Source organism: Euleptes europaea, chromosome 6 (assembly GCF_029931775.1).
Source record: "Euleptes europaea isolate rEulEur1 chromosome 6, rEulEur1.hap1, whole genome shotgun sequence".
In the NCBI taxonomy this organism is placed as follows: domain Eukaryota; kingdom Metazoa; phylum Chordata; class Lepidosauria; order Squamata; family Sphaerodactylidae; genus Euleptes; species Euleptes europaea.
Genome location: NC_079317.1, coordinates 6,919,325 through 6,989,637, shown reverse-complemented (window position 1 = coordinate 6,989,637; position 70,313 = coordinate 6,919,325). Strand labels below are relative to the sequence as shown.

Here is a 70,313-nt window from a genome sequence, read left to right as displayed (position 1 = left end):
AAGTTGGAAGCTAAGTAGGGTCGGTATTTGGAAGGGAGACCACCAAGGAAGGCTCTGCAGAAAAAGGCAATGATAAACCACCTCTGCTTCTCAATAGCCTTGAAAGCCTCTTGCTGGGGTCATCCTAAGTCAGCTGCGACTTGACTGCACTTTACACACCCACATGTTTATCTTGCCCTCACTGCATTATATTTCTACTGACGTAATCCCATTTCTTGCATTGTTTAAGATGTCACGTTTAATACTTACACCTTGCTTTCAGCTTTCCGCAATCCTAGTCCTATTACATGGTTTATTAGGTGCTTCCTCATCCCACTGATTGTACTGGTTCGCATTATCTCAGTGAGAAAGGCAGACGATAACATAAATAAATTAGCAAGCCTCAGGCTTTGCTCATGGGCGATGGAAGTCACAAGGAAAGAGCTCCGCTTTATGGAGCCTCCAAAACCCATGCAGGGTAGGGTTGCCAACCTCCAGGTAGCTGGAGATCTGCTATTTCAACTGATCTCCAGCTGATAGAGATCATGTTTACCTGGAGAAAATGGCCCCTTTGGCAATTGGACTCTATGGCATTGAAGTCCCTCCCCAAACCCTGCCCTCCTCAGGCGCCATCCCAAAACCCTCCTGCCAGTGGCAAAGTGGGACCTGGCAACCCTAGTGCAGGGTGTGGGCCTTCCTCTCGTACTCTGAAAGCCTCCTCCACGGCACGGGCAGCCACAGAAAAAGCAAGGGCAGCTCCGACCGGCCTAAGGAGGAGAACAACTTGCAATCCCTGGCCTGCGTGCCAAAGGTACACAGTAGCACCGGGCTGGTACTAGATTTTGTTTACAAGCCAGGTGCCAGCATCAGTAAAAGAAAAACCCAGTAGTTTGTTCCAGATTGATCACGTGTCTGAAAAAGGGAGGTGTGACTCAGGAAAGCTCGTAGAGAAATGCACATAGTGCAATCTTTTGTCTGAGAACCAGCGTGGTGTAGTGGTTAAGAGCAGTGGTTCGATTATTCCAAAATCCGAACCATAATGAGGGACAAAAATAGGCCTTTGTCAATGGAAGCAGCCTTTGTCAATGGAAGCACGGGCTCTCAGGGATTCTGACATGGGGTGAAGGCCCTGGGAAGACTGTAATTCAGCCGTTTATCTAATGAGAAGTCTTGGCTGTATAAATGATGACATATGGATATGTATATATGTATAAAGTTGAGGAGCAGCAGAATTGCAAGTATAATGAACCCAACAACAGTAAACACGCGTCCGTATGGTGATGAAGATGAGACAGACAATTAAGAGGCTTCCTTTGAGATCAGGTTGCCAACCTGGAGTTCTCCTGGAATGACAACTGATCTCCAGTCTGCAGAGATCAGCTCCTCTGGAGGAAATGTCGGCTTTCAAGGGTAGGCTCTGTTGCATTACATTCTTGCTGAACTCCGTACCTTCCCCAAATTCTGCCACCCCCTGTTACCACCCTCAAATATCCAGAAGTTTCCCAAACCAGAGTTGGCAACCCTACAAAGATTGGGGTGGATGGGGAAGGGAGTTTTCTTGGAAGATACTGGTCATGTTGAGCCCCCAAAAGAAAATAATTGGATAATAAAGAATGATAATTGGATAGGCAGGAAGCATTATCTCTTCTAAGAATTAGAAGATCTTCCTCTGGTCAGTGGAAAAGCATATGGAAAACTAGATCAGGACACACCCTACTCAGACTTTCTTCTCTACAATTTTATTCCACCTCCACCCAAGTCCTGCGTTTTCTCCCATCTTGTTTCCTCTTCCCTGCTGCTTATATTGCCTTATTGTTTGGTGTTTTCCTTCTGTCTTTTGTTCCTTGTTGAATTGCTTGACTGCTTTTCTTCTTCCTGATTTTCTTATCTTTTACAGTGTAGTTACATTTTCCCATGGTTTATGCATTTTTGTATCATATATTTTCTTGGCTTAAAGGGTTTATTGCTTATTTTATTGGCTGGGTTACACATTCTGTTTAATAAATCATTTTCATTTTTTTGTGAATCCAACTACTGAATATGTGTGTGTATGTGTTTCTGGATGGTTAATAGATCACAATGGGTAGGCGTGTTAGTCTGTCACTAGCAGTAGAAAAGAGCAAAAGTCCAGTAGCACCTTAAAGACGAACAAAATTTCTGACAGGGTATGAGCTTTCGTGAGCCACCGCTCACTTCTTGAGATGCAGCTAGAATATAATTCCATCTATCCTTAAGTAGATGGAATCACAATCTAAATGGAATCAAATTCTAGCTCAAGAAGTGAGCGGTGGCTCATGAAAGCTCATACCCTGCCAGAAATTTTGTTTGTCTTGAAGGTGCTACTGGACTCTTGCTCTTTTCTATTACTGGTTAATGTTAGCCCATAGGGGAAAATTAAGACCCATATTTTAAGATCGCACTAAATTTCCTTACAGATACCAATCATAGTACCAGGCTGGTGCTAGATATTTTTACAAGCCAGGTGTCCACATATACTGCCAGGTTGCTGTCTGGCTAGTAACTAGATTTTTGTTAAAAGCCAGATTCCAATCTTTGCACCAGGTTGTTTCCAGATTTTTTTAAAGACAGGTACCACTGTTTGTATCAGACTGGTACACGCTTTTTAAAAATCTTGGTGGCAAGTTTAATGCCAGGCTGGTCCCAGTATTTGTAAAACAAGATGCCAGCCTCCCTCCCAGTGCCAACACTATCGATCCGCTGTTGAGAAACTGGTCTTCACATTGTAAAACTTTGCTTCCAACTGGTAGTCCTGTCTCTGCTTTACAGTCTGCCTGGGCACTTATAAAAGGAGAGATCAGGGGTGGGGAGACAAACCTGATTGTGTCAGACTAATCAGAGGATTAGCCAAACCTCTGCAGTTCTTGTGTGGCCAGTATATTATTTTACGACTGCCTTTGGCAAGACTTGTAACTCAACCCAGTTTGTCTACGCTCACCAGAAGTCAGAAGAACTTCAGCATTTACCTCCCCTGATTAGCAAACCCACATTATTGTTCGTAATGTTAGCCATTTGGCTAAGAGGTCCTTTTGGGGAGTATAAACATTTGAAAACAGATAATAATTTTAACTGTGTGGCTATATCCATCTGTTGCAACCCCTCCCAAAAGAGTCATATTGCACCTTAAAAGTAGATAAATTAATTATGCCCAATGCCCCCAAACAGGTGGGTAAATCAGTCCAAAGATCCATTAATCCAGAATTCTGCTTCCAGTAGCGGCCAGTTGGATGTTTGTGGGAAACCAAGACACCTGATATTTCACAGCTATATTGCCTCTGAACATGGAGGCTCCATTTAGCTGTCACACCGCTTATCCAGATAGAGGTTAACTCACACCTGTCTAAACCAGTTGCAACAACCAACTTTTGGTCCAAGATGACTCCAACTGCTAGGAGTTCTGCTCATTAATAAGGAATTATCTGGGGATTTAGACCGAGATGGTATCCACATGGAGTATAATCCACATATACAATATTTTCAAGGATATACTTATTGTTAAAAGAAATTTTATTTAATTTATATGTTAAAAGGTGTATGGCAATAATAAACTTTTGAGTGGTTTAATGTTTTCAGCGTTATAAAGTTTAACCAGATATCTATGTATCCTTAGTCCTATTGCGTTGCTGATCAGATCTCTCACGCTATCTGATTAAATTGTTTCACACCATGTAATCCACCTTTAGATTCATACTAAAGGTCTTATTGTGGAAGGTACACATATAGTAGTTATGTATACAAGGAACAGACACGTCAGCGTGGGGAGATCTTACAAAGAGAGGCCAGTTTGAGACAATAATGAATCAATCTGTTCAGAGTGAGTGAGCCACTCCAAACATTAGAAGATGGGCAGAGTAAGATAAACATAAAATTTAATCAAGGAAGGTGTAGTGATAAGCAGAAGTAATGAACATCTGTCAAGGATGGGTCGTGCTGAGCTGACATCTATATTGAATGAGGAAGACCAAGTCTTTACGGAAGCCTGCAGGAGGGATAGTACTGAGTCTCTGAAATAATCAGTTCCATGATGTCTTTTGTGTTGTTAAAGCGGTCAAAAGAATTGAGTCTTGATATTTTTCCCTGCGCTGGCCAGCGTGTGTGTGTGGGGAGGCGTGCTATGCAGATTTTTGCAAAGAGCCTCAACCCAATGCATTTGCAAATGAGTCAACTCGTCCCTATTCGCTATTACTATGTATGGGTGTGAAAGCTGGACAGTGAAGAAAGCGGATAGGAAGAAAGTAGATTCCTTTGAAATGGGGTGTTGGAGGAGAGCGTGACGGATACCGTGGACTGCCAAAAAAAACAAATCAGTGGGTTATAGATCAAATCAATCCTGAACTGTCCCTAGAAGCTAAAATGACCAAACTGAAGCTGTCGTACTTTGGTCACATTATGAGAAGACAGGAGTTGCTGGAAAAGACAATCATGCTAGGAAAAGTTGAGGGCAGCAGGAAAAGAGGAAGATCCAACAAGAGATAGATTGACTCAATAAACGAAGCCACAGCCTTCAGTTTGCAAGATCTGAACAAGGCTGTCCAAGATAGGACATTTTGGAGGACTTTCATTCATAGAGTCGCCATGGGGAATTTTTCACGGAAGCGACTTGACGGCACTTAACACACACACACACCTCGTCCAGCTCTGAAGGGGTTAAGCGTTTCCTCTCTTCCCCTTTTCCCCTCTCGGCGGCAGGGGGCGCTCCGTAACGCCTCTTCCCCCCCAGCCAATCAGGTCTCCACAGACTCGGCCCGTAAGAACAGACCCCTCCCTCTCCGGCGCTTCAGCTCTAAACCCCTCCCCTCCCCCTCGATAGCCAATAAAACAGCAAAGGAGGACGCGTTCGTCTTCGACGATCCAATCCGCTCGGACTACCGAAAGACAATGAGAGGCGCCGCTATCGGCGCTCGAGGACAGCGGGCTAGCCAATGAACGGCCGTCGTTGGCTGCCCCGCGGCCAATCAGCGACGGCGGCTAAAATTTGAATGTCTGTTTGGGGGAAGGAGAGCATTTGTCGGTCGCTTGGGCGGAGGTTGGAGCTCGCGAGGGAATTTGGGTGAGTTGGGGGGGCGAGTTGGAGGGGTGAAGGGGGGGCGAGTTGGGGGGGTGAAGGGGGGGCGAGTTGGGGGGGTGAAGGGGGGCGAGTTGGGGGGGTGAAGGGGGCGCCCCCCAAGGGGAAACCCCCCAAAAGGGGTCATAGAGGAGAGGGGGAGGGTTGGTCTTTGAAATAGTTAAATATACTTTAATTTATACCCCACTTCTCTCCCCAATGGAGACCCAAAGCAGCTTACATAATTCTCCTCTCCTCCATTTTATCCTCACAACAACCCTGTGAGGTAGGTTAGGCTGAGAGCGGTTGCCTTGCCCAAGGGCACCCATGGCAGAGTGGGGGGGGGATTCGGACCCCGGGTCTCCCAGATCCTAGTCCAGCACTTTAACCACTGTGAAGAAGAAGAGCTGGTTTTCATATATGCCGGCTTTCTCTACCACGTAAGGGAGAATCAAACCGGCTTACAATCGCCTTCCCCTCCCCACAACAGACACCCTGTGAGGTAGGTGGGGCTGAGAGAGCTCCAAACCACTGCTCTTAACCACTAAAAAAAAGTATCCAGTTGGAAAGGGGCTCCAAGGGAGGGCTTTTGTTTTGTGTTGTTGTGATTTAGAACAGAGACAAACACTGTATAATATAGCAACCAATAAATCTGTTTTTATTATATATTGTGCACAATTGTATTTAAAAATACAGGGCCTAATATACAGGCTTCCTAAAAATATTACCAACACATAACAGTGGATGTTAGTACATAAAATGACCAAACTCTGGCCAGGCGCCTTTCGGCCTTTTACAGGTCTTCCTGTACACAATATATAATAAAAATAGATTTATTGGTTGCTATATTAGTGTTTAGCTCAACCCCTTTGGTTTCCCCTAATTTTTAGGCTGAGTTTCTTTGTTCCCCTTTTTCTTCAGTAGTTCTTTAGAACAGGGACAGCCAAAATGTGAGAGAGGGAATAAGGGATTGGGCTAGAATCTGGCAGGTCCAGGTTTGAATCCCCGCTCTGCCTTGGAAGCTTGCTGTGTGGCCTTGGGGCAGTTACCTACTCTTGCATCCTATTGTACTTCACGGGGTTTATTTATTTATTTGCATTACGCATAGTCAGCCTCCTGAGACTCAAGGCAGATTGCATGGTGTAAATCAATACAGTCAGCAGGATGGGACATCCAGTACACAGCGCGATAGGATCTGGATTGCAGAAATCTGAACAGAGCCGAAATAAAGCATAAGCGTTAACATGGCATGTGAAACCAAGGCTCTCCACCGTGGAGCCCATAGGTGACATGGTGCCCATTAGAACCTTTCCTGGCGCCTGCCAAGTGTTTTTAGAGAATGAGATTGGTTATGTCAGCATCCCTGCGTTAAGGGATGCTGACATAACCAATGAGAGGCAGCAATAGCCAGTACATACTGTGCACGGTTGTGGTGCTGGAGGAGAGCTTTATAGATACCACGGACCACCGAAAAAACAAATCCGTGTGTTCTAGATCAAATCAAGCCTGAGCTCTCCTTAAAAGCTAAAACGACTAAACTGTCGTACTTTGGTCACATGATGAGAAGACAGGAGTCACTGGAAAAGACTACAATGCTAAAAAAAGTGGAAGGCAGCAGGAAAAGAGGAAGACCCAGCCTGAGATGGACTGACTCTGTAAAGGAAGCCATGGCCCTCAGTTTGCAAGATCTGAGCACAGCTGTTAAAGACAGGACATTTTAGAGGACATTGATTCATAGGGTCGTCTTGACTTGACGACACTTAACACATACACACACACACACACACACACCTGTCCACAGTCAAATAATCTATGCTTGTGAGAATAAGAAGAGAATGATGTGAAAGCTGCTTTGGTTCCCCACTGGGCAGAAAGGCAGGGTGTATATTAAGTAAATGAAACTAATAAACACCTCTTGTGGCACCCTGAAGACTAGTGAATTAAAGAGACTTTTACAGCGGCTGCTCTAATTTGCTAGTCTTTAGGGCACTGCAAGATTCTTTGTTAATTACGTTCTAGAGAATCCGAGTCTTCTGACGCCTTAAAAGCTTAACATGCATTTTTTTTAAATCCCAGTGTAAGCTTTAGTAAATGGTTACATTTCGGAGGAGCACAGGATTGGCTACAGGAGGCTGGGTGATGTTTGGACCTTTCGTTTCTGAACTCTTTCCCCCCCCCCCCCACACACACACACTTTTTTTCCAAATGTGATGATCCTCCATTATTTGTTTTTCTTAAAAAAATTAAATTAAAAACCAACTTTTCTTCTAAGAAGCAAGGGGGCAGCAGGGGGGCACTAGAGGTGGGCCCCTTCAGCTGTGTTGTTGGATAGGGTAGGGGGCACTGGGGCTGAGCTTGTGGAACCAAGGGGGCGGGCCCCCAAAAATTTTGGAAACCACTGTGCTAGATAAAGGGGTCTATAGAACTCAAAAGCTTGTGTTATGTTTTTTTGTCATTTGGCTTGGCTTCAATAAAAGGTATCACATTATTTTGTGTGATCCAGTACAGCTGTTTATGCGCCCTGCTGCTGCCGCCGCAGGCTAATACTCTGGCTTCCCCTGTGGAATATAATTATATATTGACCAAAAGTCCTGCAGCACTGTAAAAGCTAGCAAAATTTATTGTGGCATCTTTATGGTGCCCCTCCAGAGACTGCTGAGGCGCTCCAACTTGCCATAAGCGTCCTTACATGCCCCGCAAGACTCTTTGTTTTATTTACAGCAGGCTAACTCAGCTGCCCTTCTGGAATTTAGCGCTGATAGAAATGGCACGTTCTAGCCTGCGTTGCAATAAAGAGTCTGGTGGTGAGGCGAAAGCACGTAACCGAGTTTTTGTGAACCCGAACATCTGGTGAAGTAGCCCCTGGTCCGTGAATTCTTGCACCGTAATAACTGTTAGATGCAGGAAGGGGGAATTAGACAGTATTTCAATCCCTGGCGTCTCCACCTTAACCAAAAAGGACCGGGTGGTAGGTAATTTGACGAATCTTTGCCTGAGATATTGGTTAGTCAGAGTAGACAGTACTGCCAACCTTGAAAGGCCAAAGGTCTGACTCAGTAGAAGGCAGTTTAACGTGTGTTTATAGATGAAGATGCTTTCATTGTCTTGCTTAAATTTTATAAAATTGTATTGTATTGTCAAAGTAAGAAAGTAAGAGCCCTGCTGGATCAGCGAAGGTACATCTAGTCCATCATCCTGCCTCACACAGTGGCCAACCAGTCCCTCTGGAGGGCCAACAACAGGATAGAGAGGCTGAGGCCTTCCTGAGAACGTCAGGATCCGACTGGTGGTCCATCTAGTCCAGAATCCTGTCTCAGACAGCGGCCAGCCAGTTCCTCTGGAGGTCCAACAAGAAGGGAAAAAAGAGTTGGTTTTTATATGCCGACTCTATTTTTTTTAAAAGGAGAATTAAACCTTCCCCTCCCCACAACAGACACCTTGTTAGGTAGGTGGGACTGAGAGCTCTGAGAGAACTGTGACTAGCCCAAGGTCACCCAGCTGGCTTCATGTGTAGGGGTGGGGAAACCAACCCGGTTCACCAGATTAGAGTCCACCGCTCTTAGCCACCACACCACGCTGGTGTTCCCTGATGTTACCTCCTGGCTCTGGCATTCAGAGGTTGACTGCCTGTGGATGTGGAGGTTCCCTTTGGTCCCCATGGCTAGTAGCCACTGAGAGACCTCCCCTCTGTGAATCTGTCCAATCCCCTTCTAAAGATATCTATGCCTTTGGCCATCCCTACAGCAAATTTCACATTTTAATCTCCCACTGTGTAAAGAAGCCTTTCCTTTTGTCTGTGCTGAATCTACTTCCCATCAGCTTCAGCGTGGCGGTTAGAGCCAGCGTGGTGTAGTGGTTAAAGAGCAATGGTTTGGAGCGGTGGACTCTGATCTGGAGAACGGGGTTTGATTCCCCACTCCTCCACATGAGCAGTGGAGGTTAATCTGGTGAACCGGGTTGGTTTCCCCACTCCTCCACATGAAGCCAGCTGGGTGACCTTGGGCTAGTCACAGCTCTCTCAGTCCTCCCCCCCTACCTCACAGGGTGTCTGTTGTGGGGAAGGGAAGGTGGTTGTAAGCTGGTTTGAGTCTCCCTTAAGTGGTAGAGAAAGTTGGCATATAAAAACCAACTCTTCTTCATTGGATGCGCTCAAGTTTAATATTGGTTAGGTATTTGGGTAGTTTATAATTTGACCTTTGAAAAGGCAAGGATAATGAGATGGATGTGAACAAGCAGTGACATGAACTAATCTGAGATCCTGTGAAGTTTAATTGGAGCAAGGCCCCATTTCCTAGCTGGTACAGTGGAGCTAACAATCTTTTAGACTGTAGCTGTAGAGAAATGAAGTATGTGGGCTAGGTATAAGTGCGAAACTATGCTGTGTACTTTCTGCTTTAGCAATATCTGTATCTGTTTTGCTTCTTTTACAGTCTCCCTTTTAAAGAATAAGAATAGGAGTCGCGTTTGGCTCTTGTCCCTTTACATTTTCAGGTAAGTATGCTTCTTTTATTTGCTTAATCCCTGCAGAATATTAACGTTGATGTTATGCAAATAGCCCTGCAAACAACTACCCAGGATTTATTAACCTGCAAATGCTGCTATATGTTTACTGCTTAAACAAAAATCCCAACCACCTGTCTAAAATCATGACGCTGGCACCTGGCAAATGGTCTCCACATTTTTATTTCTCCTGCTTATGCCAAATGAGCACTGCCAAACTCATATTTAAGTATTTAGTCCTCACTGTTGCTTCCAAATTGAATTCTGGTTTTTGTTCTGAGTTCGGTCCCGACGGAAGTCAGTTTCAGGCAGCCGGCTCAAGGTTGACTCAGCCTTCCATCCTTCCGAGGCTGGTAAAAGGAGTACCCAGCTTGCTGGGGGTAAAGTGTAGATGATTGGGGAAGGCACTGGCAAACCACCCCATAAACATAGTCTGCCTAGGAAACATCATGATGTGAAGTCACCCCGTGGGTCAGGAATGCCGCGGTGCTTGCACAGGGGACTACCTTTAGCCAGTGTGTTGTAGTGGTTAAGAGCAGGGGTTTGGAGTGGTGGACTTTAATCTGGAGAACCAGGTTGGTTTCCCCACCCCTACGCATGAAGCCAGCTGGGTGACCTTGGGCTAGTCACACTCTCTCAGCCCCACCTACCACAGGCTGTCTGTTGTGGGGAAGGGAAGGGAAGGTTATTGTAAACCGGTTTGATTCTCCCTTAAGTATTAGAGAAAGTCAGCAAATAAAAACCAACTCTTTTTTCTTTTGTTGTGGAGGTGTTTTAAAAGCCATTGGTTGTTGATTACCTGCACGCACCCCTTAAGCATGATTTACAGTCCTGTGTAATAAAATAACAGGCTGTTAACGATTAGCTTTTAACAAACTCCTAATTTACAAACGCTCCTCTGCTCGTCAATGAGTATATTTCTTTTTACAATGATCTCAGTCTGGGATCTCTAAATGCTGACACTTCTACAATTTGCAGCTTTGCTAGAGGGAAAAGTTGTAGGTGCTCCTCAAGCAGTTTTTGAAAGAAGATTAGACAAATTCAAGGGAGGCAGACCAGCCTCTCCGGACCCCTCCTGGACGTCAGGCGAGCTCCTGTAGGCATCTCAGTTGGAGAGCCAGCGTGGTGTAGAGGTTAAGAGCAGTGGTTTGGAGCGGTGGAGTCTGATCTGGTGAACCGGGTTTGATTCCCCGCTCCTTCACATGAGTGTGTGTGTGTGTGTGTGTGTGTATGTGAAGTGCAGTCAAGTAGCTTCTGACTCATGGCAACCCTGTGAATCAAAGTCTTCCAAAATGTCCTATCTTTGACAGCCTTGCTCAGATCTTGCAAACTGAGGGCGGTGGCTTCCTTTATTGAGTCAGTCCATCTCTTGTTGGGTCTTCCTCTTTTCCTGCTGCCCTCAACTTTTCCTAGCATGACTGTCTTTTCTAGTGACTCTTGCCTTCTCATAATGTGACCAAAATACAACAGCCTCAGTTTAGTCATTGTAGCTTCTAGGGTCAGTTCAGGCTTGATTTAACCTATAACCCACTAATTTGTTTTTTTGGCGGTCCAGGGTATCCGTAACACTTTCCTCCAACACCACATTTCAAAGGAGTCTACTTTCTTCCTGTCAGCTTTCTTCCACATGAGCGGCGGAGGCTAATCTAGAGAACTGGATTTGTTTCCCCGCTCCAACAATTAAAGCCAGCCGGGTGGCCTTGGGCTAATCACAGCTCTCTTGGAACTCTCTCAGCCCCACCCACCTCACAGGGTGTCTGTTGTGGGGAGGGGAAGGGAAGGCGATTGTAAGCCGGGTTGATTCTTCCTTAATTGGTAGAGAATGTTGTCATGTAAAAACCAACTCTTCTTCTTCCCCTCTGGGGTGGTCCCAGGTGCTCTTCCAAGGCTTTAGCCCAGAGGTCCCCAACCTTTTTGAGCCGGTGGGCACTTTGGGAGTTCTGACGCAGGGTGGTGGGCGCAACCACAAAATGGCTGCAGTGGGAGGCGGAGCAAAACACAAAATGGCCACCTTGAGAGGTAGAGACATACACACAGGAAGCCCAAATGCAGGGGACGAGAAGGATAATTTTTTTAAGTGCACCAGAAACAGGAGAGAGAGAATAAAACTAAGCTGGTAGCTTGCACTGAAACAATGTTGTTTTAATCTGCACAGCCAATCAGATCCTCAATACTAATCGGACACCCCGCTGGGCAGGAGCCTTATCTGGCCTCACCCGCTTTATAAAAGCACTTGGTGGGGTGGCGATCTTGCCCTCTCGCTGCCCAGGAAAGGAGAAAGGGGGATTACCTCCGTCATGTCCTTGCGGCAGCTGAGGAAGGGGTGCGGCTGCCCAGCTTGGCTGGCCGCCCTGCCCGGAGCATCTCTTCCAACCCTCCCCAAGACCCCATTGGGCTGTTGGAGAGCATCACTGGCTTGTCTACTTTCTTCCTGGCCTGCATGGTACCAGCTGGCTACGTCCTGGTAAATCTTGAAAATTACAAGAAGAGAGCATGAGAAGGCAGGACCCAGCCCCTGCCTTGAAGCACTGGCGCAGTCTCTCCGCTGCGTGATTTCCTCCAGTTCCAGAAGGAGGGGCTGGTATCTCTCATGCCCTGACTCCATGAAGGCCAGTGTCCTGAAATACATTCCATGCTGCTTCCCGGACCACAGAGGATGTAGTTCAAGATAGCTGCTCTTGGGAGACTTAGCTGACCTACCAAAAAAAGAAAAAAACACTTGGAGGGGTGCCAGGAAGAGTGTCGACAGGTGCTGTGGCGCCCATGGGCACCATGTTGGGAACCTCCTGCTTTAGCCTCTTTTCCTGGCATGGAGGAGTTATGGCTCTGGTCCATGACAGCAACTTGGTGGCAGAAATGTAAGCTGGGGTTCCCAAGGTTGGGTAGAAAGAAAAAATATATATGTATATAAATACTAAAAATATAATTTATTAGAAGCACTAAGTAAAGGTTAACAATATTTAAAAACATTAAAATAGCACAATGGCATTTCCTAGGGTTGATCTCTGTAACCACATACCAAACGCATTTTGGCCTATTGGGCCTTCATCAGTGGTTAATTAAAACACATGTTAAGCCTGCACACATTTACAGAAATAAATACATACATACATATACAAAAGTTCAAACCCAACCAGGTATGTAGGTTGTAAAATCTATTACCAGTTACTCAAACATCTGATAGGATTGGTTCTAGTTGTAATACTGGTTAGTATATGTCTCTCATATACTATGTTTGCAGGTATCAACCTAGTAGAGCAGTGAAATGTAGTCACAAAACAGCAATTGGCGCAAGGGGAAAGTATTTTATAATTAAATTGCCCCTATGCTTTTCGCATACGCTTCTTCAGGGGGATCTTCCTTAACTCAAACGTCCCAAGCAAGCAATGAAACAACAATGAAAACAATAATTGCTTGCTTGGGACGTCTCAGTTAAGGAAGATCCCCCTGAAAGAAGCGTATACGAAACACATAGGGGCAATTTAATTATTAAATACTTTCCCCTTGCACCAATTGCTGTTTTTTGTCTCCGTTTGAGTTGGTGCGGCCCTCTTTTCTTTCATTTATCAGAAATGTAGCGAAAGGAGGGGGGGAATCTCTTAGCATAAAAGTTTCTGGTTTCATTTTTGTATCCAGAATGAGCAAGTCGGCTACCAATTTTGCCAGCCGCTACAAAAAGGACCTGAGCATCGAGGCTCTCAAGGCGAAACTGGTCCACAGGAAGTCCGTCTCGCAAAAGGAGAGCCGGCACAAGCATTTCGATAAGGGCAGGCAGTTCGGACTGGCAGATGTCAACACGCAGCACGCCAGAGACAAGGAGCTTTCTCGTCTGGAGGAGACGGGCGAAGGGCGCTCTCCGGAGAAGAGCAAGGGGAAGCCGAGTAAGTTGTAAGGTCCTGTGGCCCTTGTTTGACAAAGCACCAGTTATCACGCTTCGTCTTCCTCCCCGAGCATGGCGGGGGGGGGAGTCGGGGGGGGGGAAAGCAACGGCCCTATGAGGAGCGGTTAAAACACTTACGGCTGTTTATCTTGAAAAGAAGGCGGTTAAGGGGAGACATAATAGAGGTCTATAAAATTAAGCATGGTGTGGGGAGAGTGGACAGGGAGAAACTTTTCTCCCTCTCTAGTAATACCAGAACGCAGGGTCATCTGCTGAAGCTGGAGGGTGAGAGATTCAAAACAGATAAAAGGAAGTATTTCTTCACACAACACAGAGTTAAATTGTGTATCTCCCTGCCCCAGGATGTGGTGATGGTTGCCAGCTTGGAGGGCTTTAAGAGGGGAGTGGACGTGTTCCTGGAGGAGAGGGCTATCCATGGCTACTAGGAAAAATGGATACGAGTCATGAATCATACCTATTTCCTCCAGGATCAGAGCATTCCCATTATATTAGGTGCTGTGGAACACAGGCAGGATAGTTCTGCTGCAGTCGTCTTGTTTGTGGGCTTCCTAGAAGCACCTGGTTGGCCACTGTGTGAACAGACTGCTGGACTTGACGAGCCTTTCTTATGTTAAAGGCATTTGTGCATGCTCGCACACATGCATGCCTCTTGGTATGGCAGTTTTCTCTCAAAACTACAGCCGTTCTTTCTTTCAAAAGTCAGTGGATTTCTCCGGACTTGAACTAGCCTTTTTGATATCACTGTATCTTGCTTAGGTGGATAGGAGCAGACTGTGTGATACAGGAGGGGCTTTAGTTATCCCTTTTTACCCCACAGAACAAATACCAGATGCCAAGATTTGTGGGAAGGAGCGCAGGGAAATGCTCCAGCGTTACAAGGCTGAGAAAGAACTCCGGAAACTGAAAGAGCAAAGAGAGAAGCCCATCTTTAAGTGTGGGCGATACAAGCCGGAAATGCCTTCCTTTCTGCCGCAACCATCACAGATTCCAGTGCTGAGCAAGCCAAAGGAGAAGGTAACAAAAAACACGCCTTATCTATATCACATAACTCGTACTGATTTAGCAACGGTTGCACTCAATCCCATGCAATTTTTTCCATACACAGCAGTCCGCAGGATTAGGCGGGAGAGTCTTATAATTTTGAAGTTGGGCTAAGCACTTGATTCCCTACAGACATTTGGAAGATTCAGCTAACAGGAGAAGACTTGTGCTCACTGGGCGTAGGGACCACACTTCATTGCGATGGCGTACAATCAACAGCGTGTACACGCCCGTCAATCTTACCCCTAGCTTAAAACCTTTTCCCTCTCCTCTCCTTGGATGGTTCTAGGCGGTGGCACCTCCAGTGCGGGTAACAAGATCGAAGGCGAAGAGCGTCTTGGAAGAAACGGCAAAGCCCCCTCCGAGACTCCAGGCTTCCACGGTTTGTCTTTTGTTTTTCTTCTTTATAATGCGGGAGCGTTAAATGCAAAAATGAACAAGCTGGAGCTGTACCAGCGAGGCCTCTTAAATAGGGCCAGGCAGTCTCTTAGTGGCTGACTGTTTTTGAAAATTGGGGAATTTGTGCGGGGGGGGGGGGCTCCCGAAGTGACAGATGTTTATCTATGGAGTGTGGTCACTTCGTGACACCAGACATGGCAGAATGGAGATTTGTGTGTGTTGAGAACAGGTTTTCTTTTAAGTTTTTCTGATAATGTCTGTGTAGTCTGAAAGCTTTCATAATTTTCACCAATTGAAAGGAGTCCAATAAATTGCCAGACGCAGGCAAGGGAAAGGCACCTCTGAACGTCTCTTGCCTTGAAAACCCTATGAGGGGTCGCCATGAATTGGCTGCGAGTGCTGGCACTTTCTACCACCAGTGGAAAGGTTTGGCTCCAGGTAACTGGCAGTGCAACCCAGAGCAGAGATAGATCCTTCCGAGGCCGATGACCTCAATAGACTTAGCTGTGACTCTGTTTAGGATGGCACTGTACGAATGTTCCAAAAGCAGGCTAGCAAACCCCTTTTGTGGGGCACTGGACATATTTGCAGGGATGTAAAAGAGCAAACAGATGTTAGTTCTATCCCTTTATGAAGAGTCTCAACAGAGTGTGTTGCATATAAAAAGAATGCACGGAACTCCAGGGCAAATGGATGGCGTAGAATTTGTGTATGTGTTAAAAAGTTTGCTCCTTCTCTCTCTGCAGATAGTGCCAAAGTGTACCAGTAAGGGCTCTGGGCTTCAACCCCCTCAATGTAGACAGCAGCACATCTATGTGGACAAACCTGCCAAAAAAGAGAGCAAAGGTATGTACTGCAGACCATGTTAATTTTGAAGAGCTATAAGGTCAGATCTGGTCCCTTATATACCCATCCTAAATGGATAAGGTAAGGGAAAGGGGTTTGCGTCTGCTTCCTATGTTCTTATACCTCACTTTCCCCCTCCCCTTACCCTATGCCAGGGGTGGGGAACCTTTTTTCCACCAAGGGCCATTTGGATATTTATAACATCATTCATGGGCCATACAAAATTATCAACTTAAAAATTAGCTGACCAAGCCCCAAGCAGGCAGCTGCCCCCAATGACCCCCCCACAGCGCGGGCAAGCAGGCAGGCATCCAACCAGGGCGCACTCGCCCACCTTCTGCCCCCAGCCCTCTTGTAGTACAGAGGGAATACATTTCTCTACGGCCCGGGTGGGAAAAGGTTAACACAGTTTATTGGCAGGCCCTAGCAGCTCCATAGCTAATGACTCTCCTGCAAGGGGGGAAAGGGTTCCTTTTCTCAGCAAACCAAACTCACATCTGCCTTGAATAGAGGCTATTTCTGTCCACGGGAGGGGGCAGATCGCCAGATCCTTCTGAGCTAGAGATCTGCCAGGACCCACGAAGGGCCAGACTAAATGATTTTGCCAGCCTTACACGGCCCCCTGGCCTGACGTTCCCCACCCCTGCCCTATGCCAAAGTCTCAGGGTAGATCATAGTATAATCTTTATTTCACACACCTTTTATACCAGCTCTGGGAGATGGGTGAGTTGCTGCCTTGTGACCAGTCCCAGGGCTATTTCCATAGCTTCATGGCCTTAGAAACATACAGCTGGAAGGGACCAGCATGGTGTAGTGCTTAAGAGTGGCGGACTCTGATCTGGAGAACTGGGTTTGATTCCCCACTCCTCCACATGAGCGGCGGAGGCTAATCTGGTGAACCGGGCTGGTTTCCCCTCTCTTCCACATGAAGCCAGCTGGGTGACCTTCGGCTAGTCACAGCTCTCATACAGTTCTCTCAGCCCCACCTGCCTCACAGGGTGTCTGTTGTGGGAAGGGAAGGAGATTGTAAACTGGTTTGATTCTTCCTTAAGTGGTCGAGAAAATCAGCACATAAAAGCCAGCTCTTCAGGTATCATCTAGTCCAACTCCCTGCACAACACAGGAAATTCACAGCTACCCTCCCCCAATGACCCCGTGCTCTATGCTCAGAAGAAGGGAAAAGCCCTCCAGGATCCTTGGCCAATCTGGCTGGGAGGCAGATTTCTTCCTAATCCCAAGTGGCATCTCCAGTTAAAAAGGCCAGGCAGCAAATGATATGAAAGACCTCTGTCTGAGATCCTGGAGAGCCATGGAGAGGGGCCGTGGTTCAGTGGTAGAGCATCTGCTTGCCATGCAGAAGGTTCCAGGTTCAATACCTGGCATCTCCAGTAGGTGATGTGAAAGACCTCTGTCCGAGACCCTGGAGAGCCTTCATCCTACATAAACAATACTGACCTTGATGGACCAAGTGTCTTAACTCAGCATAAGGCAGCTTCATGTGTTCGAGACTCATAGAAGGGGCCCTGGCTCAGTGACAGAGCATCTGCTTGGCATGCAGAAGATCCCAGGTTCAATCCCCAGCATCTGCAGTCCAAAGGGATCAAGGAGTAGATGATGTGAAAGACCTTCACCTGAGACCCTGGGGATGTGCTGCGAGTCCGAGTAGACAATCCTGACCGTGATGGCACAAAGGTCTGATTCAGTAGAAGGCAGCTTCTTGTGTCCATATATTCCGTTGTTGCCTTGTTCCCCTTGATCAAAGACCTTTGTTTTCTTTCCAGCAGCCCTCTGCGTAACGTTTTCTTTAAGCTTAAAAAAGTAGCTCGGGTTCTACAGGCCACCTGCAAAACGCCTGGTTCGAGTTGAAAGTCTCTCTCGACCCAGAGTGTGAAAGGATTCAAGAGCACACCCACATCTGTTTTGTTTTAGGGGCTCAGCCTGCAGTGCCCCCCAACCCCAGTGGAAGGATGACGAGAGCGACGGCTGCCGCCATGTCCAAGCTCCCGCAGGTCTTGAAACCAGCTGTGACTGCAGGTGAGAGAAGTGGTCCCAACTGCCTTTGGGGAGGGGCCATGGCTCAGCAGTAGGGCATCTGCTTGGTATGCGGAAGGTCCCAGGTTCAATCCCCGGCATCTCCACTTAAAGGGACCAGGCAAGTAGGTGATGTGAAAGACCCCCGCCTAAGACCATGGAGAGCCGCTGCTGGTCTGAGTAGAAGATATTGACCTTGATGGACCAAGGGTCTGATTCAGGAAAGGTAGCTCCATATGTGTTTAAGACTGTCGGGAGGGCTCACAAGTAGAGCATCTGCTTGGCATGCAGAAGGTCCCAGGTTCAATCCCTGGCATCAACAGCTAAAGGGACCAGGCAGCTAGGTGATGTGAAAGACCTCTGCCTGAGACCCTGGAGATCCGCTGCCAGTCAGAGTAGATGATACTGACTTTGATGGACCGAGGGTCTGATTCAGTATAAGGCAGCTTCATGTGCCTTGCTTGGGCAGCCTGGTGTCTAGGAAAGTTGGCTTGATTGCAGCTCTGCATCAGTTTGAGATCTGCCTAGCTTTCAAACACTTCCCCTTTCCTGTTCCTTTAAATATCTGGAGGGCACTTCCAAGGAGTGTGCATGTGTGTTCTGTCAAGTTTCCTTCGACTTATGGCATCCCTATGAATTAATGGCCCTGACCTGAATATCACCAGGTTGGCCTGATCTCGTCAGATCTCAGAAGCTAAGCAGGGTTGGCCCTGGTTTGTGTTTGGATGGGAGACCACCAAGGAATTCCAGGGTGGGGACACGGAGGCAGGCAATGGCAAACCACTTGAGAGCCAGCGTGGCATACTGGTTAAGAGCAGTGGTTTGGAAAGGTGGAGTCTGATCTGGAGAACCGGGTTTGATTCCCTGCTCCTCCACATGACCAGCAGGCGCTAATCTGGTGAGCTGGAATTGTTTCCCCGCTCCTCCACATGAAGTCAGCTGGGTGACCTTGGGCAAGTCACGTTCTCTTGGCTCCACCCACCTCACAGGGTATCTGTTGTGGGGAGGGGAAAAGAAGGTGATCATAAGCGGGTTTGATTCTCCCTTAAGTGGTAGAGAAGGTCGGCATATAAAAATCAACTCTTCTTCTTCACTTCCGAAGGTCTCTTGCCTTGAAAACCCTATGGGGTCACTGTAAGTTAGCTGTGACTTGATGGCAAAAAAAATTAATTAATGACCTCCAAAATGGTAACAGCCTTGCTCTGGTCTTACAGACTGAGGGCTGGGGCTTCCTTGATTGAGTCAATTTGACTCAGGTTGTGTCTTCCTCTTTTCCTGCTGCCCTCAACTTTCCCTAGCATTATCATCTTTTTCCAGTTTCCCTTGTCTTCTTGTAATGTGACCAAAGTATGATAGCCTCAGTTAAGTCATTTTAGCTTCTAGGGAGCATTCAGGCTTGGTTTGGTCTAGACCGTGTTTGTCTGTTTGCATCCAAGGAACATTTGAGTAATTTTTCTGATTGGCGTTTTTGGGTTTTATTTCGGTGCGGCGTTCTCTGTGGAGGAATAACTCCTTTAATGCTCTGTCTGGTCTGTTTCAGGAAATCTGGCAGAGAAACGGGTGACACACAAAGGAAAGCGGCAGATGGAGAACAAAAACAAAGAGGTACACTTTTCCACTGTAACCTCAGAATGGTTTGAGCAATTCAAATTCACCATGCACAATCTGTCATCCCTACAACAGCCCTGTGAGGTAGGCCCAGTGTTCTCCTTGCAGACTGGGGCCGCTGAGTGGTTTGTCATGAGCCGATTGCCAAAGCGAGAGCTTCCCAGCTCACATTCTTGGGGACTACTTCCACTCCCAGCATCATGCTTCTGTTTCTAGGCACATAATAACAGTGACCAATGTCAAGGAACTTCCTTTGTTTTCTAAAATAAATAAATAAAGGTCGGCGGGCTTAAGGTCTGTCAATAAAAATTTAGGGGAGGGGGCCTGGCTCAGTGGTAAAGCATCTTCTTGGTATGCAGAAGGTCCCAGGTTCAGTGGTAAAGCATGTCCAGTTAGAAGGACCAGTCAGTAAACAATGTGGAAGACCTCTGCCTGAGACGCTGAAGAGCCGCTGCCGGTCTGAGTAGACAATACTAATTTTGATGGTCTGATGCCGCATAAAGGCAGTTTCACATGTATATATGTACATCTGATGTCACAGCTGGGCAGCACGGAGGACGACGGAGAGGGGACTTTACGCTTAGGGCTGTTTAAGCTTGGAAAGTTGGAGGTTAAGGGGGGACATGACAGAGGACTGTAACATTATGCATGGTGTGGAGAGAGTGGACAGGGAGAAGCTTTTCTCCCCTCCCGTAATTCCAGAATGCAGGGTCATCTGCTGAAGCTGGAGGGTGAGAGATTCAAACCAGATAAAAGGAAGTATTTCTTCACACGACACATAGTTAAATGGTGGAACTCCCTGCCCCAGGATGTGGTGATGGCTGCCAACTTGGAAGGCTTTAAATGGGGAGTGGACATGTCCATGGAGGAGAGGGCAATCCATGGCTACTAGTAAAAATGGATACTAGCCATGATGCATACCTGTTCTCTCCAGGATCAGAGGAGAAGGCCTGTTATATGAGGTGCTGTGGAACACAGGCAGGAGAATGCTGCAGTCATCTTTGTGGGCTTCCTAGAGACACCTGGTTGGCCACTGTGTAAACAGACTACTGAACTCGATGGGCCTCAGTCTGATCCTGCATGGCCTTTCTTATGTTTGGCATGCAGAAAGTCCCAGGTTCAATCCCTGGCATCTTCAGCTAAGGATCAGGTAGCAGGTGACGTGGAAGACCTACCTAAAGCTCTGGAGAGCGGCTGCCTGCCTGAGCAGAGTCCTGACCCTGAGGGTCCAATGGTCTGATTCAGTATGTGTTCACGTGGTTGCTGTATTTCCATTATACTGCAGGCGTTACATGATGTGAAAGAGGACGATCCGACGGAGCCGATAGAAGAGGGGGCTGCCTTTCAACTTGCTGCGACTGAAGACGCCCAGGAGGCCGAAGCCTCCCCAGAAAAGGAAAACGTGCCGGCGCCTGAGGCCCCAGTTCTTCCTCCGAGGAGAATGCACTCGTTCGCCCCTCAGAACTTTGTCTTTAAGCCTCTGGAGGGCCTGGCCTCTTTCAAGGTCTCGCCCATGACCCCGTCCCGGGCCAGTGTGTTCCTGTGTCCCAGTCTCACGTGGAATCCTACCAAGACCACCAGGTAAGAGTGCTGATGGACCTAAGCGCCCCAGCAAATGGGGTGAGCCTTAAAACATAAGTTTTGCTCACCGTTCTCTGATGGCCTTCATTTTGTGAGGAAGAACGTGTTCTGTTCCTACAGGCTGGGCGTCTCCTTTCCGGGTTCACAGAACCAGAGATTCAGGGACCGCCAGGGTCATCTAGTCCAACCCCCTGCACAATGCAGGAAATTCACAACGACCTCCCTCCTACACCCCCAGTGACCCCTACTCCACCCCCAGAAGATGCCCCCCCCCCAAATACCCTCCAGGATCCATGGCCAATTTGGCCTGGAGAAAAATTACTTCCTGGCCCCACAGTGGCAATTGGCAGTACCCTGGGCATGTAAGAAAGGGCCACGAGAGCCAAACACTGACGTAACCCTTCCTGCCCTCCCTCTGATCATTCAGTATGATGTCAGAATCCATTCCAAAAAGCCCCAGACTTTGGTACCCGTGCAACTCTAAGCTTGTCTTTGGCCCCCGCCATGGGCGACTAGGCACATATCTGGGTGGAGAGATACCTCTGAACTTCTGGCTTAGCAGGAGTGACGTCTTGCTGGTTGATCCAGTCGAGATGCAATCAGAAGGGGTAGTGGAGATTCGAGGGGCCCCGTTCTCTCCCTTTGGCAGCATGACAACCGTTCTCTCCCTTTGGCAGCTGACAACCACTTGACTAATATAACTTAAGCCAGGTGTAGTGTAGTGGTTAGGAGCGGTGGACTCTAATCTGGAGAACCAGGTTCGATTCCCCGCTCCTCCACCTGCAGCCTGCTGGGTGACCTTGGGCTAGTCACAGTTCTCTCCAAACTCAGCCCCACCTAACTCACAAAGTGTCTGTTGTGGGGAGAGGAAGGCGATCGTAAGCCGGTTTGAGACTCCTTAAAGCAGCGGTTTCCAAAATTTTTGAATCACGGAGCACTTTTCAGGAGAGAAATTAGTCACGGAGCACTAATTTTCACCTAGCACCTATATACTAAACTGAATGACAGTAGTAATTTTCTTTCCAATCTTCACGGAGTGCTAAGAGATGTTTCGTGGAGCTCTAAGTGCTCTGTGGAGTACAAGTTTGGGAGTCGCTGCCTTAAACATCGAGAAAATTGGGATATAAAAACCAATCTTCTACTTTGGGGAGCCCTAAGGCATCAAAATGATGTAATGTCACACCTGTTGGAACTGAGTTGCCAGTCAGATAATGATTGTCCTTCCTAGTGAAGTCCCTATGGAAGATGCGAAGGAAACCGCACCACAGGACAGTTGTTCAGAAAGCGAACCTTCCCCTGTGCCAGAAGCGACTAAAGAGGACCTCCCAGAATCTCCGCCTGCCCTGGAGCCTCAGGAGGATAAGATGGGTATGTAGCAGGAAGCTGATTTAGCGTAGTGGCTGGCTGAGCTATCCAAACCAGTTACACCCTTCCGAGTCCATGAAAATCTGCAGTTTAATTCTGGAAGGGTTTGATTCTGTTTCTCGCTGTAAAGAGACTAAAATGTGAGCTGCTGTTCTCTTGCATTTCCATCTACTGTCCCAGCCTACTTTGAAGGCTGTTGTCAGCTGCAGTGGAAATACCACACTGCACCAACATATGAAGCGTTCCTTTTAGATCTGTGAACTCCACTTAATTATCAGTGGGATTTATGTTAGTTGGTGGGGCTCAGAATCAAATGAAAGGCTGCAGGGCCAGAGGAAATAATTGGTTGTTGTTTTGTTTTTTTTGAGCAGCAATAGTATTAAAGGTGCCTTTTTCTTTTAACAATTAGTTAGAATCATTGAACTCAGGGATCCCCAGCCCATGGGCACTACGGTGCCCGCCAACACCTTTTCTGGCGGCCACGAAGTGTTTTTAGTAAGTGGGCGGGGCCAGGTGGAGCTTTTGCTCAGCAAGGTCTCTGATTGGCCATTGGAAATTTAATTGACTGTGCCGATTTTTTTTAAAATGATGCTTTGGCAGCAGGTGGATGTCCACTGTGTTACCAAAGGTGCTGTGTTAAGCTGTGGCAGCCATTTTGTGGCTGGCTCCGCCTCCTGAAGCAGCCATTTTGTTGCTGCGTCCATCATGCCGCGTCAGAATTCCAGACGTGCTCAAAAAGGTTCCAAAGGCAGGCTCAAAAAGGTGGGGGACCCCGGTTTAACTTCTGTCCCACAAAGCACCTGTCCTGGGACTTTTGTAATGTACAAATTTGAATCAAGAACCAGAAAGCAGACAACTGGAAATTCTTTTCACGGGTCGGCAGCCTTAAGATGGTGCAGTACTGCAGTCGGGCTTCTTCCTGGGATGTCTGCAGAGTTCTATGGCTTTTTCTTACGGGATTCCCCCTTCTGTAGAACCCGGGTTGAAAGAAAAGACGATGGCTGTTACTAGTGAAACAGAGATCGATCAGCGGCTTACCGACCTTCCCGCACCTGAAACTTCAGAGCTGATGGGAGAACCGCAGCATGATGTGCCTTATTTCAGGTTAGCGCAAAAAGTACAAGCGGAGTTTAAACGAAGGCCCCCTGCAGAGCGGCTAAAAGAGTGCTTGATGATTGAGCGCTCTGTCGAAAGCGGCGCCTCTTCCGCAGAAAAGACCCGCCTCTCCGCTTAAACAACTCTGCAAAGCAAAAAGCTTACCCCATTACAGAGAACCCCATTTCAGCTCCTCGCTCTTTTCCCCTCTGTGCTGTAGCGCTCTGCATTAGCCCTTTATCAGACATTACGCAGCATCCTCTGTCTCCTGCCGACTCCCAGCCATTAGCCCATCTAATGGGACCTTTTTTAAATCTGAGAATTAAAACGGCAGAGTCAGAAAACCCCTCTGCAAACACCTTGTGGCTTCGTTCAAAGTACATTTGTAGAGCAGCAGTATGGACGGTGGCATCAAGTCACAGCCAACTTATTTATTTATTTATTCATTTATATTTCTCTCCCACCCTCAACCCCCAGCAAAGGCCGGGCTCAGGGCGGCTAACACCATGGTTCTTAAAACATAAAATGCAGTAAACATACACTAAAATCACAATATAAAGCTAAAACAATTTAACCGCCCCATAAAAGGATCATATTGAAATAATAAACAGATGGGGAAGTATCTTGGTCCCTCCGCTCTCTCCAGCTGGTACTGACTTTCTCTCAAGCAGAGGATTGCCAAGCTGATGTAGTGGGTGGTCTTGGACAAGGACTAGGGAAAAACCCGGGTTCGAATCCTTCCTGTGCCGCAAAGCTCACCGGGAGATGTTGAGCCAGTCGCCCTCTCTTCACCCACCGGCCTTGTAAGGGCAATGCGGGCGAACGGCCGTCGGCAGTTCTGGTACCACCTTGCGCGGGCGTGGCTCGGCGTATAACAGCCCTGAGTAGCGGGACGTGGGGGGACGAGGCATATTAAATATTGATGATTCACTGAGTTGTATCTGCTTCCTCTTCTCCCCCTCCCCCAAAGAAACATTCTTCACTCCGAAACAGAGAGGCTGACCTCACGTTGTCTTGAATGGGACGGAACCGCCGAGATGGACATCCCAGAGGAAGGTAAGAGAAGAAAGGCGAGAATTAACTCGAGTCTCTGCGACGCAGCAATAGTTTCCTTCGACTGCATCGGCCCAAAGGGGTCATTCGACTTATGATGCTTCTAAGCAAACCTGCCAGGAGTGAAATACCTGGCGTTTAAATCACGCGCGCCTGAGATCTTCCCACTGAATGCTTTTCGCATATAACACGATGTACATTTCTTCAGCGAAAGATCTTGTCCGAACAACTGTCGGGCAAACCAGGCTGCTCATAGCAGAGAGGTTCAGGCAGTTCCAAGGGCTGGTGGACAACTGCGAGTTCAGACGCGGCGAGAAGGAGACGATGTGTTCGGACCTGGATGGATTCTGGGACATGGTCGCCTTCCAGGTGAGGATTCTGAATGTCAGTCTCTGGCATTCCATTCAGGCGGTTTTTCCTTTCTTCCAGCCTGCCGCTTATAGCTGGGGCCGCACAGAATAGATGCAGGCATCACCCTGTTGTGCGGCGAGATAACAGAAGTGTTTCGGCTTGCATATGTGCCTTTGTTAGTCTAGCCTTGGAAACTAAGTCCTCGATATGGGGCTGCCCTCGGTAGCCGACTAGGGAACTCTTGGGTCTAACTGCTTTGTGCAGAGTTGGATCCTGTGGATCTGATCCACTAGCATGGGGTCTCCTTCCTCCCTAGGGGTCTCCTTCCGCCATAGGAAAGCACATCTGCTAGTGAGCTGGATCCACATGGTCCAAATTCATCTTCCAAATTAGAATTGGTCTTTAGTGTTTAAGGATGCAAATCGTAAATGTTCACCTCGCTTCTTCCAGATACCGTTCAACAGAACTTTCTCCTTGGCAGACTATTTCCGCAGGTTAGAAATTAATAAGTTCAGACAAGCTTTCTTATTTGTGAGATGTAATGCCCTAGACTCAGCCGGGACACAAGGGCAATACAATAAAATTATTGCTGAAGAACGAAAATGCCCAGTTTGTCCGGTTCAAGTAGGCTCCCTAGCCCACATTGTTTTAGCATGTCCACAAAATAATACTGCACAAAGTAAATATATCACTCCCTGGTAAAGCAGCCAAAGATGTTTTCTGAGAAGCAGATACTGCATTATCTGCTGCCAAATAGATCGGTCAATTGCGGGAGAGACGCGGCAACTTTTCTCTTTATAGTGTCAAGGAAAAATTAAATTTCATCTCCCCTTTTTAAAGTGTGACGTGGTAGATGGATTGCCAGCAGCTGTTAAATCTAGGGAAAGGAGACTTCTACAGAGAGTCATATTTTCTCTGTAGCTGTGAGAGGAGCAGATCCATCAGCCCCAGTGGAGGATGACTTTCCAAGTCATGACGTGTTCAATAGAGCATTTGGTCAACACGATACGCTACAGCGTATAACCATAAATTGCCACCAGCACGATGATCCTCGTAAAAAAAACAATTCTACCCTTGATTGATAAAATGAAATCTAGCCAAGAATTCTCTGTATGCCAGTTTTTTTTGTTGACTGATACTATTCCTGAAATCACTTTGAAGGTGGCGGAATTTTTGATGGAAGTTGTCAATATAAGGACTAAAGTCTAAACCAGTGGTTCTCAAAGTGGGCAGTACCACCCCCTGGGGGGGGGTAGGATTACCTAGGGGGCACTAAGAGGCAAGGGGGCAGCAGGGGGATGCTAGAGGTGGGCCCCTTCAACTGTGTTGTTGGATAGGGTAGGGGGCGCTGGGGTTGAGTTTGTGGAACCAAGAGGGCGGTGGCCTGAAAAGTTTGGGAACCACTGGTCTAAACCATATTTAAATTGAAAGGGTATGCACAGTGAATTTTGTGTTCTGCTTATGTCATGTTTCTGAGTATTTGCCAATAAAGGTCGATTGATTGATTGAGCATTTGGAACCAGGACTTGCAGTTCTGTGCTGGCATAGTATTATTCAGCCCTGTGTTTACTAAGAAAACCTTTGTTTTTGTTTTTTGAGACTGTTTCATTTTCACCCAGAATACATCCAAGAAAAAAATGTGGAGTTGACTGACTGTAATCTTGTCATGCAACCTTTTTATCTTTCCCCCCTCCCAATAGGTAGAAGATGTGAACAAAAAATTTGAGGACTTGAGAAAGCTTCAGGAGAACGGGTGGCAAATGGTAGACAACGATCAGACCAAGCGAATCACCAAGGTACGCGCGGCTTCTAGAATTCTGCATTCGGGTGGCCGTTTGATCATAGAGCAAAGTTACTCTGGGCTGGGACTGTTGATGGAATTGGGCTTGTAATATTTCTGGGTTCCAAAATAGAGACCGAAAGAATGAGGAGTCGTTCAAACAGCTTTAATCTAAGGAGCAACTCCCAACGGGTTCATGCAAGCACTCTCAATTAATTGAACTGCCTACTTGAACACGTGACCTTAGGGAAGGTCCTCAAATCAACACACCGGACTAATATCAGGCAATATCCCGAAACCACAAGTTCTATCACAACAGGACTTTTACTGGTGGAAGAGGGGCCAGTTCTGGCCAATTCTCCCCACCTAGCAATGTAGATTCCACTTTGCCCCACATACTCTTCCTGAGGGTACCTGGGAGGGGAGGGTTAGGGCAGTGCCCAGCAACCAGCAGGAGGGTTGGAGGTGGGCGCAGCATCCTAGGAGAAACATTTGAAAAGAAAAATAAGCCCTTGCCCACTTACAGGAAGTTCTGGACATAGATAATTCACAGTGGGTAGCCGTGTTAGTCTGTCTGCAGGAGTAGAAAAGGGCAAGAGTCCAGTAGCACCTTAAAGACTAACAAAAATATTTTCTGGTAGGGTATGAGCTTTCGTGAGCTGTGGCTCACGAAAGCTCATACCCTACCAGAAAATATTTTTGTTAGTCTTTAAGGTGCTACTGGACTCTTGCCCTTTTCTACTTCTGGACATAAAGTTCCTGGTGATTCCTAGAGCTGCCCCAAAGTGACAAGGGTAGCTTTAGGAATTGCCCAGAACTCCATGGTCTGAACTTCCCGCAAGCAGGCGAGGCCTGCTTTTTCTTTTTAATTTTTCCCCCCAGGACAATTGTTCCCCCCCTTCAGGTGAGCATTGGCAGGGAAGGGTCCCACTTACCTGGAGGTCTGCCGCCATAAGCAGGCGAATGGGAACCCTAGGAAGTGATCAGGAAAGCATAGGTGGGCAAATCCCAGGTCGCACATAGTATTTGAGAGACTTATACTAACCAGTATTACAACAAGAACCTATTATACCAGATATCTGAGTAATTGGGTATAGAATTTACAACATATACACATGCCTGGTTGGGTTTGAACTATTTGTATTTGTATCCATTAATGTATTTCTGTAAATGTGTGCAGGTTTAACAAAGGGTTTTAATTAACCACTGATGAAGGCCCCATAGGCCGAAACGCGTTTGGTATGTGGTTACAGTTATCAACCTCAGGAAATGCCATTGTGCTATTTTAATGCTTTTAAATAATTTTAACTTTTATATAGCGCTTCTAATAAATTATACTTTCAGTATTTATACAAAGACTTATATATATTTTCTTTTCAACCAACCTTGGGTACCCAGCTTTTGTTTTTAGGTTGGGTTTAATTCCCCTCCTTTTTTTCTTCCTTTATTGCATTTATAGCCTGCAGTGGTGTAGTGGTTAAGAGCAGTGGTTTGGAGCGGTGGACTCTGATCTGGAGACCCTCCACTTGAGTGGGAGATTCTAATCTGGAGAACCGGGTTTGAGTCCCACTCCTCCACATGAAGCCTGCTGTGGGTGACCTTGGGCTAGTCACAGTTCTCTCCAAACTATCTCAGCCCCACCTACCTCGCAAGGTATCTGATGTGGGGAGGGGTGTCTGTTGTGGGGATGGGAAGGGAAGGCGATTGTAAGCCGGTTTGACTCTTCCTTAAGAGGTAGAGAAAGTCGGCATATCAAAACCAACTCTTCTTGTTTCCGCTTGCTGTTTCTCAGGCTCAGAATTCCCCTTTAAGAATACAATTTGTGTGCGTTTCCCGACTGGGAACCCTGTTTGCCACCATGCGAGCCACAAACGTTATGAACAAGCAACCTGGGCTGCTGACATAGGCCCTGATCCCAAGGACTCCCCCTCCTCCCTATGCAAACACTATGCAAACACACACACACACACACACACACTGATGCATGTGAATCTCGGCTGCTTCCACCCTTGCGGAAGTCAAAGTGGGGGGAAGGAAATGAGCGTGGCTGATTTACTTTGAAGTAAAGAGGGATTTCAGAAGACGATGCACTTGCATTTATTTGTATCCTGTTTTTCTCCTCCGTTCAACCTTTTGGAACATCGTCCCCCCACCTCTGTTTCCCCACAATAAGAGCCCTGTGAGGTAGGCCAGGCTGAGAGTTTGTGACGGGCCCAGGGTCACCCAGTGAGCTTCCGTGTTAGAAGAGGGGATTGAAACCCGGGTCGTCCAGAATACTCATCTGCCTCTCAAGAGCCCATGGCCTGGTACAGGGTTGGTTTGGTTAGTGAGCCACTGTTGTGGGCCCAGCAGTGATAGAAAAGCAGCTAATGTATGCCCAGAAGAGGCTTCCTTTCATGAGCAGAACTTGTCTTATTCCCCCAGTTTTCCACCAGGGGACTCTGCAATATGGTGGGGTCCCAAATCCTCCCTTTCTACGGGAAAATCCATTCCTGACTGTGGAGAGCTCTGCTCTGGAAAACAGACGCAGTCTGATTGGGGTGAGCCTCTTGCTCACCTGCTGTATCTGACATGTCAGTGTGGTGTTGGGATTAAGAGTGTTGGGTTAGGATCTGGGAGACCCGGGTTTGAATCCCCCACTCTGCCATGGAAGCTTGCTGGGTGACCTTCGTATACCCATACACTCAGCCTACTGACCTCGCAAGGTGGTTTTGGGGATGAAATGGAGGAAAAGAGACCAGCGTAAGCTGCTTTGGGTCCTCGTTGAGGGGAAAGGCTGGGTGTAAATGAACAAATTTGTCACCTGCCTTGGTGAAAATCACTTTAGCATACGGCGTATTCAAAACACTTCCCGCACTTTATCTTGATGATCCATCCAACAGCCCTGTAAAGTAGGAAACGTCTGTTCCTGTGAGGAAGTGAAATCTGACCAGAAGTCCCTTTGGCTTGTCATTCACAATCACTATATTCCCTGATTTTATTTATTTACTTCACTGATATACATGGGGACCCAAAGTGCTTTATATTATTTTATCCTCACAATAACCCTGCAAGGTAGGGCAGATTTGAAAGTGTGTGACTGGCCTAAGGTTACCCAGGTTAAGCCAGCGTGGTGTAGTGGTTAAGAGTGGTGGTTTGGAGCGGTGGAGTCTGATCTGGAGAACCGGGTTTGATTCCCCCACTCCTCCACATGAGCAGTGGAGGCTAATCTGGTGAACTGGATTTGTTTCCCCACTACTACACATGAAGCCAGCTGAGTGATCTTGGGCTAGTCACAGTACTCTCTGAACTCTCTCAGCCCCACCTACCTCACAGGGTGTCTGTTGTGGGGAGGGGAAGGGGAAGTAATTGTAAGCCGGTTTGATTCTGCCTTAAGTGGTAGAGAAAGTCGGCATATAAAAACCAACTTTTCTTCTTCAGTTCTCCTTTCCTCCATTTTATCTGAACAACCACCTTGCAAGGTAAGTTGGGCTGAGAGTGTGCAACTGGCCCAAGGTCACCCAGCAAGCTTCCACGGCGGAGTGGGGATTTGACCCCGGGACTCCCTGATCCTTGTCTGACACTTTAACCACTGCACCACACTGGCTGTCACCAACATCTGTCCAAGGGGACGTTGGAGCTTTGGGAGAGCGTGAAATAAAAGAAGTAACCTTTTAAAAAATCTAGCCTGCTTCGTGGTCTGTGGATGTTTGATTTGCTCCCTGTACCTTTAAGCTCTTGGGAGGAAATCCTGAGTCCTGCCTTCCCCTTGACTTCCAGAAGAAGACCGCCCCCCAAAGGGCCACCAGAGCAACCGGCCGGTCTGTCGGGAAGACTGCTGCCCGAAAACGCCTTGCGGCCATCAAGGCGATGATGAAGAATAAGACGAAACCAGAGGGAGTGGTGGCGAGGCAAGAAATGCCGAAGGAGGAAGAAGAGAAGATTACCTTTGATGGAGGGTTTTTCCGGGTCGAATCTCCTGCCAGGTCTTTCCCAGGTCAGTGCAAGCTTCCTTTGTAACAGGATCTGTCGGTGGAAGAAGCTTCTCTGTTTCAAAGAGCTGCCCGTGATAGACCAGTTACAACCTCCGGCGCTCCCTTCGGTCATCCTCTAGGCAGGTGGCCAGCGCTCGGTTAGCTGTCCCCAGGGGGAAGGGCCTTCTCAGCTTTGGCTCCCTGCCCTGTGGAATGCACTCTCTCATGACATGTTTCGTTTCCGCAGGGCATGCAAGGCCTAATTATTTAGGTTGGCCTTTGGAGCGTAATGCACATGTTTGGGTTGTTTTGTTAGTGGTATAGTCATGGAGGCAGGCAATGGCAAACCATCTCTGAATATCTCTTGCCTTGAAAACCCTACGGAGTCGCCATAAGTCAGCTGTGGCTTAGCAACAACAACAAAAGTTGCTAACCACATATTTTAACAGTTTAAAATTTTAATGGTAGTATTTTATATTTTTTAGCTGTTTTTAGGTTGTGTTTAACTCATTTACACTGTTGTAAGTCGCCTCGAGACCCTTGGGTGAGCAGTGACTAAAAATCTAATAAATAATAGTTCAGGGACAGGGGAGACCTTTGGGTCCCAAGTTCTGGGAAAACCTGTGGACATGTTGGTATTGTGGCAAACAAAAAACATCACGTTGAGTTTTGTGCTTTCTACCACTTCGTTCTGCATGTTAATTTAATTCATTGATTGAATTCTTTATACTCTGCCTTTTCCCCAAGGGGGAGCACCCAGTGTGGCTACTAGTACTAGTCCAAATGGATACTAGTCATGATGCACCCCTATTCTCTCCAGGATCAGAGGAGTAGGCCTATTGTATTAGGTGCTGTGAAACCCAGACAGGACAATGCTGCTGCAGTCATCTTGTCTGGGCTTCCTAGAAGCACCTGGTTGGCCCCTGCGTGAACAGACTGCTGGACTTGATGGGCCTCGGACTGATCCAGCAGGGCTTTTCTTATGTTCTTATTTTAAGGCTTTAAGAGGGGAGTGGACATGTTCATGGAGGAGAGGGGTATTCATGGCTACTAGTCAAAATGGATACTAGTCATGATGCATACCTGTTCTCTCCAGTACCAGAGGGGCACGTCTATTATATTGGGTGCTGGGGAACGCAGGCAGGATAAATGCTGCTGCAGTCGTCTTGTTTGTGGGCTTCCTAGAGGCACCTGGTTGGCCACTGTGTGAACAGACTGCTGGACTTGATGGACCTTGGTCTGATCCTGCACGGCCTTTCTTATGTTCTTAAGTTCTTATGTCTTTGTTTTGTGAGCCAAAAATCTTTCGAACAACGTTATGGAGGTTTCAGATATCTCTTTGATGCAGCTACCACAAAGATCGAGTCAGAAATGCTTTTATTCTTTCTTTTCTCTCCCCCCACTCATTCAAGGCCAGACCCCCAAATCGGCAAGCCGGTCTTCCCAGCGGGCTTCCAGACAGGCAACTCCGAGATCCATCAGCCGAGCCTTTCTTCAGAGTTGTGCAGACACCTGCGTCGCAAGACTGGGCACTCCAGCAGCAGCCAGAAGTTGCCCCCCTTTGCCTGACCTGGACGCGTCTGCGGGCCCTTCTCAAACTGATCTCCTCGGCCGCATTTCTGACCAAAGGTACTCAGTTTTATCGAACTGGGGCTGGCTCGGCCGCTGTGGAAATTACCCTCAGTGCCCGGTTGGGTCCCAGGAGTCGGTTGAACAGCAGCATAAAAATTGCCTCACTGGGTAAGGCCCAGCACCATCAAATTGCGGAGGATCTGCATGGTGTTTTTGAAGTTAAGCTGTGGCGATCATTTCACAGAATCATAGAGTTGGAAGGTACCACCAGGGTCATCTAGTCCAGCCCCTGCACAATGCAGGGAATTCACAACTGCCTCCCCCACACACACCCAGTGACCCCTACTCCATGCCCGGAAGATGGCCAAGATGCCCTCCCTCTCATGATGCGCCTAAGGTCATAGAATCAGAATTTTGTGCCCGCAGGCTCAAAAGGGTTGGGAGACCCCTGTGTTGAACAACTTTTGAGTTGCTCATCTCTCTCCATCGAGTTCCTCCCACTCCACTCCTGTTCTCTGATCCTTCCAGCAGTAGTTCCGAACGCACATTTCCCTCCATTGGATGCAGCCATGGGCACGTCCCTAAATACCGCACAGAGTCCCCAGGTGTTTTATTGCATCCATGGGAAAAGCGATGCAGGTGGTGGGACAAAGATATTTCTGTCAGCTGATCTGCCTGGGGACACTGCCCTGCTTTTCAGGCCAAACGTGGTGGAAGAAGACGAAAGTTGGTTTTTATAGGCCGACTTTCTCTACCACTTAAGGAAGACTCAAACTGGCTTACAATAGCCCTCCCTTCCCCTCCCCACAACAGATACCCTGTGAGGTAGGTGAGGCTGAGAGAGCTCTAAGAGAACTGTGACTAGCTCAAGGCCCAGCTGGCTTCATGTGGAGGAGTGGGGAATCAAACCCGGCTCCAGATTAGAGTCCACTGCTCCAAACCACCGCTCTTAACCACTACACCACATTGGCTCTTTGCCCACCACGCTGGTACTGCGCCCATCTTGTATATCCCACCCTTCCTCCAGGGATTACAGGGTGGCACGCATGTTCCCTTCTCCGTTTTATCCTCATGGCAGCCCTGTAAGGTAGATTAGTCTGAAACAGACTGGCCAAAGTCTCTAAGCAAACATCATGGCTGAGTCCGGATTTGAACCTGAATCTCCCAGGCCCTGGATCTTCCTGGATCTCCCAAGTCCAGTACTCTAATCACTACCCCACAAGGGTTTCCTGTTAGTTCATCCAGCATCTTGGATGCCGACAGTTTTGGGAGAGGCTTCGAGTGCTCCGACAGGACACCCCAACCACCAGGCCAAGATGTACGCTGCAGGAAACATGAGAGAGAGGCTGTGTTTGCAAAATGGCACATGTGTTGTCTTTGTTTTGTTTTGCAGTGATGTAGAAGCTGCAGTGGGAACTGATGCCGCAGCGGACAGAGTGGTGGAAGAAACCGACGTAAGTGGCGTCATCTTTGTTTAAATACCCAACTGCCCTTACAGTTGGCAAGTCCCATGGGGAAGCGAAACGGCAATAAAACGAGATGGCAGTTTATTTTGATTGTAGCCACTGGACAGGCCTGGTCAATTGTGGACCCCAAACCAAGTTGGGGGGGGGGATGGGGAGGCCAGCAATTGATGATGTAATGGAAAAACTTGGCAAGACTTGCAGCTGCTTAATTAAAATACTTAACCACTCCTCGTGGGTGTGATTTTTACTATTAAAGGGAGACCTTTTAGGCTGCCTTTCCTTGGAATGTGGTCATTTGCCCTGGGTGTAATTCACGTCACTTTTGACGCTGCTTATCTAGACTTTATGGCCGGGAACTTAATCGCCAAACCAGAGGTCGGTGTTCTTATCGCTTCAGGGTTACATCCCCTCTACCCTTCAGGCCTCGGTTCCCATTCACAGATCTTCTCGCTCTCTTATATTCCCAAACAACAGTAAATTCTGGTTACCCTTTAAAACGAACATGATGTTCCCAGCACCATGTTGCATCAGTGAGATCCATCAGTTTAGCCAATTGTCAGGCTTAACCAAGAAGCAAGAGAGAGTAATAATACTTGATCCCTGCTTCTTCATATTAAGGCAAATAGCATTTAAATCCACTTAGAATCATAGACTTGGAAGGGACCACCAGGGTCAACCCCCTGCACAATGCAGGAAATTCACAACTACCTCTCCCCCACACACACCCAGTGACCCCTACTCCATGCCCAGAAGATGGTCAAGTTGCCCACCCTCTCATGATCTGCCCAAGGTCACAGAATCAGCATTGTTGACAGATGGCCATCTAGCCTCTGCTTAAAAAGCTCCAGGGAAGGAGAGCTCACCACCTCCCGAGGAAGCCTGTTCCACTGAGGAACCGCTCTAACTGTTAGACGGAAACTCTTTTGATTTAATTTCAACCCGTTGGTTCTGGTCCGGCCTTCTGGGGCAACAGAAAACAACTGGGCACCCTCCTCTCTATGACAGCCCTTCAAGTACTTGAAGATGGTTATCATATCCCCTCTCAGTCTTCTCCTTTTCAGGCTAAACATACCCAGCTTCTTCAACCTTTCCTCATAGGACCTGGTCTCCAGACCCCTCCCCATCTTTGTTGCCTTCCTCTGGACAAGTTCCAGCTTGTCTACATCCTTCTTAAATTGCAGTGCCCAAAACTGAACACAGTACTCTAGGTGAGGTCTAACCAGAGCAGAGTAAAGCCATACCATCACTTCGTGTGATCTGGACACTATACTTCTGTTGATATACTTCTTTATAACTAATGCACTTCCACATAGGTATTATTTCTATTAACTTCTAAACCTTCTATCTTGTACCACAGTGTTTAATATGATTCTAAGATGGATTTCACGGGAGTGATTAAATCATGACTGGCCCAGGGTCACCCAGCAGGCTTAACATGGAGGAGTGGGGAATCAAACCCGGTTCTCCAGGTTAGAGTCCGCTGCTCTTAACCACTACACCACGCTGGCTTTCTTTACACTACTAGGGGCTGGATAAAAATTTCTTCCAAGGGTGCCGGCTGGCCAACCTTGGTTTGTTCATGTTGTCCGAAACTGTTCTACGTTTTTCTTTTGTCAATCCCCGCCCCGCCAACATTCTTCTTCACCACACAGTGAGAGCCAGTGTGGTGTAGTGGTTAAGAGTGGTGGTTTGGCACGGTGGACTCTGATCTGGAGAACCGGGTTTGATTCCCCGCTCCTCTACATGAGCGCTGGAGGCTAATCTGGAGAACCAGGTTGGTTTCCCCAGTCCTCCACATGAAGCCGGCTGGGTGACCTTGGGCAAGTCACACTCTCAGCCCCACCTACCTCACAGGGTGTCTGTTGTGGGGAGGGGAAGGCGATTGTAAGCTGGTTTGATTCTCCCTTGAGTGGTAGAGAAAGTCGGCATATAAAAACCAATTCTTCTTCTCTTCGCACTTTACATCCCTCAGACACACAATTCTTCTCCCTCTGCAGGAATCACGAACTGCCTCCGCTGTTGGCACCTCTCCTCATTCTAGTGACGTGGAAGATGTGGTTTCCATGGATTCCCAGGAGGCGGAAAGTCCCGGCTGTAAACAAGAAGCCTCTAATTTCATAGAAGAAGTTCCACAGGTGGCGACAGATCTGGGAGACGAGGGTGTGGTGCGCAGTCCTGAGAAGGAGGCCCTCTTTGAAGGGCCTTCCTCTCAAGGTGAAGAACAGCACACCCCAGCATGTCAGACAGGTAGACTTGTCCGTGATGCTTTATGCGGGGGTCCCCAACGTGGGCACTATGCTGTCCGCCACAGTTTTCAGAAAGTGGGTGGGGCTTTTGCCCAGCAAGGCTTCTGTTTGGCCACTGGGGATTTGATTGGCTGGGCTGATATTTAAGAGCACTGCTTGGGCAGCAGCTGCCACCACAGCACAGGGATCTTCACAGCGCTTCTGAACGGATGCCACGGCAGGCATTTTGTGGCAGGCTCCATCTGCCGCGGCCGCCAATTTGATTGCGTCCGTTTTGGGGCTGTGCCCACCGTGCTGTGTCAGAATTCCAAAAGTGCCCACAGGCTGAAAAAGGTTGGGGACCCCCACTTTAGGCTGTTCTCTTGTGGGGGGCATCTTTACCTCTCCATTAAGGGTGAAAACGCATAGTCGCTTTATCCTCCTTTAATCCCTGTTTCAGCCAGGATTCAGCCAGGATCGAACGCATGTGTTTCGCATAATGTGCGTTCGATCCTGGCTAAAACAGGGATTAAAGGAGGATAAAGCAACCATGTGTTTTTGCCTAGTGTCACGTGGCACCATTCGGGACGTGAATCCCAGCAGCTCCGTACTGGCGAAGCAAGGGTTGCATTTATTGTGACACAAACGGCTGTAGACCAGGGCATCGGCCGCCTGGGTCAGGTTGCCTCATTCAGTTGACGGAGTCCCTAGATTGCCCTTCCGGGTATGCATAGTTGGAAGGAAATACTGTTGAGAGCCAGTGTGGTGTAGTGGTTATAAGCGGCAGACTCTAATCTGGAGAACTGAGTTTGATTCCCCACTCCTCCACATGACGCCTGCTGGGTGGCCTTTGGCTAGAAGAAGAGTTGGTTTTTATAAGCCGACTTTCTCTACCACTTAAGGGAGACTCAAACTGGCTTACAATCCCTGCAACAGACACCCTGTGAGGTAGGTGGGGCTGAGAGAGCTCTAAGAGAGCTGTGACTTGCCTAAGGTCATCCAGCTGGCTTCATGTGGAAGAGCAGGGAAACAAATCCAGTTCACCAGATCAGCCTCCACCGCTCATAAGGAGGAGTGGGGAATCAAACCCGGTCCTCCAGATCAGAGTCCACCACTCCAAACCACTGCTCTTAACCACTACACCATGCTGGCTAGTCACAGTTCTCTGAACTCTCTCAGCCCCCCTACCTCACAAGGTGTCTGTTGTAGAGAGGGGAAGGGAAGGCGATTGTAAGCCTCTTTAAAAAAGGTCAAGAAAATCCAAGTATAAAAACCAACTCTTCTTCTTCTTCTAATGTGTGACACAGACCTCAAGATCTTCTCCTCTTTCTGTTGACTAGGAGTACCCGGGAGCACCGTTCTTTTGTTAAATATGTAGTGAGATAAGTAGTGCTAAATAGTTCCCACCCAGGAATTAAGATCACCAGGAGAGGTCCCTCCTGACTTGTCCCATCAGCCAAAGAAGCTCATTTGGTGGATCCCTGAGAGAGGGCCTTTTCGGTGGCAGCCCCACAATTATGGAACAGCCTCCCCAGGGAGGTGAGCCTGGCCCCCTCACTTTCAACCTTTAGCAGGCTGTTGGAGATGGTCTTATTTAGGACTGCCTTTGATTACTATGGCAGTCTTGAGTTGTGGGTTTAAATTCTAGTTTTTGTTGTTACTGTTTTATTTGCACTGTAAGCCACCTTGAGGTAGAAAGGCAGCTAATAAATGCTTTAAATAAATAAATCATTAAGGTCCTCCGAGAAGAGCCAGCGTGATGTAGTGGTTAGGAGCAGTGGACTCTAAATCTGGATAACCAGGTAGGTTTCCCCACCCCTCCACCTGAGCAGCAGACACTAATCTGGTGAACCGGGTTGGTTTCCCCACTCCTCCTCCACACGAAGCCAGCTGGGTGACCTTGGGCCAGTCACAGTTCCCTCAAAACTCTCTCAGCCCCACCTACCTCACAAGGTGTCTGTTGCAGGGAGTGGAAGGAGATTGCAAACTGCTTTGAGACTCCTTAAAAAGGTAGAGAAAGTTGGCATATAGAAGACAACTCTTTTCCTTAATGATTTAGGCCCTTCTTGGGGTGCCCTTGGCGGTAAGATGTCAGATTCCACAGATCCTTTCCACGAACAGCGGCGCTTTTCCCTGGCACGTGACTTCCCTCTGGCATCAGGTCAACCTCTGGCATCAGAGGAAGGCTCTTTGTGTCAGGTACACTAGCCACAGTTTGCAGAACGGATCTGCAGAATCCGACTCAGGGCCTTCTCTGTGGTTGGCACCACAACTGGGGCACATCCACAAAGAAGTTTGGCTGAAATCTCCCTCACATGTAGATGCCAGGCAGCAAAGCATTTCATGTATGAAGCCCGTCCAAAATTATGTCAAAACCCACGGACACATGATCTTGCTTTCTAGGTCGTCTCCTTGGCGACTTCTCCTGCGATGACGGAACCTCAGAGGGCCAGGTGAGTTGGCTTGGAAGAGTCGGGTGTGGAATTTTCTGAATGACAGCAGGACTTCTCCCGTTACGCTGAATAATTTGATGCCCTGCAGTTGCACTTGGAAAAAGGGTTTTTTTTGGTCTGAAACGAAGAGGATAGGACTCGTAACAATGGGTTTAAATTATGGGTGGTGAGATATCAGCAAGATATTAGGGAAAACATCTTAATAAGGGTAGTCCAGTGGTGGACTCGGATGACCCAGGCACATTCTGGGTTCTCCCACCTTGGAGGCGTTTGAGCAGTAGGGTTGCCGACCTCTAGGTGGCGGCTGGAGATCTCCGCTATTATAACTGATCTCCAGGCGACAGAGATCAGTTACCCCGGAGAAAATGGCCGCTTTAGCAATTGGACTCTATGGCGCTGAAGTCCCTCCCTTCTCCAAACCTGCCCTCCTCAGGCTCCGCCCCCAAAATCTCCAGGTATTTCCCAACCTGGAGCTGGCAACCCTGGAGATAGAGTACTCAGGCAGTGGGGAGGGAGGTGAGTGTAGGCCTCGGGCTTGGGTTGCCAGCCTCCAGGTGGTGGCTGGAGATCTCCCGCTATTGTAACTGATCTCCAGTTGATAGAGATCAGTTCACCTGGAGAAAAATGGCTGCTTTGGCAGTTGGGCTCTATGGCATTGAAGTCCCTTCCCTCCCCAAACCCCACCCTCCTCAGGCTCCGCCCCCCAAATCTCCAGGTATTTCCCAACCCGGAGCTGGCTATTAAGCAGAGATTGGACATTTATTTGTCAGGGATGCAGTAGGGTCCCAGGTTGTCCCCGGCATCTCCAGTCCAAGGGACCAGGCAAGTGGGTGATGTGAAAGACCCCCGCCTGAGACCCTGGAGAGCCGCTGCCGGTCTGAGTAGACAATGCTGACTTTGAAGGACCAAAGGTCTTATTCAGTAGAAGGCAGCTTCATGCGTTCATGTGTAGGTCACCCTGCCTGGTGCAAGGGGTTGGGCTGGACGATCTTTAGGCCTCTTCATGCCCTGGACTCTGCAGCAGTTCTCCCGCCTACCTTCTCACTTCTTTATTTCCCCACAGCCGAACCTGGACTGCAGTCTTTTCTTCACTCCTCTCAAGAACGAAGCTCAGACGTTGGCGGCGGCAGCTTCCAACAACGACCTCATCGTGTTTTCTCCCCTTCCTTTCCCAGCTGGGGAGAAATGAAGGACTTTTTTTTCTTTTCTTTAGTATAGTTCGCTTGAGATATGTTCTGCTGGGTGACAGGTATATATACGAATGGGCTATACGGGTCTCCCAGTCTTATGAGTTCCTGCCAATTACTGACCCCGCTGCCACGTTCTGAAGAAGGGGTTTCCACTTGAGCTGTATAATGCAGAGTTTTGCGGGCTTATCGGTGCTGACCAGATAGGAGTGTCTCCGATGACTTCTTCTGCAGTCGGAGAGACCCAACTGATGGGAAATATAAATGCTAAGATCCCCAGGCATTTAAATTTGAATACCTATTTAGGTTTTTTTTGTTTTTTTGGCTGTTTTAACAGGCCGGCGTGCAGGTGGTAACTGTAATATTTCCAGCCCCATAAATCTGCTGATAATTCTTTGAAGTTTTAATTTGCCTTCAAAAGATGTGGGCGCTCAAAAAATACAAAAATGGTTTTACAGAGTTCTTTTCCCCCCCTTTGGCATACTTCAACAGCATTATTAAAGTTACTTTAACCCGCTTGGTCCTTGGTGTGTGTCTCAGCGGTCCTCCAAGTCTCACCTTTTGACGCCGTGTCTCTTTTTTTAGTTCCTTACCCATCCTCTTCCCTTGCCGACAGCAACAGTGTATTTTGTTTTAGTTTGGGTGAGATCCACCCAGCTTTGCTGCTGGCGAAAAATGGAGGGAAGAGATCCTCTATGATTGGGACCTACACGGCTGTTAGAGCGGTTCCTCAGTGGAACAGGCTTCCTTGGGAGGTGGTGAGCTCTCCTTCCCTGGATGTTTTTAAGCAGAGGCTAGATGGCCATCTGTCAGCAATGCTGATTCTATGACCTTAGGCAGATCGTAAAAGGGAGGGCACCTTGGCCATCTTCTGGGCATGGAGTAGGGGTCACGGGGTGTGTGGGGGGACATAGTTGTGAATTTCCTGCATTGTGCAGGGGGTTGGACTAGATTACCCTGGTGGTCCCTTCCAACTCTATGATTCTATGTAATATGGAAAGGAAACAGAGCAAGATAAAAGGTTGGATCCAACCAGTTTTTCCATTTCATCTTGCACTTGGTCTCAAATTGCTTGGGTTTGAACCACAGTTCTTGCTTCACTGTTCCTGGCCTCCATTGTGGCGAGAAGGAGCTTAAAAACTTTCTTTGGAGGTTCTGAAGCAGAAGCTCGATGGCCCTGTCAGCAACGCTGATTCTGTGAACTTAGGCAGATCATGAGAGGGAGGGCAGGATGGGTTGTGTCAGTGTTTGGCTTTTGTGGCCCTTCCTTACATGCCCAGGGTCATGCCGATCGCCACTTTGGGGTCAGGAAGCAATTTTTCTCCAGGCCAGATTGGCCAGGGATCCTGGAGGGTTTGTTTTTTTAACCATCTTCTGGGGTTGTGGAGTAAGGGGTCACTGGGGGTGTGGGGGGGAGGTAGTTGTGAATTTCCTGCATTAGATGACCCTTGAGGTCCATTCCAATTATGATTCTACGAAGACAGACTTTTCTATAACCTTAAGCAGATGATGAGAGGGAACCCATCTTGGTCATCTTCTGGGCATGCAGTGGGGGTCACTGGGTGTGTGGGGGGAGGGTAGTTGTAAATTCCCCACATTGTGCAGGGGGTTGGACTAGATGACCCTGGTGGTCCCTTCCAACTCTAGGATTCTGACTTTGAAGCTGCTGCCTGACCCTTGGCAGCCTTATTCCATACCCCTCCCCCCAACCACAGATTTCAGCAACCGATCCTGCCCTTGCAAAGTGCAAGTGAACCACGTGTCAGTGGTCAGGACTTCCTTTTAAGAGCGAGGCAAGGTCTTCGATTAAAAAAAATTCAGTAAGAATATGGGTGGAAGTTGTTGGTGTGCAGAGAAGGGTTGAAGCGGCCAGGTGGTGCTTAACAGTGTTTGTGGGTGGGGGGGCTCTCCTTGGAAGTTTCACCGGGTGCATAGGAACCACCCCCTTCATGGAAGCGGGCAATTCTAGCTCAAGTGGCTGCATGTTCGCTTCCTGCAAGAGCCCTGCCAGCCGGTTTCTCGTACCCTTTCTACTCCAGGCACAGATTCCATCATCGGAGCCTGCATGCAGTCGAGCGCATCTGGATGTCAGCCAGAGGCAGCCTGCCGGTGAGCAACCCGGCTTCTGTGACTTACATTAAACCCTGCCATTGCAACCCGTTTGCGGTTTTCCAGTTTCCTTCTTGGCAGGCGGGCCAAACACGCTGCATGACAATATAGCCCAGCCTTCTAGAAATTCCCTGTTTGGCGCTAGTCCCTTTTGTCTCCAGCTGCTGAGTTCCTCATAAGCAAGGCCCTGCTGGATCAGACCAAGGCCCATCAAGTCCAGCAGTCTGTTCACACAGTGGCCAACCAGGTGCTTCCAGGAAGCCCCCAAACAAGACGACTGCAGCAGCACCATCCTGCCTGTGTTCCACAGCACCCAATATAACAGGCATGCTCCTCTGGTACTGGAGAGAACAGGCATGCATAATGGCTAGTAGCCATTTGGACTAATAGCCATGAATAGCCCTCTCCTCCATGAACACGTCCGCTCCCCTCTTAAAAGTCTTCCAAGTTGGCAGCCATCACCACATCTTGGGGCAGGGAGTCCCACAATTTAATTAAGTGTAGTGTGAGGAAATACTTCCTTTTATCTGTTTTGAATCGCTCGCCTTCCAGCTTCAGCAGATGCCCCTGCATTCTGGTATGAGAGGGAGAAAAGCTTCTTCCTGTCCACTCTTTCCACACCATGCATAATTTTATAGACCTCTATCAAGTCTCCCCTTAACTACCTTCTTTCCAAGCTACACAGCCCTAAGTGTTTTAACCGCTCCTCATTGGGCAGTTGCTCTGGTCCCCTGATCATTTTGGTTGCTCTTTTCTGCACCTTCTCAAGCTCTGCAATATCTGTTTTTTAGGTGTGGTGACCAGAACTGTGCACAGTATTCCCAGTGTGGTCTCACCCTAGATTTGTACAACCTCGTTTCTTGCGTTCACTTTTTTAAAACTTCACTGCCGATGAGGACTAGAAACCCACTTTCAAAAAAACAGATGCAAGTACTGAAGGTGGCAAGCTCCCAGCTTATAACCATGGAGCCCGACCTTGCTTGGGGAAGGGCGGAATATAAATCTAATAAATAATAATGATAAAAACAGAGCAGCCTGCTGTTGCGTGGCTTGGCCCACGTTTATTTTTGATTTTTGCCTACAAAGTTAACAGGGCTGGAAGCTTTTGTAAAAAGAACTCTGCTTCGACACGTAGACCGAGCGCAAAGCTATGGGGTGGCCCAAAGTTAAATCATGGTCGGGGTGACGCTGGTCAGGCTGATGTCGCCCGCAATGCACAGCTTGGTGATCTGGTTCAGCTCTCTTATGCGGTGCTTGTACTGCAACAAGTGAGCGTCGTTGACAGCGATCTTCAGTTGGTCGGCTTCGCACAAGATCTGGATCTGGGAAAGGAAAAGAGTACCAAGAAGTACGCACAAGGTGGTGCAGTGCAGGTGACTACCATGTTGCTGAGGCAGTGCAGTAGCTATGGGGCTTCCACATGGCAAGTTGCCCAGCCTCACTTCCACAGTAGTGCCCCTCCCCACTCCCCTGGGCCCAGTTTTTTTAAATCAATTTAATAGATCAATATACCATCGTAGTAGGTTCTGCTCATTCCCAGCTTTTAAAAAGTCTCTAGCCTCTTCTGTTGCAGAGACATGCCTTTCCCCTTATATCTCCACAACAAAAGTGGCTAGAGACTTTTTTTTAATGAAAGGAGGGGATTATAATGGTATATCGATAGACGATATGAAATTTTAAAACATGCCCCCCCCCAGTTTGGGGGGTGGAAATGGCCACCATGAAAACAGAATCAGGGCAAACGCCTGCCATCCTGGCTTGACTACAGCTGTTCCCAGAATATCACAGGAAAGTGGGCATGAGAAAGATAGAAGGAAAGCCAGGGGAAACCCTAGGAGATGCTGCAGGGGAAAACATTTGTGTATTGAGCCCGGGGCGGCTAAGATGTATGGAAGATAATGTAGTCAGGGGCACATCCGGCAGGACGCAAAGTTATACTGCTAGGACTGCAGGAGTCTCCAAAGAGGAATAAGCGGCCTGTTCCCAGCTCAGACTCTAAAAGCTGACTTAAAGGTCACATATCTTTGTTTTATTTTCTGATCCAGAATAAAACCAAAGTTGACTTGTCCAATGAACAACCCACAGGTATAGACACTTAACCCACAATGGTTAAAGGTTATAGTTAATAACTTTTGGTTCTCTACGACTCCGTTATGCCGGTCCTGGCATATTCCGCCTAAGAAAAAAAGTGCCCCTAGAATCGACTGGATCCAGATATTCCCCAACCCTGATCTGGATGGCCCAGGCTAGCCCGGTAAGCAGGGTCAGCCCTGGTAAGTATTTGGATGGGAGACCACCAAGGAAGTCCTGGGTTGCTACACAACCCACCTCTATATGTCTTTTGCCTTGACCTGGATGGCCCGGGCTAGCCTGATCTCATCAGATCTCGGAAGCTAAGCAGGGTCAACCCTGGTTAGTACTTGGATGGGAGACCACCAAGGAAGTCTAGTTTAATGCTTTAAAAATGACCACTATATGGGTGACCCATTTACCAGCTCTTTTTTTAGACCGGTCAAATTTCCAAACTTAAAAAAGGAAGGCAGAGGTTTTACGCATTTAAAAAAAAAAGGTGGGTTTGATTTTTCCAAACCAGCACGGCTTATTACTTTACTTTATAACTTACTATCGTCTAACACAAGTGTGCCACAAGAAATGTGTAAGTGCAGCGTAGGTGGCCGAGCGTCAAAGCAAGATTTGGAAGAAATGGGATGAAATCTCCACTCAGCTCACTGGGTGACTTTGGGCCAGTCACGTACACTCAACTTGGCCTACTTCACAGGGCTGTTGTGAGGATAAAATGGGGGAGACCTGTGCATGCCACTTTAAGTTCCCTGAAGGCAGGGCAAGATTTTTTTTGTAAAGAAGGGCTTTTCTTTTTTAATTACCTTGAAAGGTTTCCCAGCCTCGAAAGGGAACCGGGGCGCCGTGCGCTCTTCCTTCCCCCAGTTGTTCTGGAGCATGGTGTTGCACACAATGACTTTCCTGTTGTCCTCGTTGAAGCGGGGGTTAAAGTGTAAGGCGATGTCGTTCCCTTTCTTCAAGTCCACCTGAAATCTGGAACGAAAGGCAAGGGGGCTCTCGTCACCACCCCGATGAACCGGAAGAGCTGGACACCATTTTGACATTTTAAAAAGCCCAAACGCTATGCAATGTAGCCTTTCACTGTGACGCAAGCAAGGCAAAAGCCCTGGGGTTGCCAGGTCCCTCTTCGCCACCGGCGTGAGGTTTTTGGGGCAGAGCCTGAGGAGGGCGGGGTTTGGGGAGAGGCTTCAATGCCATAGAGCCCAATTGGCCAAAGCGGCCATTTCCTCCAGGGGAACTGATCTCTGTCGGCTGGAGAGCAGTTGTAATAGCAGATCACATATGAACATATGAAGCTGCCTTATACTGACTCAGGCCCTGGGTCCATCAAAGTCAGTATTGTCTGCTCAGACTGGCAGTGGCTCTCCAGGGTCTCAAGCGGAGGTCTTTCAAATCACCTACTTGCCTAGCCCCTTTAAATGGAGATGGGATTGAACCTGGACCTTCTGCATGCCAAGTAGATGCTCTACCACTGAGCCACGGCCCCTCTCCATGGCTCTCCAGGGTCTCAGGCGGAGGTCTTTCACATCACCTACTTGCCTCGTCCCTTTAACTGGAGATGCCGGGGATTGAACCTGGGACCTTCTGCATGCCAAGCAGATGCTCTACTACTGAGCCACAACCCCTCCCAAATCTCCAGCTAGTACCTGGAGGTTGGCAACCCTAAAAAGCTCTGCGCTGGAAGCTCTTCCGCCCACTCTAGCAGCTCTGCCTGGAAAGGAGCTAGGGTTGCCAACTGTGGGTTGGGAAATTCCTGGAGATTTGGGGAGGGTGAGGTTTGGGCAGGGGAGGGACCTCAGTGGGGTATAATAATATATATTTATATGACTGTGTGAGCTGCCCTGAGCCCGGCTTTTGCTGGGGAGGGTGGGCTATATGCTTAATAAAATAAGTGCCATAAAGTCCACCCTCCAAAGCAGCCATTTTCTCCAGGGGAACTGATCTCCGTTGCCTGGAGACCAACTGTAATTCTGGGAGAACTCCAGCCACCACCTGGAGGTTGGCAACCCTAGAAGTAGCTAGGTTTCCACATAGGGTTACCAACTGAATCCTTGGAAATTCCTGGTGATTTGGGGTAGGAGAATTTGGGGAGGGATTTCACCTAGAATAGATGGTGTGCCGTAGAGTTTGCCCTCTGAAGCTGTCATTTTCTCCAGGGGAACTGATCTCCGTAGGCTGAGGTCGCCAGGTCCCTCTTTGCCACCAGCGGGAGGTTTCTGGGGCGGAGGAGCCTGAGGAGGGCTGGGTTTGTGGAGGGGAGGGGCTTCAATGCCATAGAGTCCAATTGCCAAAGCAGCCATTTTCTCCTGGTGAACTGATCTCTATCGGCTGGAGATCAAGCTGTAACAGCAGGAGATCTCCAGCTAGTACCTGGAGGTTGGCAACCCTAGCCATGGCTGTACTACAAACTTCTTTGATTAGAAGTCTCCCTCTTTGGACGCTGCTATTTTGTGGGAAATTATCTGTTAAAGCTATTTAGCCCACCACGGAATTACAGTTTTCACCATGTACCTCAGAGTAAAGTTAGGACAGTCAAAAGAACTTGAGTCTGCAATGAAACTTGCTACACTCCTGGCCTACTACGAAGAGTAGGCATGCAATTGTTTTACAGCAGTGGTTCCCAACCTTTTTTTGACCAGGGACCACTAGGACTTTTTTGTTCGGTGCAGGGACCCCAAGGTTCAAAATAAAAATTCCGAGAATTTAAAAATAAACTTTAATCATAACTTAGTTAAACATTAAACTTAGAATAATATTTGAATATATATTTTTATAATAGAGAACTGTTAATTGAAAATATTAATGTATTATGGGTTTATAACTTTGTTTCGCGGATCTTAATTTAGTTCTCGCGGACCCCTAGGGGTCCGCGGACCCCCGGTTGGGAACCAGTGTTTTACAGGGACATGTGTGGTTATTTCATTAACTGCCACCAGGTGGAGGCATGGCTTACATTGTCTATAAGGAACACTCTGGTTAAAGGACCAGCAACCTTGTTATGTACCTTTACAATAGGTACAAAAATTAGGTAGCAGAATGGGACAGAGTTGGATAACTGCCGTGGGTGTTCCTAGTTATTCCAACTCATTCCTCGACTTCCCCAGGGCAATCTCTCAGTGGCAACACCTGCCAGCATCCGTTTGCCACCATCGTCTCGAATGTAAGAAGGGAATGGGGAAGGAGCTATTCTGGGGCGGCAGACAGAAAGCTGAGCAATGATCCAAAATCCCCATCTAGTCCTACTGCAATTGCCTTCTCCTCTTACAGGAACCACCTGATAAGGCTCCTGATAAGAGCCAGCGTGGCGTGGTGGTTAAGAGCGGTGGACTCTAATCTGGAGAACCGGTTTTGATTCACCACTCCTCCACATGAGCAGCGGACTCTAATCTGGAGAACCAGATTTGATCCCCCACTCCTCCACATGAAGCCTGCTGGGTGACCTTGGGCTAGTCACAGTTCTCTCAGAACTCTCTCAGCCCCACCTACCTCACAGGTGTCTGATGTGGGGAGAGGAAGGGAAGGGGATTGTAAGCCGCTTTGAGACTCCTTAAAAGGTAGAGAAAATTGAGGTATAAAAACCAACTCTTCCTCTTCTTTCTTTTTTGTGTCCTTACCTGTTTGGCCTTGAATTCACCGTCCCCGCAATAGTTATTAATAAGCGAGGCACTAGCCCTGCCTGCAGAGGCAAGTCGTAGGGGACTTTCTGCAAAAACAAAGAAGATTTGATTTATTCAACATGCAAAGTAGAGCAGCCTCTACCCATACAGCTGCTATCAGCTCACACGCTGATTGCTGGTTTGCTTATTAAAAATAATTTCTGTTCTAAGAACTTAGTTTAATGTAAGTAACAATTCAAATTACACAATTGCAGACCCATGAGCAACTCGCGGGGGGAGGGAAACCCCCCCCTATGCTGGTCGCTGCTTCCTCCTCCTGCTTTCTCCTCCCATAGTGCCTTTCTCCATCTTGCCTTACTGCCTGCAGCCTTTACACCTGAACACCTGAAGCTGCCTTTTACTGAATCAGACCCTCAGTCCATCAAAGTCAGAATTGTCTACTCTGACCGGCAGCAGCTCTCCAGGGTCTCAGGCAGAGGTCTTTCACATCACCTACTTGCCTGGTCCCTTTAACTGGAGATGCCGGGGATTGAACCTGGGACCTTCTGCATGCCAAGCAGATGCTCTACCACTGAGCCACGGCCCCTCTCCATGGCTCTCCAGGGTCTCAGGCAGAGAGGTCTTTCACATAACCTACTTGCCTAGTCCCTTTTAATGGAGGTGCCGGGGATTGAACCTGGGACCTTCTGCATGCCAAGCAGATGCTCTACTACCGAGCCACGGCCCCTACCCGAAGAAGAGAAATTTTATTCTATTTTTTGTACAGAGGGAATTCAGTCTCTGTAGAGACCTTCAAAAATTGCCAATGCCGACTACATTTCAAGTCATCATGGCGGGGTACTGGGAAAAGTTTTCAATTAGCAATAATCCTGCCTCAGATTAACTTCATTGGCTATGATACCACCAATGCGCAAAGCTACCAAGAGGAAAGCCCGCCCCGCCGGAGGGTTTTCCCGCTTGCAATGAGCCGCTCCCCGTTCGTGGCATGAATAAGGAGCCACAAGGTGGTCCCACGGGCATCAGGTTGGGGAACCTGGCATAGCGTCTCTAACTCATTATTGAGAGACTGAGGGAGGTTTCTCACCAGCGAAGGAGCTGTGCCACCACCCGAGGGTTGCCCAGGAGCAGGATACATTCCTGATGTGTCAGAGGGAAAGGTCCCTGATGAGGTGTCAGCAGAGCGCGGTGCGGGCGGCCCTCCAGAGGATGCAGGAAATGCTGGCCATCCAGACTGTGCGCCAGGTGCTCCGGGGTATGCGCCGGGTGCTCCGGGATATGCGCCGGGTGCTCCAGGGTATGAGCCGGGTGCTCCGGAATATGCACCGGGTGCTCCGGGATATGCTCCAGGTGCTCCAGGGTATGCGCCGGGCGCTCCAGGGTATGCGCCAGGTGCACCGGGGTATGCTCCAGGCGCACCAGGGTATGCGCCAGGCGCACCGGGGTATGCGCTGGGGAATGTCCCAGGGTAGCCTGGGGGAGCCCCAGGCTGACCCCCAGGCTGACCCCCAGGCTGACCCCCAGGCTGATTTCCCCAAGGGGCAGATGGTGCATTCGGGTTCGGGTTGTTGGACCCAGACAGGGCATCGGTCAGCTGCGTAAGAGACAAAAAGAGACAAAAAGCAACGGATGTCCGCTTGTTTCCTGTGAGCTCATGTGCATCAGCTGAATCAGTAGCAAAATGCCTAGGGTGGAACAGCGGTGGTTTTCTGCGCAACTGGAAACAAACTCAGGATTCTCCTAAGGCTCCCTTCGCTGCTTCTAAAACACACTGGCTGTTCATGCTTGGTAATTATCAATATGTTCCAGGCTGAAGTGCCCCGCATATATTTTTTTAGTTCTTCACGCTGAACCATCATTCCAGAAGTCACTGCGAAGCTGGCACATACCTGCTTCGCATTTCTTAAGAGCCCCTTTAACACGGCGTTTTTATTTGCTCTGTCCCCGCCTTGAAGCATCCACTCAAAGACGCATGCAGAATCACAGCTGTAAGTTAGCTATGCAAACGACGATTGCTAATGGCTATGCAAACGAAGGAGCGGGTGAGTGTGGGGGGTGGAATTGGTTTGACTTTCTCCTCTTGCATTGGGACCGTGAACAGGCCTTTTAAAGGTCGGATTTAAAACAGGAGCTTTTGAGCGAGCATCAAAACCGACCCTGCATAAATGGCCACTGATGTGCAGTTCAGGTGACGCCCGGACAGACAATACGGTTCCCTCTCCCCCTCAAAAGAAAAATCTCACCTGTCGTTTATTTATAATGGTTTAAAATTACGTTATTCTATTTTGCTATGGAAAAGATTTTGAAGTGTAAGGATGTGTCACTGGCCACCAAGACTAGATTAATTCATGCCAGCGTATTCCCTATTACTATGTATGGGTGTGAAAGCTGGACAGTGAAGAGAGCTGATAGGAAGAAAATAGATTCCTTTGAAATGTGGTGTTGGAGGAGAGTGTGACGGATACCCTGGACCGCCCAAAAAACCAAATCAGTGGGTTCTAGATCAAATCAAGCCTGAAATGACCCTAGAAGCTAAAATGACTAAACTGCGGCTGTCGTATTTTGGTCACGTCATGAGACGACAAGAGTCACTGGAAAAGACAGTCATGCTAGGAAAAGTTGAGGGCAGCAGGAAAAGAGGCAGACCCAACAAGAGATGGATTGACTCAATAAAGGAAGCCACGGCCTTCAGTTTGCAAGATCTGAGCAAGGCTGTCAAAGATAGGACATTCTGGAGGACTTTCATTCATTGGGTAGCCATGCGACTTGACGGCACTTAACACATACACATATTGCTGTTAGCTGTTCTATGGTATTTAACTGGTTTAAGTCATGTTATTCTACACGGTTAGGCGCCTCGAGCCGCATTTGCTGCCAGAGAGATGGAATAGAAAATTGAAAAACAAATAAGTAAATACATAAATATTTAAAATGTAAAAAAATAAAAATAAAACACATTCAGCATCCCAAGGGCCACTGGGCTTAAGTAACAGATACTTACCGAAAATCCGTCAGACATCTTCCTGAAAACAAACAGAAAACAGGAACAGATCAGTTGCCTTAGATCCCACAGGCCAAACAAAGATCTCGCTAAAAACACAAATCAAGCCGCAAAGGTAGTGCAGGGTGGTGGGAAGAGCCTTGAGTTGGGGACATGGGTTCAAATCTCCATTCAGCTGAGGAACTAAGTGGGAATTCATCCACTTCCCCAGTTTGTTGTAAGCTTCCCAGGAGAACTCCAGGCCCCACCTGGAGGTTGGCATCCCTAATCACCAACATGCTCAACACCCCAACAGCACGGGAGAGGAAAATTCCTGCCCCAAAAAGCTTGACAGTAGAGAGAGAGACAATGCAGTTGGAAAATCGGTTCCTCAGTGCAACAGGCTTCCTCGGGAGGTGGTGAGCTCTCCTTCCCTGGAGGCAGAGGCTAGATGGCCATCTGTCAGCAATGCTGATTCTATGACTTTAAGCAGATGATGAGAGGGAGGACACCTTGCCCATCTTCTGGGCATGGAGTAGGGGTCACTGGGGGTGTGTGGGGGGGAGGTAGTTGTTAATTTCGGAGAGAACTGTGACTGGCCCAAGGTAGGTTTCATGTGGAGGAGCGGGGAAAGCAACCCGGTTCAACACATTAGAGTCCACCACTCATGTGGAGGAGTGGGGAATCAAACCTGGTTCTCCAGATTAAAGTCCACCACACTTAACCACTACATCATGCTGGCAACCCTACTCCACCCTCAAATCTCCAGGTATTTCCCAACCCAGAGTTGGCAAGTAGGGGTGCCAGCCTCTGGGTGGGACCTGGAGTAGGGTTGCCAGGTCCCTCTTTGCCACCGGCGGGAGGTTTTTGGGGCAGAGCCTGAAGAGGGTGGGTTTTGGGGAGGGGAGGGACTTCGATGCCATAGAGCCCAATGGCCAAACCAGCTATTTTCTCCAGGTGAACTGATCCCCATCGGCGGGAGATCAGTTGTAATAGCAGGAGATCTCCAGCTACCACCTGGAGGTTGGCAACCCGAGACATGGGGGATCCCTTGGACTGACAGCTCCTCTCCCGACTACAGAGATCCGTTTCTCTGGAGCAAATGGATGCCTTGGAGGGTGGACTCTACCCCAGTGGGGACCCTGCCCTCCCCAGGCTCCACCCCCAAATCTCCAGGAGATTCCCAACTTGGATCTGGCAACCCTACCCCCCCATACCCCACCAGTGGCCCGGGGGCACCTGGCAACCCTATTGGCAACTCAAGCTGCAGCCCATTTCAGGCAGTAGTTCAAATGGGCTGCCGATCAATGTTCTTCTGCGTGTTTCGTAAGTTCATTCCAGGATGAGTCAACACTAAGGAAAGCATCCAAGAACATACGCAGTTTTCTCTCTTCGCTCACACGCGCGCACACAGAATGGTTTCCTATCAAAAGAATTCATTCGGGCGGCGCGGGCCTGGCGGCCGGGCCTGAGCCAAAACCACAGCGAAAGCTCGAAAGGCGCCCGCATGCAAACAGCACGCCCTTCGCATTCAGAGGAATCGCCCCAACGCCCTTTTTCACAAAGCGCAGGGCCGCTTTTCAGCACGGCACAGCGCAAACAGAGGCGTGATTTTTATACACCCGTGAAGAGCTCTGTCTCTGTTTTTTTCTTTCCCCCCAGTAATGAAAAAGGCATTTTGCAGAGCTTGAGAAGGTGCGGAAAAGAGCCACCGAAATGATCAGGGGACCAGAGCAACTGTCCTATGGGGAGCGGTTAAGACACTTAGGGCTGTTTAGCTTGGAAAGAAGGCGGCTGAGGGGGAACATGATAGAGGTCTATAAAATTATGCACGGTGTGGAGAGAAAAATTATGGATGTATATGTGGATGGCCAAAATTACAGTATCTTTACATGGTAAAGATATGGTGGAATTTAACTCTACATGGTCAAAGGCCGCTGCATATTGGGATAAATTGGCAAAAACGGATCTTAAAAGAATAGTTAACGAATTATGGCATAATGTGATTTTAACTAATGTATAATAAGTGAATTTTTAAAAAAATATTGTCACAACATCCCATCGGAAGTCCAATGGTGATGGGCACCGTGGTGGGGGGTGGGATTTGGATTTGGATTCAGGGCGCTATCAGATTTTTATATTAATAATAATGTACCAGCAGATAATTAATGCTCTGTATATGTATTTTTTCTTTTATATATATATATATTCTTTTTTTTCTTTTTGTATTCTTTGTATGATTTATTATTTAAAAAAGCAATAACAATTAAAAAAATAAAAATAAAAAAATTATGCACGGTGTGGAGAGAAACTTTTCTCCATCTCTCATAATTCCAGAACGTGGGGTCATCTGCTGGAGGGTGAGAGATTCCAAACAGATAAAAGGAAGTATTTTTTCATACAACGCATAGTTAAACTGTGGAACTCCCTGCCCCAGGATGTGGTGGCGGCTGCCAACTTGGAAGGCTTGAAGAGGGGAGTGGACATGTTCATGGAGGAGAGGGCTATCCATGGCTACTAGTTAAAATGGATACTAGTCACCTATTCTCTCCAGGATCAGAGGAGCATGCCAAATATATTGGGTGCTGTGGAACGCAGGCAGGATGGTGCTGCTGCAGCCGTCTTGCTTGTGGGCTTCCTGGAGGCACCTGGTTGGCCATTGTGTGGACAGACTGCTGGACTTGATGGGCCTGGGTCTGATCCAGCAGGGCTTTTCTTATATTCTTATGTTCATTTATTTGCTGAATATTAATGAGATGTATCAGCTTTTTTCAGCAGTCTTTACTCTGGATTCCCTCAGCAGCAGCGGAACCCATAAATCGACAAACGTTACTAGTCCACAAAGAGTTTTTGAACGAGCCTGTCCGCCCTGGGTTTTTTTTAAATATAAGTTTAAAATCATAATAAAAGTGGCTATACAATTTAATTGTTGGGGAAAGGTACGTTGCTGTTTTAGGGTTGCCAACCTCCAGGTGGGGCCTGGAGATCTCCCATTATTAAAATGGATCTCCAGACAAGAGAGATCGGTTCCCCTGGAGAAAAGGGCTGCTCTGGAGGGTGAGATCCCAAAATGCCTTGATGAAGATGCCTTAAAGGACTGTATTTTAGGAAAGCGGAAGAGATGGTACGCCAGCGAAGTCCTCTGGGTGATTCTACAGATCTTTCTTGAAGGCATTTTGTTTCCTATGCAAAGCTCTTTCAGGGTTTATCTCAGGCTAGTCCAGACAAGCCAAAAGAAGACAATACCCAACAGATTATAATTCTTAAGCAATAACAGCCCTCTTGGAATAAAGCAGCTATTTACACAACAGCCCAGCCCAAACTTCGAAACGGCCCCCCCAACCCATTAACCCTTTCGACACATTTGCTGGCGAAGCTTTCCTTGTACTTCTATCCCGTCCTATTTTCCAAACAGCTTCCCCCCCCCTTCAGAGTTCTCTCCTCTTATCCTCACAACAACCTTGCAAGGTAGATGAGGCTGGGAGGAGGCCCAGGAAAGGGCCAGCAAAATGATCGAGGGGTTGGTACATTTTCCTTAGGAGGAAAACCGTGAAATTTGGGGGCTTTTTAATTTTGAGGGAAGATTGCTCGGGGTGGGGTGGGGGCACACTCGTTTAGTTGGCTTTTAAAAGGGGGGTTGAAAAGATCTGTGGAGGTGAGCAACCACGACGGTTGGTCAATCTCTAAGTGGGGCCTGGAAATCTCCAGGAATTACAACGGATCTCCAGACTATGGAGAGCTGTTCCTCTATTCGCAGAGCTCGACAAGCGCACCATCCGGTGAGAACGGATGAAAAGCCCCATAGCAGACAGAGGTTCGCTATCTCCCTGAACGCTAGGGTCGCCAGGTCCCCCTTCCCCACTGGTGCGAGGTTTTGGGGGCGGAGCCTGAGGAGGGCGAGGTTTGGGGAGGGGAGGGACTGCAATGCCATAGAGTCCAATTGCCAAAGCGGCCCTTTTCTCCAGGGGAACTGATCTCTATTGGCTGGAGATCAGTTGTAAAGCGGGAGATCTCCAGCTAGTACCTGGAGGTTGGGAACCCAACCGAATGCACAGAGGCGCAGCGGTTCACCCATGAAGCTGGGCCTCGTCCAGCATGCAATTATCACACATGGCAGCCGAGAGAAGGCGTCTGAGCGCATGCGGGTTGCTTGTCCTACTCGGCCACACCGGAGCAGATGGGGCGGCAGCAAAGCTATTGGTTCAAACTTGCAGCAAGCAGGGCCTGAGATGGTGTAGGGTTGCCAAGTCCAGGTTGGGGGATTACTGGAGATTTGGGGGTGGAGCCTGTCGAGGGAGCTCAGCGGGTTGTAATGCCCTACCCTAGGCCATTTATACTTGGTAATTAGCAGAGCGTTCCAGGCTGAATTGCCCCGTATATTTTTTTGCATTTTCCACGCTGAACCGTCATTCAGGAAGTGACTGTGAAGCCGGCGCATACCTGCTTCGCATTTCTTAAGAGCCCCTTTAAGGCGACCTTTTGTGTTTGCTCCGCCCCCACTGCGACAAATCCCCTCAAGGAAGCATGCAAAATCACAGCTGTGCTTTAGCTATGTATACGGTGGTTGCTAATGGCTATGCAAACAGGAACAAAGGAGCAGGCAAGTTTGTGTATGGGGGGTGGAATTTCTCCTTTTGCGTTGGGATTGTGAACAGGCATTTTAAAGGTTGCATTTAAAAAAAGAGCTTTGAGAGAGCACCAAAATTGACCATGCTTATCTGGAGATCACTTGTGATTCCAGATCTCCAGGCCCCACCTGGAGGTTGACAACTAGGGTTGCCAGCTCTAGGTTGAGAAAAAGCTGGAGATTTTGGGGTGGGGCCTGAGGAGGGCAGGGTTTGGGAAGGGACCTCAGTGCATATCATTCCATAGGGTCCACCTTCCAAAAAGGTAGGGTTGCCAAGTCCCCCCCCCCCATCGACGGGAGGTTTTAGGAAGCTGGGCTGGGGTGCCCGCAGGTGTGCGAACGCAGGGACATCACTTCTGGTTTTACTTTCGGAAGCGCCGCATCACCGTGGCCGATTTTACCCTACGAAGAGGCCATTTTCTCCAGGTGAACTGTTCTCTGTCGCCTGGAGATCTGTTGTAATAGCGGGAGATCTCCAGCTACCACCTGGAGGTTATACAATACCAAAAAGGGGAGTGGTACCTGGAACACACATATACATCAAGTACCACTGATGCACCGAATATAATGGTTTATGTGGTTTCAAAAGCGTGATTTCCAACAAATGATTCAAGTTATGGAACAATGTGAATATAATTAATCTGCTTGGGTACGTTAAAATTGTGTTGCAGTAAACCTATATGGACTGACGTTAAGTTTTAACGGATTAATGTATTCATGTTATGTCATTTTTGTTTTAAATTCTCTTTGAAAGCAACAGGAGCAAAATCAGGAGGTCAAGATTTTCCTGTACGGCAGCAGCGGACTTCTGATGAAGCTAACGCAACTAGCGAAACACGGACAAGATTCGCGAAACCTTGTAAACGTGCATAGATTGTTCCAACTTGTAGACAGATTTATTAATAATTAATAATTCCAACTTGTATAAATTGTTTTGTTGCATCACTGGAATCATTTGTTGGCAATCTCGTTTTTGGAACCACGCAAGCCATTATATTCAGTGCATCAGTGGTACTTTATGTATATGTGTGATCACCTGGAGGTTGGCAACCCCATTGACAACCCTTGAGGGAGAGCAGGCCATCAGGTTCACCTCTCTCTCTCTCTTTCACATGCACAAAAATACCAGGAACTAGCGTCACCCGTGAAGTTGACTGGCAGGCGTAAAAAGAAGCGAGAAAACACCATTCCTCTTCACGCACCGCTTCGTTGGCTGACGGAACTCACTGCCTCTGGGCGCGGCGACTGCCACAAGCTTTGAGAAGGGATTAAGACAGTAGGGGAGGGGGGGTTGAACCTCTGAGCATCGGGCGGGGTCCGGGGCTACCCTTTTGATGCCGTGATGCTCGGGTAAACACAGTAGAGGTGGGTCGGAGTTTGCCCTCTGGGTGGGCCCGCATAGCAAAGGCATCGCTCTCTTTATCAGCCCTGGGAAGGATTCCAACCTCCCAGGCAGAAACAATTGCGAGCAAGGTGAGAACGCCTGACCTGGTTCCCAACAACGCGAAAACAGAAAGGGTAGAGTTGCCAAGTTCTGGGTTGGGAAATACTTGGAGGTTTTGGGGTAGGGCTTAGGAAGAGGGGGGAGAACACAGCAAGGATAGGATGTGGTACAGTCCACCCTCCAAAATAACCATTTCCTTAACCAGCCCCCTACTTGAGGAGGAACCCGAATATCAACTCTTCTTTTTCCAAAGTGTCTACGTGAGGATCGGTCAGAAGCAACCTTTCTAAGTGCCTAAATGGCTTTAAATAATCCTGAGCCTGCCTTGAACATTTTAATCCAGAATGCGATTTGACTTTTATCTGCTTTATATATATATAGGGTTGCCGACCTCCAGGTACTTAGCGCAGGAAGGACCAAAATGATCTTAGCTTGACAACAAACTATATTGAACAAGAATAACACATCAATTATATCTCAAAGTGACTATGTACAAGGTAGGTAGAAAGTTATACAGTAACAATCAATCCAAGGTAGATGTCTTCAAACGAAGAATAGGTGAAAAGGGATACGATCGTTTCAAGTCTTCCTCAGTCCCGTTTAGTTTCAATGTTAATGTATCAGCTTGTTTAAATTATAGCATTTACAGCTTTCAGTACAATTCTCCCATAGGGATGAACAACGACCACATGTTACAAATCCCGGAGTCCGGATATTTTCCAATATACATGTTTGTACCAACAATTTCAGCAAGTTTCCAGGTTCCCCGAAGGGATGCAATCTAGCGCATTGATTGTTACTGTATAACTACCTACCTTGTACATACTCACTTTGAGATATAATTTATGTGTTATTCTTGTTCAATACAGTTGTCAAGCTGTGATAATTTTGGTCCTTCCTATGCTACGTTTCTAACCCTTGGGAATAGCGCAGAGGTGTTTAGTTTTGGTTGCTCAACTTCCAGGTACTCGCTGGAGATCTCCTGCTCTCCAGGGTCTCAGGCAAAGGCCTTTCACATCACCTACTGCCTGGTTTTAACAGGAGATGCCGGGGATTGAACCTGGGACCTTCTGCAGGCCAAGCAGATGCTCGGCCACTGGGCCACGGCCCCTCTCCTGCCTCTGGTTGTAGCTGAGCAGAGTCCTAGGATGCAAACCCAGTGAGAATGAAGGGCCCTGGACCACCCTGAAGGAGGCCTGTAGAAATGCCAAAGATTGTCATCAGGAGAACAGAAGTCAACCAGGCAAGAATTCTGCTGCCACCACGTGCCGGATTCAGGATTCTCCTAAGCAACGGCAAAGGTGTGGATGTTCCCGGTTATGCAAAAGCCTTCCTCTTGAACCTGTGCCATCATGCAAAAGTCTATCTGTGCGTGCAGTTTAACATTTCCGCCCCATGGGCAGACAGCAAGATTTACGCATCCCATTTCTACCCCAAGGAGCTCAGGAAGACATAGTCCTCGCCACTTCTGTTTTATCCGCACGACAACCCTGTGAGGTAGGATAGGCTGCGATAGAGTGAGTGGGCCGGGGTCACCCCATAAGCTTCTTAGCAGAGTGGGGATCGGAACCCAAGACCTTGTCCGACGTTTGCCGCTACTATCAGCCCACCCGCCCCCCTCTGTTTTTCTAATTTTGAGCCAAAGTTATTGTGTGCTTTGGTCTCTTCAGCTCTTTTAGCAACTGCTACACTACAGCTTTTATGCAGGGATGTTTCTCTGCAGTCACCCCTGCCAACTGCGTCGGGGCTTCCTTTCGATTAGGCACGCCTTTTCTTCCCGTCAGAGGTTGCCTCACTCTTCCCTAGGGTTGCCAACTTCCAGGTACTAGAGGGAGATTTCCTTCTATTACAACTGATCTCTAGCTGATAGAGATCCGTTCACCTGGAGAAAACAGCCGCTTTGGCCATTGGACTCTATGGCATTGAAGTACCTTCCCTTCCCAAACCCCGCCTTCCTCAGTTGCCACCCCCAAAATTTCAAGGTATTTCCAAACCCAACTGGGGAGAAAAGCGGGATATAAACAAAATGCATAAATACATGTTCAAAAGCAACCAGAGGATGTAGTGATAGCCACAGGCATCGGCAGCTTTAAAAAGGGATTAGACAGATTTATAAAGGTCTATCTGAGGCTACTAGCCACTAAACAGAGCCTCCACTTTCAGTGGCAGTCAACCTCCAAATCCCAGTGCCAGGAGGCAACATCAAGGGCCTCTATGCCCTACTGTTGGACCTCTAGGTTAACTGGCTGGCCATGGTGTGAGACAGGATGCTGGACTAGATGGACCACCGGTCTGATCCAGCAGGGCTCTTCTGAGGTTCTTAACTCTGCGGGCCAAGGGGCAGCAATTTGGATTACTAACCTACCCCCCCCCCGGAAAAAAATATCTCTTCCCTTTGCATAGCCTCACTGAGGAGGAAAAAAAGACAGGTGTCTGTATCATGCCACCTGAAATCAAGCCTCTGGCTGAAATACCAGGTGGGTTGCAAAATGCAGGAAGGGTGGAACGAAATGCAATCGCACACCAACTTTCCTGCAGGGCAGGCTGGCCGCCAATCAATTCAGAAGCCTGATCCCAGCCCATCCGCAGCTGCGTGGCTGTTTTTCACACGGGTGCATCTTAAAACAGTTGATTTCAACGCACTGCTGACTGGGAAGAACTTGTCTGCGCCGTTTCCCCTTGCGATCCTTTGGTGCCAACTCCCAGCCCTTCCTTCCTCTTCAAATCCTGCCTCGGAAGCCACCCCTCTGGGAAGGCGTGAGGCCCAGCCAAGGAAGAACGCCTTCACACCACAACTCGTTGACTTGTGGAACTCACTGCCACAAGATGCGTTGACGGACACAGAGGGTTTAGAAGAGGGTGGGGCTAACATATAGAGGAAAGACCAATCGTTGGCTGTTAGCTGAATGGAGCCTCCATGTTCAGAATGTGTCTCATTGGCAGATGATGGCAGCCATCAGCAGGGGAGGGCATCTGAATTAATGCATGGTATGGAGAGTAGACAGGGAGAAGCTTTTCTCCCTCTCTCGTAATACTAGAACGCGGGGTCATCTGCTGAAGCTGGAGGGTGAGAGATTCGAAACAGATAAAAGGAAGTATTTCTTCACACAACACATTGTCGAATTGTGGAACTCCTTGCCCCAGGATGTGGTGATGGCTGCCAGCTTGGAAGGTTTCAAGGGGGGAGTGGACATGTTCATGGAGGAGAGGGCTACCCATGCCTACTAGTCAAAATGGATACTAGTCATGATGCGTACCTATTCTCTCCAGGATCAGAGGAGCAGGCCTATTATCTTAAGTGATGTGTAACACAGGCAGGATGGTGCTGCTGCGGCCGTCTTGTTTGTGGGCTTGCTGGAGGAACCTGGTTGGCCACTATGTGAACAGGCTGCTGGACTTGATGGGCCCTGGACTGATCCAGCAGGGCCTTTCTTATGTTCTTAAGTAGGATGCTGGGACCAATGGTCTGATCCAGCAGACCTGTTCTTCCGCCCTGTTTCAACTGCTACAGCCAGACAGATGCACTCAGTGTTAGCACAGTGCAGATCCGTCATCTGGCCTGCCGTCGCATTGACGGACGCCTGTTGCAGCTTTGCTCGACAGCCATCCAGGGCGCCCGGGGCACATGCCAAATCACAAAGGCCAATTCTGCTCACCCACCAACATCCCGCCCAAATCAGACCTAAAACCGCCTTTCTGCTTTCCCACCCCGCACACTTTCGGGCCATGGCGGTGAAAGGCATGTCTGAATCCCGCATAAGTGTGGGCGACTTTCTGACTAAAACAAGACTTCGGCGACGCCTGATTCCAGCATAAATGTTCATGCGTCTGAGCTCACTTCATCAGGCATATAGGAGAGGTCCCTATTAAAAGTGCTAACATATGGCACATCTCACCCCTTTACATATACTAATAATTCCGCCATCTCTGCATAATTTCCTGCTGTTATAGCTGTCTCTCATTGCTTCCTGCACTGTGTTTTAAATTTTGCCAATCCAACGCCAACTGGGAACATTTCACGCCCATGCTGAGTGAACTGGTTACCGTTTGGATTGAATCTTGCTAGGTGCCGGCCTGTCTTTGTGACATCCCATCTTTCGGTTGTGTATATAAAAGTGGCCTGATCCAGCGCTCCCTACTCCCCCTCTCCTCTCTTCCCACTTGCGGAAAGGTCCATAGAATCCTAGAACCATAGAGTTGGAAGGGACCACCAGGGTCATCTAGTCCATAAGTTCTCAAACTGGGTGCCGCGGCACCCTGGGGTGCCGCGAGCGTATGCCAGGGGTGCTGCGGCAATAATATTTAATTTTCACTAAGATTTAGCAATTTAGCAGTAGAATCCGTTTTTATAACATGGCAACACCATTATCAGTCGGTCTCCGGCTTTGGAGACGGATAGGCGTTCTGTGTCGGTGGCGTAGAGCCTGAGGCAGCAAGAAAGAGAGCCCCAAAATCCAAGCCAGCGGCAAAATCGCCGCCTCCCCGCGCACAAGGGGTCAGGCAGAAGCGGGGAGGAGATCATGGGCCCCTTCCGCGGCCAGGACCAATGCTGTTGGCAAGGCTGCAGTGAAAAGACTTGTGCGTTTTCCTTCAACTTATCTGTCTGCATTCTCGACGTACGCTTACATAAAAAACAGATACAGGAGCAAACTTTCTGGGTCAAGGGATTTGAGGGTAAAATTAACTAAACTTCCCATAAACATAAAGGAAATAATGAAAAATTCATCCAAACAGTTTCATTCATCGCATTAAAGACAACGGAGCATTAAATTTGCAGTTTTTTCTTCTTTTCCTAAGTATTCAAACCGCTTTAAAGGTAGCTGTGCCGCGAAATGTTTTTAGCCCGGCAAGGGTGCCGTGGCGAAAAAAGTCTGAGAACCCCTGATCTAGTCCAACCCCCTGCACAATGCAGAAATTCACAACTACCTCGCCCCCCACACACCCAGTGATCCCCTACTCCATGCCCAGAAGATGGCCAAGATGCCCTCCCTCTCGTGAACTGCCTAAGGTCTTAGAATCAGTATTGATGACAGATGGCCATCTAGCCTCTGCTTAAAAACCTCCAGGGAAGGAGCGCTTACCACCTCCCGAGGAAGCCTGTTCCACTAAGGAACCGCTCTGACTGTTAGAAAATCCTTCCTAATGACTAGACGGAAACTCTTTTGATTTAATTTCAACCCGCTGGTTCTGGTCTGGCCTTCTGGGGCAACAGAAAACATAAGAACCTAAGAAAGGCCCTGCTGGATCAGACCCAGGTCCATCAAGTCCAGCAGTCTGTTCACACAGCGGCCAACCAGGTGCCTCCAGGAAGCCACCAACAAGACGACTGCAGCAGCACCATCCTGCCTGTGCTCCACCGCACCCAAAATAATAGGCATGCTCCTCTGATACTAGAGAGATACTAGAGAGATACTAGAGAGATACTAGAGAGATACTAGAGATACTAGAAAACAACTCGGCACCCTCCTCTATATGACAGCCCTTCAAGTACTTGAAGACGGTTATCATATCATCTCTCCGTCGTTTCCTCTCCATGCTAAACGTACTCAGCTCCTTCAACCTTTCCTCCTAGGACTGGGTCTCCAGACCCCTCACCATCTTTGTTGCCCTCCTCTGGACCCGTTCCAGCTTGTCTACATCTGTCTGAAATTGTGGCACCCTGTTTCTAGCAAGTAAGGAGCCTTTCCTCCTTACTGTTTCTCTGCTGGATCCAAGGCACTGAGGGGAGCCCCGGCTATCTGACTCCACAACAACCCTGCGAGGTAGGTTAGGCTGAGCAAATGACCAGAGTTCACCCAGTCAGCTTGGAGGTCGCCCAGAGAAGCTGATCCCAAATCTACCGCCAGTGCTCTAACCACTACGTCTAGATTAGTCAACACTGGGTTGGGAAAATTCCTGGAGGTTGGGGGGTGGAGCCTGGGAGGACAGGGTTTGGGGAGGGAGTTCAGCAGAGATATGGCTCAGTTTGGCATGCAGAAGGTCCCTGGTTCAATCCCCGGCATCTCCAGTTAAAAGAGACTAGGCAAGTAGGTGATGTGAAAGACCTCCGCCTGAGATCTCTGCTGGTCTGAGAAGACAATACTGACTTTGATATATTTAAAAAATCAATTTAAAAATTGCATTTTGTAAAAAAAAAAAATACTGACTTTGATGGACGATGGATTCAATATAAGGCAGTTTCTTGTGTTCATGACTTTACTTATGTTCTGGGGAGGGGCTGTGGCTCAGCGGGAGAGCCTCTGCTTGGCATGCAGAAGGTCCCCGGTTCAATCCCCGGCATCCCCAGTTAAAGGGACTAGGCAAGTAAGTGATGGGAAAGACCCCTGCCTGAGACCCTGGAGAGCCGCTGCCGGTCTGAGTAGACAATACTGACTTTGAGGGACCCAGGGTCTGATTCAGTATAAGGCAGCTTCATGGGGACAGGCCATGGCTCAGTGGGCGAGCATCTGCTTGGCATGCAGGAGGTCCCAGGTTCAATCCCCATCATCTCCAGTTAAAGGGTCTAGGCAGGTAGGTGATGTGAAAGACCTCAGCCTGAGACCCTGGAAGGCCGCTGCCGGTCTGAGTAGACAATACTAACTATGATGGACCCAGGGTCTGATTCAGTAGATTCATGTGCAGAGGCGGATCTACTGTGAAGCTAATGAAGCTGAAGCTTCAGGGCCCCTAATCCCAGAGGGGGCCCCTGAAGCAGCTTTTTTAAAATGAGTGAATTTCTCAACAAAATTGACCGAGTTTTTTAGCGACAGAATAATAAGCCAACGGGTTGAAGTACTTAACATTGACTTTAGAATATGCTCTAATACCCATTTCATATGGCCTGAAACTGTCCCTGCAATTGGTCAAATTTAAAAAAAAATTCGGGGGCTTGCAGTTCTCGAACCCCCAGCTGTAGGGGCTCACTGAGCTCACCAGAATCTATTCATGGCCTACATTTTGGCAGCTGGATCCTTGAATCCTTTGTTGGTGCACGGCTTAATAGTTCTATAGTTTTATTTCATCCCTGTATGGCCCATTTTCAGGGACTCCATCCCACCACTCTGTTCTCCACCATTTGGGCCTCAAGGTCCTTGCAAGGGCAGCAAGGCCCTTTGGACCTTGCTGGATGTTGCCCTATTGTTGCTAGTTAGGAAGTTCAAGCTTCAGGGCCCCAAAAATGTAGGTCCGCCACTGTTCATGTGTCCATGTGACATGATGACGTAGAGTCCGCCCTCCAGAACTGCCCTCTTCTCTAGGGAAAGGGACCCCCATAGTCTGCAGATCAGCTGTGATTCCAGGAGATCTCCAGCCCCCGCCTGGAGGTTGGAGGAAAAAATCAGTACAACTCACTATATTCAAAAATTCATTAACAGCGTGCTAACAATAAGACAACCACAATAAAGTGCAAAGATTACACAAATTACGCACAAAATATATACAAATTTAGTTACTTACAGGATAGTTATCTCAAGCATAATAGCAAACTCCAAATAACCAGGCCACAGTCTATCTCCAAGGCAAAAAAAGTTTCTTCAAATCCAACTGTGGACGGCAATGTCAAATCAAATGGCACAAGGTCCAAAAGAAGTCCATCAAAGGAGCTAGATGTCCATCAAAGGAGATAGGAGAAGTCCTTTGATGGACTTCTTTTGGACCTTGTGCCATTTGATTTGACATTGCCGTCCACAGTTGGATTTGAAGAAACAATTTTTTGCCTTGGAGATAAGATTGTGGCCTGGTTATTTGGAGTTGGCTACTATGCTTGTGACAACTACCCCGTAAGCAACTATAGTTGTAGATATTTTGTGCGTGATTTTTGTAATCGTGGTACTTTATTGTGGTTGTCCTATCGTTAGCACGCTGTTAATGAATTTTGGAATATAGCCAGTTGTACTGATTTTTTTCTCCAGCTTCTTGTTACCAGCATTGGGAGTATTTAGTACGCCCCCGCCGGGAGGTTGGCAAGCCCAGGCCCCGCTTCGGACGCCCCGCAAAAGAGCCCCCCCCCCTGCGCCACGCGCGGCTGCAGGAAGGGCTCCGCTAGGAAGGCATGTGGTGTCCCCCCTGGAGCCCAGCCCAAATCCTGCCCCCCTTTCCACCCCGGGGGGGGGGAGAGGGAGGATCCGCTGCCCCACCGCCGGGGATCTTCGCCCCCACGCTTTGAGCGAGCGTCTGCTCGGGAGGGCAGCGATCCGGGGTAACGCTACCCCGCAGCAACCTCGTTTGGAGGAGATCGGCCCCCAAAGGGGGCTCCCCCGGTGGAAATCGAGCATGCTTCTATGGAAGGAGGACCCCCCCCAGGGAAGGGTGGGGGGCGGGCAGGCGGCTCCCCCAACCGGGGTCAGGGTGGGGGGACCCCTTACCTGGGCAGATCCCGTCGGAGCCTGGCACGCAGCAGCAGCAGCAGAGACCGACTCGGGCGGGGCCGTCCGGGAAGCTGTTATGCAAGCGCCGCCAGCCCCGGGACCGCCCCCCCCAACCCCCGCCCTCCCCTCCCCTCCCCTCTGGGGTGGGGGGGTGGACAAAAACGCACGGGAGTTTTTGCCTGGGGTTTGCCGCTCCCTAAATGCACCTTTCCCCCCCCCCCACTCCCAGTTCCCCAAACTCAACAGTAAGCCCCCCGTGCAGAGCTTTGAGAAGCCAGATGGGGGTAATGTGGGTCTAGGGAGCGGCAAATCCAAGGAAAAACCTCCCAGGCGTAAAAGGCACAAAAAGTTGGCCGCTTATTCATGGAGGTTCCACCTTGGTTCTTGTGGGTTATCCGGGCTGTGTGGCCGTGGTCTTGGTCTTTTCTTTCCTGACGTTTCGCCCGCAGCTGTGGCCGGCATCTGCAGAGGAGGAACACTGAAGGACAGTGTCTCTCTGGCCATTTATTCATGGAAGGTTTTGCATTGGATTTGTCACTCTATAGATCACTGGTTCCCAACTAGGGGTCCGTGGACCCCCAGGGGTCCGCGAGAACTAAATTAAGGTCTGCGAAACAAAGTTATAAACCCATAATAAATTAATATTTTCAATTAAAAGTTCTCTATTATAAAATATATATATTCAAATATTATTCTAAGCTTAATGTTTAACTAACAGTTATGATTAAAGTTTATTTTCAAATTCTCGGAATTTTTATTTTGAACCTTGGGGTCCCTGCACCGAACAAAAAAGTCCTAGTGGTCCCTGGTCAAAAAAAGGTTGGGAACCACTGCTATAGATGCACATTTCCCCCATCTGAATTCTCAAAACTCTGCATGGTGGCTTATTTTTGAGTTCTGAGAATATGGATGGGGGGAAAGTGCATCTAAAGAGTGGCAAATCCAATGCAAAACCTTCCATGAATAAATGGCCTCAGTGTCAAGTGTGTAGGAAGAGTAATATATAGTCAGAAAGGGGTTGGGTTGACTATACATTACTCTTCCTACACACTTGACACTGAGAGACACTGTCCTTCAGTGTTCCTCCTCTGAAGATGCCTGCCACAGCTGCGGGCGGAACGTCAGGAAAGAAAAGACCAAGACCACGGTCACACAGCCCGGATAACCTACAAGAACCAATGAACTCTGACTGGGAAAGCCTTCGACAATATTTCACCTTGGATTTGCCACTCTCTAGATCAGTGGTTCCCAACCTGGGATCTGGGGACCGCTGGGGTGTGCGTGTGCAGAATTATTGCAAGGGGTCCACGAAACCAGAGGTGCACAAAGCAGTGTCATTTTGATCTTTTTCTCATTATGTATTTTCTCCATCAGCAGATTCTAACAGGACAGTTACTATCGCATGGGGGTCTGCGAAAGGTTAAGAAAGGGGTTCTCAAACTTGAAAAGGTTGTTAAGCTGCAGTACTGCAGTCAAAAGCTTTGCTCTCATGACCGGAGTTCGATCCCAACGGAAGTCGGTTTCAGGTAGCCGGCTCAAGGTTGACTCAGCCTTCCATCCTTCCGAGGTCGGTAAAATGAGGACCCGGCTTGCTGGGGGTAAAGGGAAGATGACTGGGGAAGGCACTGGCAAACCACCCCGCAAACAAAGTCTGCCTTGGAAACGTCAGGATGTGACGTCACCCCATGGGTCAGGAATGACCCGGTGCTTGCACAGGGGACCTTTACCTTACTTTAGATGAACATTTCCCCCATCCGAGTTCTCAAAACTCTGCATGGGGGCTTATTGTTGAGGTTTGGGAATTGGGATGGGGGAAATGGGCATCCAGAGAGCGGCTAATCCAAGGCAAACCCTCCCAGGCATAAATGGTTCAAGCTTTTTGAGACTTCGGATGGGGAAAATGGGGACTTACTAAAACTCGGAACAGCGCTTGCGCATAGACAATATATATAGCTGCCCATAGAGAATGCATGCTTGCCCATTGGGAATAGTGGAAACCACGCTTGCTAATAGGGAATAATGACACCACGCTTGCCAATAGGGAACAGTAAGACCACACTTGCCTATTCCCTATTGGCAAGCGTGGTCTCTCTGTTCCCTATTGGCAAGAGTGGTTTCCACTATTCCCAATGGGTGAGCATAAGGTTTCAATCAAGGTTGAACAGTCCAAACTATAGCAAAGGGTGGGACAGGTATCCGGTAAAACAATCCCTGTTTTCGTGGTGTCCTTCGTCAGCCACCTGCTATTGTCAAGCCGAAGCCGTCTTGCCGCTTGGATGCCTGTCCCACCCTTTACTATAGTTTGGACTGTTCAGCCTCGATTGGAACCTTAAGCTACTTTATATTTATGTTGATCTGTACTAAAAGCTGTCATTTGTACATACAAAACTGAGTGACTGTGTTAAATACAATTCAGTGAATGTAATAACCAAAATACAACTCAGTGAGTTTAATAACCAATCAAAGCTGTCATTTATCATATTTTTAGGAAACAGGAGTTCAGCCATAGTGGCTGCAATATTCTTTATCAAAACCTCCAGGTAGTAGCTGGAGATCTCCTGCTATTACAACTGATCTCCAGCCGATAGAGATCAGTTCCCCTGGAGAAAATGCCGGAATCAGACCCTGCCATATCCAGCTTGGGAAACTCCTGGAGATTTGAGGATGCAGCCTGGGGCAAACTAGGGTTGCCAGCTCTGGGTTGGGAAATACCTGGAAGTTTTAGGGGTGGAGCCAGAGGAGGGCGGAGTTCGGAGAGGGGAGAGGCTTCAATGCCACAGAGTCCAATGGCCAAAGCGGCCATTTTTCTCCAGGGGAACTGGTCTCTATCGGCTGGAGATCACTTGTAATAGCAGGTTATCTCCAGCTAGCACCTGGAGGTTTCGGAAATAAAGAAGAAAGCACACCTATGCTGCAAAAATGTGTATCACAACCAAAGAACAGCACAAGGCTCTGATACTGAACACAGAAAACAAGAAGAAAAAAGGGGAATTGATATCATCCGGAGAGGAGCTGTAATTCCAGGGGATCCACAACCAAGACTCCTGTGCGTTCAGGGTTGCCAGGTCCCTCTTTGTCACTGGCGGGAGATTTTTGGGGCGGAGCCTGAGGAGGGCAGGGTTTGGGGAGGGGCTTCAATGACATAGAGTCCAATGGCCAGAGTGGCCTTTTTCTCCAGGGGAACTGATCTCTATCGGCTGGAGATCAGTTGTAATAGCAGGAGATCTCCAGCTAGTACCTGGAGGTTGGCAACCCTGTGTGCGTTTGCCAGGAAATGATCTGTTTGAGTTTCGGAGCAAACAAAGACAATAAGCAGCTGTGGAACGGCTGCAGGCATCTTGAGGGTATAAGCCCTCCGCTTCAGGGTAGTGGGGCTGCCGCCACCCTGGCAAATATTACATAAAAATGCCCAAGACTCCCCGCTTTCTCTCCACCCAAAGCCTGGTAACAAAGGCATGGTTGTGCTTGGAACGTCTCTCCGTTCAGGAACATAGAAGCAAGCCGATTGCCTCAATCTGTCTAGCGAGACTGGGGCAAAATTCAAACCAGACGCACATCTCGCTGCCTTGCCAAACCTAAACTAAATGCCATCGGTGCCCTGCCCTATTTTTTTTCCCCGCAGCTTGGGAAAGCCTGCCAGATTTGGGCCTGGAAGAATTGACAGAAAACACCCGCAGGGATTAAGCCAGGAAAATGTTCAGGGTCCCCATCCCTCGCAGTAAAAACATGGAGTCAAGTCACAAGAAAGTTGCCCTGTTACCAGCTCCAAGTTGGGAAATTCCTGGAGATTTTGGGGCAGGAGCCTGCAGAGGGCAAGCCTCAGGGACACACCTCGGTGAGGCATAATGCCATAGAGTCCACCCTCCAACAGCCATTTTCTCCAGGGGAACTGATTCCTATCATCTGGGATCAGTTGTAATTCTGGGAGATCTCCAGGCCCCACCTGTGCAGCGGTATGTGTAATGGTTAGAGCACTGGACTAGGAGACCCAGATTCCAACGTGCCACAGTGTTCACCGGGAGACTCTCAGCCTCGCCCGCGCTTTGGAACCACTCCCTCGCAGGGCTGTTGTGCGACGAATAGGTCGGTGGGGAGAATTACGGGCGCCGCCTTGAGCTTCTGGGAGGGGCTGAGTCAGCCCCACGGACGCCACTGCCCCAGGGACAGGAAAGGACGTTCTGCTGCCAGCGTGACGGTCACAAGGGCTTCCACCACAGAGTCATCTGCCTGAGGCGAGGCCGTGACAATCAAATTAAAGCATCAACCCATCCGGAGCCACAAAACAAGAGCCGGGCTGAGCAGATTGCCATGGAGACCCACTCACCACCCCGAGGAGGGTGACTCAGGACTTTGTGTTCCACCCTTGCTCTCCACACAGCACGGTGGGGGTTTCCTTATGCGCCGGAGATGCTCGGACCCCTGGCACAAAACCAGAGCTGGGGCTTGGGTGGGATCCCGACGAGGCCCAGAACCAAATCCGCTCGCAGCTGTTCAGTTGTGGGCCCTGACGCTTTCGGGACGTCAGAGGTTTTGCTGGGGAGGGACTGCGTTTAAGGGAAATGCCCTGTGCAGACAGACCTGGGGAGGGGGGTGATGGCAAAAGCACTCTGTTCACGCTCAGAACGGGTATGTGTTCTTGATGTCTGCCTTTTTGTGGAAGAGAAGAGGGCCGCAAATGTGGAGCAGAAGCATTTTTTTAAATTGCAGTCTGGGCAGGGGGAAGAGTTGTTTGGAGCAAGAGAGAATAGGCCTGCTCCATCATCTCTGTGAAAGTCCTGTGGGTGGTAGAAGACAGAGAAAGCTTAGGGCTGTTTAGCTTGGAAAGAATGCGGTTAAGGGGAGACATGATAGAGGTCTATAAAATTATGCATGGTTCGGAGAGAGTGGACGGGGAAAAGCTTTTCTCCCTCTCTCATAATACCAGAACGCGGGGTCATCTGCTGAAGCTGGAGGGTGAGAGATTCAAAACTGATAAAAGGAAGTATTTCTTCACACAACGCATAGTTAAACTGTGGAACTCCCTGCCCCAGGATGTGGTGACAGCTGCTAACTTGGAAGGCTTTAAGAGTGGAGTGGACATGTTCGTGGGGGAGAGGGCTATCCATGGCCACTAGTCAAAATGGATACGTCATGATGCACACCTATTTTCTCCAGGATCAGAGAAGCAGGCCTATTACATTAGGTGCTGTGGAACACAGGCAGGATGGTGCTGCTGCAGTTGTCTTGTTTGTGGCTTCCTAGAGGCACCTGTGTCAGCTCAGGTGTCTATCCCTAGCATCCCATAAACAGACACGCTCAGGCAGGTGAACCTAAGCAATGCTAATTTATTAGGAGCAAAAAGACAGATTTACAGAGGTTGACTGCCTCTCACGCAGGAGAGGTTGCTAATGGGGGCTATGCAGGTAGGTTACAGTATAAAAGCAGTCTAGGCAAGAAAGTAAAACAAAGTGAAACCAAAGTGCAGATCCCAGAGAATCACAGACATAACATCAGTGATAAACGATACACGGGATTTGCAGCATGAGAACAAAACCTTGACTAGCAGCCAGGACCTGGCCTTGACGGGAAGCCCGCCTCTGGCCTGCAATTACCAAACTCCTATTCCAAAGGTAGCAACCTGGTTGGCCACTGTGTGAACGGACTGCTGGACTTGATGGGCCATGG

At 48.5% G+C, this 70,313-nt stretch overlaps 2 protein-coding genes and 1 non-coding gene across 4 annotated transcripts; 1 reads left to right on the top strand and 2 right to left on the bottom strand.

The window, feature by feature from the left end:
* The first annotated feature begins 13,178 nt into the window (after positions 1-13,178).
* DLGAP5 (DLG associated protein 5) lies at positions 13,179-39,450 on the top strand. The gene is made up of 18 exons (XM_056851373.1): positions 13,179-13,422; positions 14,260-14,456; positions 14,773-14,869; positions 15,633-15,728; positions 17,658-17,762; positions 19,300-19,364; positions 20,653-20,948; positions 22,177-22,316; positions 23,288-23,417; positions 24,379-24,464; positions 24,670-24,830; positions 26,513-26,608; positions 30,352-30,568; positions 31,958-32,174; positions 33,511-33,571; positions 35,581-35,830; positions 38,212-38,261; positions 39,325-39,450. The coding sequence occupies exons 1-18, from the start codon at positions 13,179-13,181 to the stop codon at positions 39,448-39,450; spliced, it is 2,634 nt and encodes an 877-aa protein (XP_056707351.1).
* A 3,273-nt stretch (positions 39,451-42,723) lies between these two features.
* On the bottom strand, positions 42,724-50,281 carry LGALS3 (galectin 3). Of its 2 annotated transcripts, none has more exons than XM_056851375.1 (5): positions 50,255-50,281; positions 48,476-48,847; positions 47,254-47,342; positions 44,443-44,611; positions 42,724-42,879 (listed from the first exon to the last, which is right to left on the bottom strand). In XM_056851375.1, exons 1-5 carry the CDS (start codon positions 50,270-50,272, stop codon positions 42,724-42,726), a joined length of 804 nt encoding a protein of 267 aa, XP_056707353.1. In that variant the 5' UTR covers positions 50,273-50,281. The 2 variants fall into 2 exon arrangements, with proteins under 2 accessions (XP_056707353.1, XP_056707354.1); XM_056851376.1 differs by having other exon boundaries at positions 48,494-48,847.
* LOC130479833 (U4 spliceosomal RNA) lies at positions 48,034-48,174 on the bottom strand. Its single transcript, XR_008933383.1, has one exon. It is a non-coding gene; the product is annotated as a U4 spliceosomal RNA (small nuclear RNA).
* Positions 50,282-70,313: the final 20,032 nt, after the last annotated feature.

Excerpts from the sequence above, each read along its gene's own strand:
- DLGAP5 (XM_056851373.1), top strand. The coding sequence starts at position 13,179 with ATGAGCAAGTCGGCTACCAATTTTGCCAGCCGCTACAAAAAGGACCTG. Across the intron at positions 19,365-20,652 it reads TGGAGAACAAAAACAAAGAG|GCGTTACATGATGTGAAAGA; the intron begins GTACACTTTTCC and ends ATTATACTGCAG. Across the intron at positions 23,418-24,378 it reads CATGATGTGCCTTATTTCAG|AAACATTCTTCACTCCGAAA; the intron begins GTTAGCGCAAAA and ends CCTCCCCCAAAG.
- LGALS3 (XM_056851375.1), bottom strand. Across the intron at positions 47,343-48,475 it reads GCGCACAGTCTGGATGGCCA|AAAGTCCCCTACGACTTGCC; the intron begins GCATTTCCTGCA and ends TTGTTTTTGCAG. Across the intron at positions 44,612-47,253 it reads GTGAATTCAAGGCCAAACAG|ATTTCAGGTGGACTTGAAGA; the intron begins GTAAGGACACAA and ends CTTTCGTTCCAG.